The sequence below is a fragment of the Symphalangus syndactylus genome, chromosome 15 (genome assembly GCF_028878055.3).
Source record: "Symphalangus syndactylus isolate Jambi chromosome 15, NHGRI_mSymSyn1-v2.1_pri, whole genome shotgun sequence".
NCBI classification, from domain to species: Eukaryota; Metazoa; Chordata; class Mammalia; order Primates; family Hylobatidae; genus Symphalangus; species Symphalangus syndactylus.
In genome coordinates this window covers 113151614-113223702 of record NC_072437.2, presented here as the reverse complement: position 1 = coordinate 113223702, position 72089 = coordinate 113151614, and positions in this window count along the sequence as shown.

The following is a 72089-nucleotide window of genomic DNA, read 5'->3' as shown; positions in this document are numbered from 1 at the left end:
AAAGAATATCTCCAAATAAAAACTACACAGAAGCATTCTCTGAAACTCCTTTCTGTTCTCTGCATTCAACTAACAGAGCTGAGCCTTACTTTTGAAGGAGCAGTTCTGAAACACTCTTTGTGTAGAAACTGCCAGTGGAAATTCAGAGCGCTAAGAGGGTAATAGTCGAAAAAGGAATATCTTCAACTAAATACTACACAGAAGCATTCTGTGAAACTTCTTTCTGTTCTGTGCATTCAACTAAAAGAGTTGAACCTTAGTTTTGATTGAGCCGTTCTGAAACACTCTTTCTGTAGAAAATGAAAGTGGAGATTCGGAGCGCTAAGAGGGTAATAGTGGAAAAAGGAATATATTAAAATATAAACTACACAGAATCATTCTGTGAAACTTCTTTCTGATATGTGCATTCAGTTAACAGAGTTAAACCATAGTTTTGATAGAGCAGTTCTGAACACTCTTTCTGTAGAAAATGCAACTGGACATTTGGAGCGCTAAGAGTTTAGTAGTGGAAAAAGGAATATATTCAAATATAAGCTACACAGAAGCATTCTGTGAAACTTCATTCTGATCTGAGCATTCAGCTAACAGTGTTAAACCATACTTTTGATTGAGGAGATTTGAAACACTCTGTGTGTAGAAAATGCAACTGGACATTCGGAGCGCTAAGTGGGTAATAATGGAAAAAGGAATATGTTCAAATATAAACCACACAGAAGCATTGTATGAAACTTCTTTCTGTTCTGTGCATTCAGGTAACAGAGTTGAGCCTTACTTTTGATTGAGCCGTTCTGAAACACTCTTTCTGTAGAAACTGCAATTGGACATTCAGAGCGCTAAGAGGCCTATATTGGGAAAAATAATATCTTCAAATAAAAACTTCACAGCAGCATTGTGTGAAACTTATTTCTGATATGTGCATTCAGCTAACACAGCTAAACCATACTTTTGATTGCGCAGTTCTGAACACTCTTTCTGTAGAAAATGTAAGTGGACATTCGGAGCGCTAATACGGTAATAGTGGGAAAAGGAATATATGAAATTATAAACTACACAGAAGCATTCTGTGAAACTTCTCTCAGTTCTGTGCATTCAACTAACTGATTTGAACCTTGCTTTTGATGGAGCCGTTGTGAAACACTCTTTCTGTAGAAACTGCAATCGGACATTCTGACCGCTAAAAGGCCTATATTGGGAAAAAGAATATCTACAAATAAAAACTACACAGAAGCATTCTGTGAAACTTCTTTCGGATCTGTGCATTGAACTAACAGAGTAAAACCATACTTTTGATTGAGCCGTTCTGAACACTCTTTCTGTAGAAAATGTAAGTGGACATTAAGAGCGCTAAGAGGGTAATAGTTGAAAAAGGGATATATTCAAATAAAAAGTACACAGAAGCATTCTTTGAAACTTCTTTCTGTTCTGTGCATTCAACTAACAGAGTTGAACCTTACTTTTGATTGAGCCGTTCTGAAACACTCTTTCTGTAGAAACTGCAATTGAACTTTCTAAGCGCTAAGAGGCCAACATTGTTAAAAATCATATCTTCAAATAAAAACTACACAGAAGCATTCTGTGAAACTTATTTCTGATCAGTGCATTCAGTTAACAGAGCTAAACCATACCTTTGATTGAGCAGTTATGAAACACTCGTTCTGTAGAAAATGCAAGTGGACATTCGGAGCGCTAAGATTGTAATAGAGGAAAAGGGAATATCTCCAAATAAAAACTACACAGAAGCATTCTCTGAGACTCCTTTCTGTTCTCTGCTTTCAACTAACAGAGTTTAGCCTTACTTTTGAAGGAACAGTTCTGAAACACTCTTTGTGTAGAAACTGCCAGTGGATATTCGGAGCGCTAAGTGGGTAATAGTAAAAAAGGAATATCTTCAACTAAATACTACACAGAATCATTCTGTGAAACTTCTTTCTGATATGTGCATTCAGCTAACAGAGTTAAACCATAGTTTTGATAGAGCAGTTCTGAACACTCTTTCTGTAGAAAATGCAACTGGACATTTTCTGCGCTAAGAGTTTAGTAGTGGAAAAAGGAATATATTCAAATATAAGCTACACAGAAGCATTCTGTGAAACTTCATTCTGATCTGAGCATTCAGCTAACAGAGTTAAAGTATACTTTTGATTGTGGAGATTTGAAACACTCTGTCTGTAGAAAATGCAACTGGACATTCGGAGCGCTAAGTGGGTAATAATGGAAAAAGGAATATGTTCAAATATAAACTACACAGAAGCATTGTATGAAACTTCCTTCTGTTCTGTGCATTCAAGTAACAGAGTTGAGCCTTACTTTTGATTGAGCCATTCTGAAACACTCTTTCTGTAGAAACTGCAATTGGACATTCTGAGCGCTAAGAGGCCTATATTGGGAAAAATAATATCTTCAAATAAAAACTACACAGCAGAATTGTGTGAAACTTATTTCTGATATGTGCATTCAGCTAACAGAGCTAAACCATACTTTTGATTGCGCAGTTCTGAACACTCTTTCTGTAGAAAATGCAAGTGGACATTCGGAGCGCTAATACGGTAATAGTGGGAAAAGGAATATATGAAATTATAAACTACACAGAAGCATTCTGTGAAACTTCTTTCAGTTCTGTGCATTCAAATAACTGATTTGAACCTTACTTTTGATGGAGCCGTTGTGAAACACTCTTTCTGTAGAAACTGCAAACGGACATTCTGACCGCTAAAAGACCTATATTGGGAAAAAGAATATCTACAAATAAAAACTACACAGAAGCATTCTGTGAAACTTCTTTCGGATCTGTGCATTGAACTAACAGAGTAAAACCATACTTTTGATTGAGCCGTTCTGAACACTCTTTCTGTAGAAAATGTAAGTGGACATTCAGAGCGCTAAGAGGGTAATAGTTGAAAAAGGAATATATTCAAATAAAAAGTACACAGAAGCATTCTGTGAAACTTCTTTCTGTTCGGTGCATTCAACTAACAGAGTTGAACCTTTCATTTGATTGAGCCGTTCTGAAACACTCTTTCTGTAGAAACTGCAATTGGACTTTCTAAGCGCTAAGAGGCCTACATTGTTAAAAAGAATATCTTCAAATAAAAACTACACGGAAGCATTCTGTGAAACTTATTTCTGATCAGTGCATTCAGTTAACAGAGCTAAACCATACTTTTGATTGAGCAGTTATGAAACACTCGTTCTGTAGAAAATGCAAGTGGACATTCGGAGCGCTAAGATTGTAATAGAGGAAAAGGGAATATCTCCAAATAAAAACTACACAGAAGCATTCTCTGAGACTCCTTTCTGTTCTCTGCATTCAACTAACAGAGTTTAGCCTTACTTTTGAAGGAGCAGTTCTGAAGCACTCTTTGTGTAGAAACTACCAGTGGACATTCGGAGCGCTAAGTGGGTAATAGTCAAAAAAGGAATATCTTCAACTAAATACTACACAGAAGCATTCTGTGAAACTTCTTTCTGTTGTGTGCATTCAACTAAAAGAGGTGAACCTTATTTTGATTGAGCCGTTCTGAAACACTCTTTCCATAGAAACTGCAATTGGACATTCTGAGCGCTAAGAGGCCTATATTGGTAAAAAGAATATCTTCATATAAACACTACACAGAAGCATTCTGTGAAACTTCTTTCTGATCTGTGCATTCAGCTAACAGAGTTAAACCATACTTTTGATTGAGCAGTTCTGAAACACTCTTTCTGTAGAAAATGCAACTGGACATTTGGAGCGGTAAGTGGGTAATAGTGGAAAAAGTAATATCTTCAAATATCAACTACACAGAATCATTCTGTGAAACTTCTTTCTGATCTGTGCATTCAGCTAACAGAATTAAACCATACTTTTGATTGAGCAGTTCTGAACACTCTTTCTGTAGAAAATGCAACTGGACATTTGGAGCGCTAAGAGTGTAGTAGTGGAAAAAGGGATATATTCAAATATAAACTACACAGAAGCATTCTGTGAAACTTCTTTCTGTTCTTTGCATTCAACTAACTGAGTTGAACCTTACTTTTGATGCAGCCGTTCTGAAACACTCTTTCTGTAGAAACTGCAATTGGACATTCTGAGCGCTAAGAGGCCTATATTGGGAAAAAGAATATCTTCAAATAAAAACTACACAGAAGCATTCTGTGAAACTTATTTCTGATATGGGCATTCAACTAATAGAGTAAAACCATACTTTTGATTGAGCCGTTCTGAACACTCTTTCTGTAGAAAATGCAAGTGGACATTCGGAGCGCCAAGAGGGTAATACTAGAAAAAGTAATATCTTCAAATATAAACTACACAGAATCATTCTGTGAAACTTCTTTCTGATCTGTGCATTCAGCTAACAGAATTAAAACATACTTTTCATTGAGCAGTTCTGAACACTCTTTCTGTAGAAAATGCAACTGGACATTTGGAGCGCTAAGAGGGTAGTAGTGGAAAAAGGATTATATTCAAATATAAACTACACAGAAGCATTCTGTGAAACTTCTTTCTGATCTGAGCATTCAGCTAACAGAGTTAAACCATACTTTTGACTGAGCAGTTTTGAAACACTCTGTCTGTAGAAAATCCAACTGGACATTCGGAGCGCTAAGTGGGTAATAGTGGAAAAAGGAATATGTTCAAATATAAACTACACAGAAGCATTGTATGAAACATCTTTCTGTTCTGTACATTCAACTAACAGAGTTGAAACTTACTTTTGATTTAGCCGTTCTGAAACACTCTTTCTGTAGAAACTGCAATTGGACATTCTGAGCCCTAAGAGGCCTATATTGGGAAAAATAATATATTCAAATAAAAACTACACAGAAGCATTGTGTGAAACTTATTTCTCATATGTGCGTTCAGGTAACAGAGTTAAACCATACTTTTGATTGCGCAGTTCTGAACCCTCTTTCTGTAGAAAATGCAATGTACATTCGGAGCGCTAGGAGGGTAATAGTGGAAAAAGCAATATATTCAAATATAAACTACACAGAAGCATTCTGTGAAACTTCTTTCTGTTCTTTGCATTCAACTAACTGAGTTGAACCTTGCTTTTGATTGAGCCGTTCTGGAACACTCTTTCTGTAGAAAATGCAATTGGACATTCTGAGCGCTAAGAGGCCTATATTGGGAAAAAGAATATCTACAAATAAAAACTACAGAGAAGCATTCTGTGAAACTTGTTTCTGTTCTGTGCATTCAACTAAAAGTGTTGAACCTTAGTTTTTATTGAGCCGTTCTGAAACACTCTTTCTGTAGAAAATGCAAGTGGACATTTGGTGCGCTAAGATAGTAATAGTGGAAAAAAGAATATCTCCAAATAAAAACTACACAGAAGCATTCTCTGAAACTCCTTTCTGTTCTCTGCATTCAACTAACAGAGCTGAGCCTTACTTTTGAAGGAGCAGTTCTGAAACACTCTTTGTGTAGAAACTGCCAGTGGAAATTCAGAGCGCTAAGAGGGTAATAGTCGAAAAAGGAATATCTTCAACTAAATACTACACAGAAGCATTCTGTGAAACTTCTTTCTGTTCTGTGCATTCAACTAAAAGAGTTGAACCTTAGTTTTGATTGAGCCGTTCTGAAACACTCTTTCTGTAGAAAATGAAAGTGGAGATTCGGAGCGCTAAGAGGGTAATAGTGGAAAAAGGAATATATTAAAATATAAACTACACAGAATCATTCTGTGAAACTTCTTTCTGATATGTGCATTCAGTTAACAGAGTTAAACCATAGTTTTGATAGAGCAGTTCTGAACACTCTTTCTGTAGAAAATGCAACTGGACATTTGGAGCGCTAAGAGTTTAGTAGTGGAAAAAGGAATATATTCAAATATAAGCTACACAGAAGCATTCTGTGAAACTTCATTCTGATCTGAGCATTCAGCTAACAGTGTTAAACCATACTTTTGATTGAGGAGATTTGAAACACTCTGTGTGTAGAAAATGCAACTGGACATTCGGAGCGCTAAGTGGGTAATAATGGAAAAAGGAATATGTTCAAATATAAACCACACAGAAGCATTGTATGAAACTTCTTTCTGTTCTGTGCATTCAGGTAACAGAGTTGAGCCTTACTTTTGATTGAGCCGTTCTGAAACACTCTTTCTGTAGAAACTGCAATTGGACATTCAGAGCGCTAAGAGGCCTATATTGGGAAAAATAATATCTTCAAATAAAAACTTCACAGCAGCATTGTGTGAAACTTATTTCTGATATGTGCATTCAGCTAACACAGCTAAACCATACTTTTGATTGCGCAGTTCTGAACACTCTTTCTGTAGAAAATGTAAGTGGACATTCGGAGCGCTAATACGGTAATAGTGGGAAAAGGAATATATGAAATTATAAACTACACAGAAGCATTCTGTGAAACTTCTCTCAGTTCTGTGCATTCAACTAACTGATTTGAACCTTGCTTTTGATGGAGCCGTTGTGAAACACTCTTTCTGTAGAAACTGCAATCGGACATTCTGACCGCTAAAAGGCCTATATTGGGAAAAAGAATATCTACAAATAAAAACTACACAGAAGCATTCTGTGAAACTTCTTTCGGATCTGTGCATTGAACTAACAGAGTAAAACCATACTTTTGATTGAGCCGTTCTGAACACTCTTTCTGTAGAAAATGTAAGTGGACATTAAGAGCGCTAAGAGGGTAATAGTTGAAAAAGGGATATATTCAAATAAAAAGTACACAGAAGCATTCTTTGAAACTTCTTTCTGTTCTGTGCATTCAACTAACAGAGTTGAACCTTACTTTTGATTGAGCCGTTCTGAAACACTCTTTCTGTAGAAACTGCAATTGAACTTTCTAAGCGCTAAGAGGCCAACATTGTTAAAAATCATATCTTCAAATAAAAACTACACAGAAGCATTCTGTGAAACTTATTTCTGATCAGTGCATTCAGTTAACAGAGCTAAACCATACCTTTGATTGAGCAGTTATGAAACACTCGTTCTGTAGAAAATGCAAGTGGACATTCGGAGCGCTAAGATTGTAATAGAGGAAAAGGGAATATCTCCAAATAAAAACTACACAGAAGCATTCTCTGAGACTCCTTTCTGTTCTCTGCTTTCAACTAACAGAGTTTAGCCTTACTTTTGAAGGAACAGTTCTGAAACACTCTTTGTGTAGAAACTGCCAGTGGATATTCGGAGCGCTAAGTGGGTAATAGTAAAAAAGGAATATCTTCAACTAAATACTACACAGAATCATTCTGTGAAACTTCTTTCTGATATGTGCATTCAGCTAACAGAGTTAAACCATAGTTTTGATAGAGCAGTTCTGAACACTCTTTCTGTAGAAAATGCAACTGGACATTTTCTGCGCTAAGAGTTTAGTAGTGGAAAAAGGAATATATTCAAATATAAGCTACACAGAAGCATTCTGTGAAACTTCATTCTGATCTGAGCATTCAGCTAACAGAGTTAAAGTATACTTTTGATTGTGGAGATTTGAAACACTCTGTCTGTAGAAAATGCAACTGGACATTCGGAGCGCTAAGTGGGTAATAATGGAAAAAGGAATATGTTCAAATATAAACTACACAGAAGCATTGTATGAAACTTCCTTCTGTTCTGTGCATTCAAGTAACAGAGTTGAGCCTTACTTTTGATTGAGCCGTTCTGAAACACTCTTTCTGTAGAAACTGCAATTGGACATTCTGAGCGCTAAGAGGCCTATATTGGGAAAAATAATATCTTCAAATAAAAACTACACAGCAGAATTGTGTGAAACTTATTTCTGATATGTGCATTCAGCTAACAGAGCTAAACCATACTTTTGATTGCGCAGTTCTGAACACTCTTTCTGTAGAAAATGCAAGTGGACATTCGGAGCGCTAATACGGTAATAGTGGGAAAAGGAATATATGAAATTATAAACTACACAGAAGCATTCTGTGAAACTTCTTTCAGTTCTGTGCATTCAAATAACTGATTTGAACCTTACTTTTGATGGAGCCGTTGTGAAACACTCTTTCTGTAGAAACTGCAAACGGACATTCTGACCGCTAAAAGACCTATATTGGGAAAAAGAATATCTACAAATAAAAACTACACAGAAGCATTCTGTGAAACTTCTTTCGGATCTGTGCATTGAACTAACAGAGTAAAACCATACTTTTGATTGAGCCGTTCTGAACACTCTTTCTGTAGAAAATGTAAGTGGACATTCAGAGCGCTAAGAGGGTAATAGTTGAAAAAGGAATATATTCAAATAAAAAGTACACAGAAGCATTCTGTGAAACTTCTTTCTGTTCGGTGCATTCAACTAACAGAGTTGAACCTTTCATTTGATTGAGCCGTTCTGAAACACTCTTTCTGTAGAAACTGCAATTGGACTTTCTAAGCGCTAAGAGGCCTACATTGTTAAAAAGAATATCTTCAAATAAAAACTACACGGAAGCATTCTGTGAAACTTATTTCTGATCAGTGCATTCAGTTAACAGAGCTAAACCATACTTTTGATTGAGCAGTTATGAAACACTCGTTCTGTAGAAAATGCAAGTGGACATTCGGAGCGCTAAGATTGTAATAGAGGAAAAGGGAATATCTCCAAATAAAAACTACACAGAAGCATTCTCTGAGACTCCTTTCTGTTCTCTGCATTCAACTAACAGAGTTTAGCCTTACTTTTGAAGGAGCAGTTCTGAAGCACTCTTTGTGTAGAAACTACCAGTGGACATTCGGAGCGCTAAGTGGGTAATAGTCAAAAAAGGAATATCTTCAACTAAATACTACACAGAAGCATTCTGTGAAACTTCTTTCTGTTGTGTGCATTCAACTAAAAGAGGTGAACCTTATTTTGATTGAGCCGTTCTGAAACACTCTTTCCATAGAAACTGCAATTGGACATTCTGAGCGCTAAGAGGCCTATATTGGTAAAAAGAATATCTTCATATAAACACTACACAGAAGCATTCTGTGAAACTTCTTTCTGATCTGTGCATTCAGCTAACAGAGTTAAACCATACTTTTGATTGAGCAGTTCTGAAACACTCTTTCTGTAGAAAATGCAACTGGACATTTGGAGCGGTAAGTGGGTAATAGTGGAAAAAGTAATATCTTCAAATATCAACTACACAGAATCATTCTGTGAAACTTCTTTCTGATCTGTGCATTCAGCTAACAGAATTAAACCATACTTTTGATTGAGCAGTTCTGAACACTCTTTCTGTAGAAAATGCAACTGGACATTTGGAGCGCTAAGAGTGTAGTAGTGGAAAAAGGGATATATTCAAATATAAACTACACAGAAGCATTCTGCGAAACTTCTTTCTGTTCTTTGCATTCAACTAACTGAGTTGAACCTTACTTTTGATGCAGCCGTTCTGAAACACTCTTTCTGTAGAAACTGCAATTGGACATTCTGAGCGCTAAGAGGCCTATATTGGGAAAAAGAATATCTTCAAATAAAAACTACACAGAAGCATTCTGTGAAACTTATTTCTGATATGGGCATTCAACTAATAGAGTAAAACCATACTTTTGATTGAGCCGTTCTGAACACTCTTTCTGTAGAAAATGCAAGTGGACATTCGGAGCGCCAAGAGGGTAATACTAGAAAAAGTAATATCTTCAAATATAAACTACACAGAATCATTCTGTGAAACTTCTTTCTGATCTGTGCATTCAGCTAACAGAATTAAAACATACTTTTCATTGAGCAGTTCTGAACACTCTTTCTGTAGAAAATGCAACTGGACATTTGGAGCGCTAAGAGGGTAGTAGTGGAAAAAGGATTATATTCAAATATAAACTACACAGAATCATTCTGTGAAACTTCTTTCTGATCTGAGCATTCAGCTAACAGAGTTAAACCATACTTTTGACTGAGCAGTTTTGAAACACTCTGTCTGTAGAAAATCCAACTGGACATTCGGAGCGCTAAGTGGGTAATAGTGGAAAAAGGAATATGTTCAAATATAAACTACATAGAAGCATTGTATGAAACATCTTTCTGTTCTGTACATTCAACTAACAGAGTTGAAACTTACTTTTGATTTAGCCGTTCTGAAACACTCTTTCTGTAGAAACTGCAATTGGACATTCTGAGAACTAAGAGGCCTATATTGGGAAAAATAATATATTCAAATAAAAACTACACAGAAGCATTGTGTGAAACTTATTTCTCATATGTGCGTTCAGGTAACAGAGTTAAACCATACTTTTGATTGCGCAGTTCTGAACCCTCTTTCTGTAGAAAATGCAATGTACATTCGGAGCGCTAGGAGGGTAATAGTGGAAAAAGCAATATATTCAAATATAAACTACACAGAAGCATTCTGTGAAACTTCTTTCTGTTCTTTGCATTCAACTAACTGAGTTGAACCTTGCTTTTGATTGAGCCGTTCTGGAACACTCTTTCTGTAGAAAATGCAATTGGACATTCTGAGCGCTAAGAGGCCTATATTGGGAAAAAGAATATCTACAAATAAAAACTACAGAGAAGCATTCTGTGAAACTTGTTTCTGTTCTGTGCATTCAACTAAAAGTGTTGAACCTTAGTTTTTATTGAGCCGTTCTGAAACACTCTTTCTGTAGAAAATGCAAGTGGACATTTGGTGCGCTAAGATAGTAATAGTGGAAAAAAGAATATCTCCAAATAAAAACTACACAGAAGCATTCTCTGAAACTCCTTTCTGTTCTCTGCATTCAACTAACAGAGCTGAGCCTTACTTTTGAAGGAGCAGTTCTGAAACACTCTTTGTGTAGAAACTGCCAGTGGAAATTCAGAGCGCTAAGAGGGTAATAGTCGAAAAAGGAATATCTTCAACTAAATACTACACAGAAGCATTCTGTGAAACTTCTTTCTGTTCTGTGCATTCAACTAAAAGAGTTGAACCTTAGTTTTGATTGAGCCGTTCTGAAACACTCTTTCTGTAGAAAATGAAAGTGGAGATTCGGAGCGCTAAGAGGGTAATAGTGGAAAAAGGAATATATTAAAATATAAACTACACAGAATCATTCTGTGAAACTTCTTTCTGATATGTGCATTCAGTTAACAGAGTTAAACCATAGTTTTGATAGAGCAGTTCTGAACACTCTTTCTGTAGAAAATGCAACTGGACATTTGGAGCGCTAAGAGTTTAGTAGTGGAAAAAGGAATATATTCAAATATAAGCTACACAGAAGCATTCTGTGAAACTTCATTCTGATCTGAGCATTCAGCTAACAGTGTTAAACCATACTTTTGATTGAGGAGATTTGAAACACTCTGTGTGTAGAAAATGCAACTGGACATTCGGAGCGCTAAGTGGGTAATAATGGAAAAAGGAATATGTTCAAATATAAACCACACAGAAGCATTGTATGAAACTTCTTTCTGTTCTGTGCATTCAGGTAACAGAATTGAGCCTTACTTTTGATTGAGCCGTTCTGAAACACTCTTTCTGTAGAAACTGCAATTGGACATTCAGAGCGCTAAGAGGCCTATATTGGGAAAAATAATATCTTCAAATAAAAACTTCACAGCAGCATTGTGTGAAACTTATTTCTGATATGTGCATTCAGCTAACACAGCTAAACCATACTTTTGATTGCGCAGTTCTGAACACTCTTTCTGTAGAAAATGTAAGTGGACATTCGGAGCGCTAATACGGTAATAGTGGGAAAAGGAATATATGAAATTATAAACTACACAGAAGCATTCTGTGAAACTTCTCTCAGTTCTGTGCATTCAACTAACTGATTTGAACCTTGCTTTTGATGGAGCCGTTGTGAAACACTCTTTCTGTAGAAACTGCAATCGGACATTCTGACCGCTAAAAGGCCTATATTGGGAAAAAGAATATCTACAAATAAAAACTACACAGAAGCATTCTGTGAAACTTCTTTCGGATCTGTGCATTGAACTAACAGAGTAAAACCATACTTTTGATTGAGCCGTTCTGAACACTCTTTCTGTAGAAAATGTAAGTGGACATTAAGAGCGCTAAGAGGGTAATAGTTGAAAAAGGGATATATTCAAATAAAAAGTACACAGAAGCATTCTTTGAAACTTCTTTCTGTTCTGTGCATTCAACTAACAGAGTTGAACCTTACTTTTGATTGAGCCGTTCTGAAACACTCTTTCTGTAGAAACTGCAATTGAACTTTCTAAGCGCTAAGAGGACAACATTGTTAAAAATCATATCTTCAAATAAAAACTACACAGAAGCATTCTGTGAAACTTATTTCTGATCAGTGCATTCAGTTAACAGAGCTAAACCATACCTTTGATTGAGCAGTTATGAAACACTCGTTCTGTAGAAAATGCAAGTGGACATTCGGAGCGCTAAGATTGTAATAGAGGAAAAGGGATTATCTCCAAATAAAAACTACACAGAAGCATTCTCTGAGACTCCTTTCTGTTCTCTGCTTTCAACTAACAGAGTTTAGCCTTACTTTTGAAGGAACAGTTCTGAAACACTCTTTGTGTAGAAACTGCCAGTGGATATTCGAAGCGCTAAGTGGGTAATAGTAAAAAAGGAATATCTTCAACTAAATACTACACAGAATCATTCTGTGAAACTTCTTTCTGATATGTGCATTCAGCTAACAGAGTTAAACCATAGTTTTGATAGAGCAGTTCTGAACACTCTTTCTGTAGAAAATGCAACTGGACATTTTCTGCGCTAAGAGTTTAGTAGTGGAAAAAGGAATATATTCAAATATAAGCTACACAGAAGCATTCTGTGAAACTTCATTCTGATCTGAGCATTCAGCTAACAGAGTTAAAGTATACTTTTGATTGTGGAGATTTGAAACACTCTGTCTGTAGAAAATGCAACTGGACATTCGGAGCGCTAAGTGGGTAATAATGGAAAAAGGAATATGTTCAAATATAAACTACACAGAAGCATTGTATGAAACTTCCTTCTGTTCTGTGCATTCAAGTAACAGAGTTGAGCCTTACTTTTGATTGAGCCGTTCTGAAACACTCTTTCTGTAGAAACTGCAATTGGACATTCTGAGCGCTAAGAGGCCTATATTGGGAAAAATAATATCTTCAAATAAAAACTACACAGCAGAATTGTGTGAAACTTATTTCTGATATGTGCATTCAGCTAACAGAGCTAAACCATACTTTTGATTGCGCAGTTCTGAACACTCTTTCTGTAGAAAATGCAAGTGGACATTCGGAGCGCTAATACGGTAATAGTGGGAAAAGGAATATATGAAATTATAAACTACACAGAAGCATTCTGTGAAACTTCTTTCAGTTCTGTGCATTCAAATAACTGATTTGAACCTTACTTTTGATGGAGCCGTTGTGAAACACTCTTTCTGTAGAAACTGCAAACGGACATTCTGACCGCTAAAAGTCCTATATTGGGAAAAAGAATATCTACAAATAAAAACTACACAGAAGCATTCTGTGAAACTTCTTTCGGATCTGTGCATTGAACTAACAGAGTAAAACCATAGTTTTGATTGAGCCGTTCTGAACACTCTTTCTGTAGAAAATGTAAGTGGACATTCAGAGCGCTAAGAGGGTAATAGTTGAAAAAGGAATATATTCAAATAAAAAGTACACAGAAGCATTCTGTGAAACTTCTTTCTGTTCGGTGCATTCAACTAACAGAGTTGAACCTTACATTTGATTGAGCCGTTCTGAAACACTCTTTCTGTAGAAACTGCAATTGGACTTTCTAAGCGCTAAGAGGCCTACATTGTTAAAAAGAATATCTTCAAATAAAAACTACACGGAAGCATTCTGTGAAACTTATTTCTGATCAGTGCATTCAGTTAACAGAGCTAAACCATACTTTTGATTGAGCAGTTATGAAACACTCGTTCTGTAGAAAATGCAAGTGGACATTCGGAGCGCTAAGATTGTAATAGAGGAAAAGGGAATATCTCCAAATAAAAACTACACAGAAGCATTCTCTGAGACTCCTTTCTGTTCTCTGCATTCAACTAACAGAGTTTAGCCTTACTTTTGAAGGAGCAGTTCTGAAACACTCTTTGTGTAGAAACTACCAGTGGACATTCGGAGCGCTAAGTGGGTAATAGTCAAAAAAGGAATATCTTCAACTAAATACTACACAGAAGCATTCTGTGAAACTTCTTTCTGTTGTGTGCATTCAACTAAAAGAGGTGAACCTTATTTTGATTGAGCCGTTCTGAAACACTCTTTCCATAGAAACTGCAATTGGACATTCTGAGCGCTAAGAGGCCTATATTGGTAAAAAGAATATCTTCATATAAACACTACACAGAAGCATTCTGTGAAACTTCTTTCTGATCTGTGCATTCAGCTAACAGAGTTAAACCATACTTTTGATTGAGCAGTTCTGAAACACTCTTTCTGTAGAAAATGCAACTGGACATTTGGAGCGGTAAGTGGGTAATAGTGGAAAAAGTAATATCTTCAAATATCAACTACACAGAATCATTCTGTGAAACTTCTTTCTGATCTGTGCATTCAGCTAACAGAATTAAACCATACTTTTGATTGAGCAGTTCTGAACACTCTTTCTGTAGAAAATGCAACTGGACATTTGGAGCGCTAAGAGTGTAGTAGTGGAAAAAGGGATATATTCAAATATAAACTACACAGAAGCATTCTGCGAAACTTCTTTCTGTTCTTTGCATTCAACTAACTGAGTTGAACCTTACTTTTGATGCAGCCGTTCTGAAACACTCTTTCTGTAGAAACTGCAATTGGACATTCTGAGCGCTAAGAGGCCTATATTGGGAAAAAGAATATCTTCAAATAAAAACTACACAGAAGCATTCTGTGAAACTTATTTCTGATATGGGCATTCAACTAATAGAGTAAAACCATACTTTTGATTGAGCCGTTCTGAACACTCTTTCTGTAGAAAATGCAAGTGGACATTCGGAGCGCCAAGAGGGTAATACTAGAAAAAGTAATATCTTCAAATATAAACTACACAGAATCATTCTGTGAAACTTCTTTCTGATCTGTGCATTCAGCTAACAGAATTAAAACATACTTTTCATTGAGCAGTTCTGAACACTCTTTCTGTAGAAAATGCAACTGGACATTTGGAGCGCTAAGAGGGTAGTAGTGGAAAAAGGATTATATTCAAATATAAACTACACAGAAGCATTCTGTGAAACTTCTTTCTGATCTGAGCATTCAGCTAACAGAGTTAAACCATACTTTTGACTGAGCAGTTTTGAAACACTCTGTCTGTAGAAAATCCAACTGGACATTCGGAGCGCTAAGTGGGTAATAGTGGAAAAAGGAATATGTTCAAATATAAACTACATAGAAGCATTGTATGAAACATCTTTCTGTTCTGTACATTCAACTAACAGAGTTGAAACTTACTTTTGATTTAGCCGTTCTGAAACACTCTTTCTGTAGAAACTGCAATTGGACATTCTGAGCCCTAAGAGGCCTATATTGGGAAAAATAATATATTCAAATAAAAACTACACAGAAGCATTGTGTGAAACTTATTTCTCATATGTGCGTTCAGGTAACAGAGTTAAACCATACTTTTGATTGCGCAGTTCTGAACCCTCTTTCTGTAGAAAATGCAATGTACATTCGGAGCGCTAGGAGGGTAATAGTGGAAAAAGCAATATATTCAAATATAAACTACACAGAAGCATTCTGTGAAACTTCTTTCTGTTCTTTGCATTCAACTAACTGAGTTGAACCTTGCTTTTGATTGAGCCGTTCTGGAACACTCTTTCTGTAGAAAATGCAATTGGACATTCTGAGCGCTAAGAGGCCTATATTGGGAAAAAGAATATCTACAAATAAAAACTACAGAGAAGCATTCTGTGAAACTTGTTTCTGTTCTGTGCATTCAACTAAAAGTGTTGAACCTTAGTTTTTATTGAGCCGTTCTGAAACACTCTTTCTGTAGAAAATGCAAGTGGACATTTGGTGCGCTAAGATAGTAATAGTGGAAAAAAGAATATCTCCAAATAAAAACTACACAGAAGCATTCTCTGAAACTCCTTTCTGTTCTCTGCATTCAACTAACAGAGCTGAGCCTTACTTTTGAAGGAGCAGTTCTGAAACACTCTTTGTGTAGAAACTGCCAGTGGAAATTCAGAGCGCTAAGAGGGTAATAGTCGAAAAAGGAATATCTTCAACTAAATACTACACAGAAGCATTCTGTGAAACTTCTTTCTGTTCTGTGCATTCAACTAAAAGAGTTGAACCTTAGTTTTGATTGAGCCGTTCTGAAACACTCTTTCTGTAGAAAATGAAAGTGGAGATTCGGAGCGCTAAGAGGGTAATAGTGGAAAAAGGAATATATTAAAATATAAACTACACAGAATCATTCTGTGAAACTTCTTTCTGATATGTGCATTCAGTTAACAGAGTTAAACCATAGTTTTGATAGAGCAGTTCTGAACACTCTTTCTGTAGAAAATGCAACTGGACATTTGGAGCGCTAAGAGTTTAGTAGTGGAAAAAGAAATATATTCAAATATAAGCTACACAGAAGCATTCTGTGAAACTTCATTCTGATCTGAGCATTCAGCTAACAGTGTTAAACCATACTTTTGATTGAGGAGATTTGAAACACTCTGTGTGTAGAAAATGCAACTGGACATTCGGAGCGCTAAGTGGGTAATAATGGAAAAAGGAATATGTTCAAATATAAACCACACAGAAGCATTGTATGAAACTTCTTTCTGTTCTGTGCATTCAGGTAACAGAGTTGAGCCTTACTTTTGATTGAGCCGTTCTGAAACACTCTTTCTGTAGAAACTGCAATTGGACATTCAGAGCGCTAAGAGGCCTATATTGGGAAAAATAATATCTTCAAATAAAAACTTCACAGCAGCATTGTGTGAAACTTATTTCTGATATGTGCATTCAGCTAACACAGCTAAACCATACTTTTGATTGCGCAGTTCTGAACACTCTTTCTGTAGAAAATGTAAGTGGACATTCGGAGCGCTAATACGGTAATAGTGGGAAAAGGAATATATGAAATTATAATCTACACAGAAGCATTCTGTGAAACTTCTCTCAGTTCTGTGCATTCAACTAACTGATTTGAACCTTGCTTTTGATGGAGCCGTTGTGAAACACTCTTTCTGTAGAAACTGCAATCGGACATTCTGACCGCTAAAAGGCCTATATTGGGAAAAAGAATATCTACAAATAAAAACTACACAGAAGCATTCTGTGAAACTTCTTTCGGATCTGTGCATTGAACTAACAGAGTAAAACCATACTTTTGATTGAGCCGTTCTGAACACTCTTTCTGTAGAAAATGTAAGTGGACATTAAGAGCGCTAAGAGGGTAATAGTTGAAAAAGGGATATATTCAAATAAAAAGTACACAGAAGCATTCTTTGAAACTTCTTTCTGTTCTGTGCATTCAACTAACAGAGTTGAACCTTACTTTTGATTGAGCCGTTCTGAAACACTCTTTCTGTAGAAACTGCAATTGAACTTTCTAAGCGCTAAGAGGCCAACATTGTTAAAAATCATATCTTCAAATAAAAACTACACAGAAGCATTCTGTGAAACTTATTTCTGATCAGTGCATTCAGTTAACAGAGCTAAACCATACCTTTGATTGAGCAGTTATGAAACACTCGTTCTGTAGAAAATGCAAGTGGACATTCGGAGCGCTAAGATTGTAATAGAGGAAAAGGGAATATCTCCAAATAAAAACTACACAGAAGCATTCTCTGAGACTCCTTTCTGTTCTCTGCTTTCAACTAACAGAGTTTAGCCTTACTTTTGAAGGAACAGTTCTGAAACACTCTTTGTGTAGAAACTGCCAGTGGATATTCGGAGCGCTAAGTGGGTAATAGTAAAAAAGGAATATCTTCAACTAAATACTACACAGAATCATTCTGTGAAACTTCTTTCTGATATGTGCATTCAGCTAACAGAGTTAAACCATAGTTTTGATAGAGCAGTTCTGAACACTCTTTCTGTAGAAAATGCAACTGGACATTTTCTGCGCTAAGAGTTTAGTAGTGGAAAAAGGAATATATTCAAATATAAGCTACACAGAAGCATTCTGTGAAACTTCATTCTGATCTGAGCATTCAGCTAACAGAGTTAAAGTATACTTTTGATTGTGGAGATTTGAAACACTCTGTCTGTAGAAAATGCAACTGGACATTCGGAGCGCTAAGTGGGTAATAATGGAAAAAGGAATATGTTCAAATATAAACTACACAGAAGCATTGTATGAAACTTCCTTCTGTTCTGTGCATTCAAGTAACAGAGTTGAGCCTTACTTTTGATTGAGCCGTTCTGAAACACTCTTTCTGTAGAAACTGCAATTGGACATTCTGAGCGCTAAGAGGCCTATATTGGGAAAAATAATATCTTCAAATAAAAACTACACAGCAGAATTGTGTGAAACTTATTTCTGATATGTGCATTCAGCTAACAGAGCTAAACCATACTTTTGATTGCGCAGTTCTGAACACTCTTTCTGTAGAAAATGCAAGTGGACATTCGGAGCGCTAATACGGTAATAGTGGGAAAAGGAATATATGAAATTATAAACTACACAGAAGCATTCTGTGAAACTTCTTTCAGTTCTGTGCATTCAAATAACTGATTTGAACCTTACTTTTGATGGAGCCGTTGTGAAACACTCTTTCTGTAGAAACTGCAAACGGACATTCTGACCGCTAAAAGTCCTATATTGGGAAAAAGAATATCTACAAATAAAAACTACACAGAAGCATTCTGTGAAACTTCTTTCGGATCTGTGCATTGAACTAACAGAGTAAAACCATACTTTTGATTGAGCCGTTCTGAACACTCTTTCTGTAGAAAATGTAAGTGGACATTCAGAGCGCTAAGAGGGTAATAGTTGAAAAAGGAATATATTCAAATAAAAAGTACACAGAAGCATTCTGTGAAACTTCTTTCTGTTCGGTGCATTCAACTAACAGAGTTGAACCTTACATTTGATTGAGCCGTTCTGAAACACTCTTTCTGTAGAAACTGCAATTGGACTTTCTAAGCGCTAAGAGGCCTACATTGTTAAAAAGAATATCTTCAAATAAAAACTACACGGAAGCATTCTGTGAAACTTATTTCTGATCAGTGCATTCAGTTAACAGAGCTAAACCATACTTTTGATTGAGCAGTTATGAAACACTCGTTCTGTAGAAAATGCAAGTGGACATTCGGAGCGCTAAGTTTGTAATAGAGGAAAAGGGAATATCTCCAAATAAAAACTACACAGAAGCATTCTCTGAGACTCCTTTCTGTTCTCTGCATTCAACTAACAGAGTTTAGCCTTACTTTTGAAGGAGCAGTTCTGAAACACTCTTTGTGTAGAAACTACCAGTGGACATTCGGAGCGCTAAGTGGGTAATAGTCAAAAAAGGAATATCTTCAACTAAATACTACACAGAAGCATTCTGTGAAACTTCTTTCTGTTGTGTGCATTCAACTAAAAGAGGTGAACCTTATTTTGATTGAGCCGTTCTGAAACACTCTTTCCATAGAAACGGCAATTGGACATTCTGAGCGCTAAGAGGCCTATATTGGTAAAAAGAATATCTTCATATAAACACTACACAGAAGCATTCTGTGAAACTTCTTTCTGATCTGTGCATTCAGCTAACAGAGTTAAACCATAGTTTTGATTGAGCAGTTCTGAAACACTCCTTCTGTAGAAAATGCAACTGGACATTTGGAGCGGTAAGTGGGTAATAGTGGAAAAAGTAATATCTTCAAATATCAACTACACAGAATCATTCTGTGAAACTTCTTTCTGATCTGTGCATTCAGCTAACAGAATTAAACCATACTTTTGATTGAGCAGTTCTGAACACTCTTTCTGTAGAAAATGCAACTGGACATTTGGAGCGCTAAGAGTGTAGTAGTGGAAAAAGGGATATATTCAAATATAAACTACACAGAAGCATTCTGTGAAACTTCTTTCTGTTCTTTGCATTCAACTAACTGAGTTGAACCTTACTTTTGATGCAGCCGTTCTGAAACACTCTTTCTGTAGAAACTGCAATTGGACATTCTGAGCGCTAAGAGGCCTATATTGGGAAAAAGAATATCTTCAAATAAAAACTACACAGAAGCATTCTGTGAAACTTATTTCTGATATGGGCATTCAACTAATAGAGTAAAACCATACTTTTGATTGAGCCGTTCTGAACACTCTTTCTGTAGAAAATGCAAGTGGACATTCGGAGCGCTAAAAGGGTAATACTAGAAAAAGTAATATCTTCAAATATAAACTACACAGAATCATTCTGTGAAACTTCTTTCTGATCTGTGCATTCAGCTAACAGAATTAAACCATACTTTTCATTGAGCAGTTCTGAACACTCTTTCTGTAGAAAATGCAACTGGACATTTGGAGCGCTAAGAGGGTAGTAGTGGAAAAAGGATTATATTCAAATATAAACTACACAGAAGCATTCTGTGAAACTTCTTTCTGATCTGAGCATTCAGCTAACAGAGTTAAACCATACTTTTGACTGAGCAGTTTTGAAACACTCTGTCTGTAGAAAATCCAACTGGACATTCGGAGCGCTAAGTGGGTAATAGTGGAAAAAGGAATATGTTCAAATATAAACTACACAGAAGCATTGTATGAAACATCTTTCTGTTCTGTACATTCAACTAACAGAGTTGAAACTTACTTTTGATTTATCCGTTCTGAAACACTCTTTCTGTAGAAACTGCAATTGGACATTCTGAGCCCTAAGAGGCCTATATTGGGAAAAATAATATATTCAAATAAAAACTACACAGAAGCATTGTGTGAAACTTATTTCTCATATGTGCGTTCAGGTAACAGAGTTAAACCATACTTTTGATTGCGCAGTTCTGAACCCTCTTTCTGTAGAAAATGCAATGTACATTCGGAGCGCTAAGAGGGTAATAGTGGAAAAAGCAATATATTCAAATATAAACTACACAGAAGCATTCTGTGAAACTTCTTTCTGTTCTTTGCATTCAACTAACTGAGTTGAACCTTGCTTTTGATTGAGCCGTTCTGGAACACTCTTTCTGTAGAAAATGCAATTGGACATTCTGAGCGCTAAGAGGCCTATATTGGGAAAAAGAATATCTACAAATAAAAACTACAGAGAAGCATTCTGTGAAACTTGTTTCTGTTCTGTGCATTCAACTAAAAGTGTTGAACCTTAGTTTTGATTGAGCCGTTCTGAAACACTCTTTCGGTAGATAATGCAACTGGACATTTGGAGCGCTAAGTGGGTAATAGTGGAAAAAGGAATATCTTCAAATATAAACTACACAGAAGCATTGTATGAAACTTCTTTCTGTTCTGTGCATTCAACTAACACTATTGAACCTTATTTTTGATTGAACAGTTCTGTAACACTCTTTCTGTAGATACTGCAATTGGACATTCAGAGCGCTAAGTGGCCTATATTGGGAAAAAGAATTTCTTCAAATAAAAACTACACAGAAGCATTCTGTGAAACTTCTTTCTGATCTGCTCATACAGCTAACAGAGTTAAACCATTCTTTTGATTGAGCAGTTCTGACCACTCTTTCTGTAGAAAATGCAAGTGGACATTCGGAGCGCTAAGATTGTAATAGTGGAAAATGGAATATCTCCAAATAAAAACTACACAGAAGCATTCTCTGAAACTCCTTTCTGTTCTCTGCATTCAACTAACAGAGCTGAGCCTTACTTTTGAAGTAGCAGTTCTGAAACACTCTTTGTGTAGAAACTGCCAGTGGATATTCGGAGCACTAAGACGGTAATAGTCGAAAAAGGAATATCTTCAACTAAATACTACACTGAAGCATTCTGTGAAACTTCTTTCTGTTCTGTGCATTCAACTAAAAGAGTTGAACCTTAGTTTTGATTGAGCCGTTCTGAAACACTCTTTCTGTAGAAAATGCAAGTGGAGATTCGGAGCGCTAAGAGGGTAATAGTGGAAAAAGTAATATCTTCAAATATCAACTACACAGAATCATTCTGTGAAACTTCTTTCTGATCTGTGCATTCAGCTAACAGAGTTAAACCATACTTTTGATTGAGCAGTTCTGAACACTCTTTCTGTAGAAAATGCAACTGGACATTTGGAGCGCTAAGAGGGTAGTAGTGGAAAAAGGAATATATTCAAATATAAACTACACAGAAGCATTCTGTGAAACTTCTTTCTGATCTGAGCATTGAGCTAACAGAGTTAAACCATACTTTTGATTGAGCAGTTTTGAAACACTCTGTCTGTAGAAAATGCAACTGGACATTCGGAGCGCTAAGTGGGTAACAGTGGAAAAAGGAATATGTTCAAATATAAACTACACAGAAGCATTGTATGAAACTTCTTTCTGTTCTGTGCATTCAACTAACAGTGTTGAACCTTACTTTTGATTGAGCCGTTCTGAAACACTCTTTCTGTAGAAACTGCAATTGGACATTCTGAGCGCTAAGAGGCCTATATTGGGAAAAATAATATCTTCAAATAAAAACTACACAGAAGCATTGTGTGAAACTTATTTCTGATATGTGCATTCAGCTAATAGAATTAAACCATACTTTTGATTGCGCAGTTCTGAACACTCTTTCTGTAGAAAATGCAAGTGGACATTCGGAGCGCTAAGAGGGTAATAGTGAAAAAGGAATATATTCAAATCTAAACTACACAGAAGCATTCTGTGAAACTTCGTTCTGTTCTTTGCATTCAACTAAAAGAGTTGAACTATATTTTTGATTGAGCCTTTCTGAAACACTCTTCCTGTAAAAACATTCAGGCTGTAGATATCACCAGTGTACCTTGCCTTCCTGGTAATAATGACATAATCTTTGTTCCTCCCCTGGCCACTCTCAGCCTTGGAAGTTACTGGCTAGTGGATAGTAGATACTGGATGAGCCATCACACGGTGGCCCTGGCACAGAAAGCCTGGGTGACACGGCTCCACACAGCATAATTCAGACGGGCTGTGGGAAATATCATGTGGGGAAGCAATGTCGTTTCAACAAAGAACTCAGCAGGATAAATACGACCAATCTCATGTCTCACAAATGATCACTTTTGTCTGAATGTCTTCCATTTCTGTTCGTATTCATGCCTTATGGGTTAAGTCTCATCCCCAAGTATGTTTCTAGTGAATATGAAAGACCCTATTGTCACATATTTCTTTCTTTATATGCAACTACCACCATTTCATTAACTTTTGCTTAAAGGAACAATTTTTAAAAGTAATCTGACATGTTACTTTACCATTTTTTGATCAATTTATTTTGTGTCTTCTTTACATATATTTTGAAGGGCCATATCTGAAACAGAACTTTCCTTTTTCATTAAAAAACTAGCATATGTGGGCTATGTGCCTTTATATTCATTTTATTGACTATTTTACAATGAACAGTCTTATATTTTACTTTATACTTATTCCTCCAGATTAATGACAAGTATTTAACCTAACATATTGATCCATCTCACTTAATATTAGTTTAACTTCAATTAATTCCTTCCTTTTTACTCATAATCAACATTTTTCCTGATGAGAAATTAAGAAAGAAGATATGTTTGGCACCTCTGTCCATATCTTTGCCCATTTCTTACTCCTCTAAGAAGGCAAGAGATTCTAATCTGATTACACATTACCAATTAATTGGGCCACATTTACTTGTGGGCCATCTGGCTGAATATTTTTTAATCATGAGCAAACCATGGTGCTCTTCTTCTCTCTTGCCCCTGCCTTAACGCAGTAAGGCATTTTCCTTGGCTTATTTCCTTCTCATTGCAGCAGAGTTGAAATGTGAGACGGGGTGTAGCTTCTCCTAACCCCTGGCACATCATCTGATGGAACTGAAGAGTGAGAAATGACCTCCACGGACCTGGAGCCTCAGCTTCAGGTCTCCACCGAGATGCCACATTGGAGGCAAGCTCAACGCAATGCCTTTATTAGAAACGTTTTTAAAAGGGAACCCGTATTCACGTTTGTCAGGACACTGCTTATCTCTCTAGTTGAACCCGTATAACTTACTTTATAAGATGGTAAGATACAAAGACTCTTAATCTTCCATCTACCAGGACTCTTGACATAAATTGAAAGCTCACTTATAACAGCTCTAGCATCCCAAGTGCCTTTGACTACACTCCAATTTAACTTATTGTTCAGTTTTTATATAAATGTCTTCCTTATATTGTGCTTAATTTTCTTATTAATTTAACATTTTCAGAAGAATACTCATTCTGAGAAGTTCACAAATCAGTTAGGCTTAAGTTTTTAAATAAATGTTTTAAAAATATTAAAGGCACACGTATGAAACAATGATACTAGACTTAATTATGGAGAGCAGCCTCCCCTACAAATTTCAGCCACAACACAAGAGCAGTAAGCAGATCAGTCCCCTCACCTTCATTCCAACATTTCAAGTGACTGGGTAAAGAATAGGGACAAAATAAAATAAATCAAAATAAAGGTTTCTTGTGGAACACTGAAAAATTATTATGTGCTAAAGTGTAAGAATGCTTTATATCCATCCAATCGTTTGTCCTGGGAGGTACTTTCTATTATTGATTTCATTTGACAAATGAGGAAACAGAGGTCTGAATAGGTAGAGAAACAATTGTCAACTTTCTACTTCTTAGTATAACTTTACTACCTCTGAGGCCTGCCTGCATTCCTGCACTGGGGTTTCATGGACATTGCTCGAGACCACTGGCCCTATGTCTGTCATCTTTTATGTTTCATTTATAAACACCCTCAGCTCTTGATCTGTGAGGGTCTTAATAAATAGAGCTGTATTAAATTTTTGCGCTTTAAAAATAATATATGATACTAAGAAATAGTATTTCTGATAACAGCTTAAGCCATAATATGAAGTGTGCTGATACAAGAGGAGTTTGTAGGTCTTAAAAAAAAAAAACAAAAAAAAAACTAAGCTTTAATTTAGTACAAGTTTCTGACTTTCCTGCTAAAATTTATCTAGGAGTATATATAAAGAAAAGGCCTTATTGAATAAACTGGTAAATGCATCTCTCAAGTTTTATTTTATATTCAACATAATATGAAGTAAAAATAAAAATAAAATACAACTAAGAAATATAGCATTGGCTACTTTTCGAAACATTTCTCCACAAAATAGGGGGTAAAATATGAAAAAGTTTTGACACAATGTTTTGAGTCTCTATTTCTTTATAACCTAAAGGAAATAAGAATTTGATATGCCTCAAGGAAAAAAAATCCAACGAAGAGTTTTTTTGTGGGGGAAAGAAAGCCTACTATCCAGCCTCAGAGATTAGATTTAAAAACCAAAGAAAACTTTGTTAGATTATAGTGTGACAGAGCAAACCAATCTTTAAATCTACCAAAACACTTCTAGAATGCTAGAACACAGTATGTGTGAGAAAATAACAAGTGTTTTGAGAAACATCATTTTTTAATGTCCTAAACCACTGACTTACAACATATGAAAAGATGTGGCATGACACGAATTTGAGAATATATACTGTAGAACAGCTATTAACAAGCTTTTCTTGGTACTGAAGTGTGTTCCACAAAACAGTTTTTACTCTTACATGAAGAAGACAGTGAACCAAAGTAAATTAAACTACCAGAAACAGGTGTTAGCTTGACATTAAGAACCCACAAATCTACATTTGTTTCCATTCCTAAAAATCAGCTTTCAATTAATAATAATATAATCATTAAAAAATATATATTTTTAAAGCGTCTGTTTACTTTCCTTAACTTGTAAATCACTACTGGTGTTTCCAACTCTCTTAGTGAATTTAAATGACAATATCATTCCTTAATTTTTCTATGACCTGAAAACGTCCGATTAGAAAATGAGCAAATTGCTCACAATGCTGATAAAAATCAAAGTAAAAGCTTGTATTTAAGAACATCAGTCTCTACTAAAACGAGAAATACCTAAAAATACGAATATATCCGAAATGTCGCAAAGCACATAAACCAGGTTGAAATAAAAATTTGAATGGGCAATTATGTAACATAAAGCCAGATAACCCAACCAGTTCATACATTTTATACTCAATATAGGATATTATAAATTAGATAGTTACTGATGAGATAATAGCTTTTATAGTTAACTCTGTAGTAATTAAGCAGGATGGCAAGGCAGCAAAGAGGTCAAATTAATTTCTGAGTTCTTCCATTTATCTTTAGAAATGATAGGGAAAATTCTAACTCCAAAAGTGTTTTGTGGGAATCTAAAGAACAGTTTTGACAAAGAGGGGGTCTCAAGAAAGCATTTATGATTAAGCAACCTGACATAAACAGTAACTGCAAATTATTAGAACCAGTTGATGTTTATCTAAATGGATAAATCATTCATCTGAATAATTATCAACCCAGACAAACTATAGGCCCTGAAATTGCAATTATGAAAGAGAACCAATCAAATGTTAAGACCAAATTTAAAATTTTAGCAATGGTAGAAACTATGAATCATAAAATGCTACCTTTGACTCAAGAAATGCAACCCTTGGTTAGACAGCATATTAAAAACTAGATGGCTAATGAGGTATTTGTATGGTTTCTTTTTATACTTGTTTTTGTGACATTAAGAATCTCAAAGAATCACAAATTCAAATAAAGCAATAGGCCTCTTCTCTCTGAGTTTAGCTTAGACCTTCCCTTACCTAACACGTCTGAACGTGTTCTTTGTTCTTGAACAAGATTTCGCCATTAAAACTCACACAGAAAGAACGTGGCAAGACTTTACTAAACAAAGTTTAGGATGTTTCTAATTTTCATTAAAAAATAGTGTAGGAATTTTAATGAGATTACATAATTTCTAAGTCAGTTATTTAAGACCCACCAAATTACAATAATTTATTTCTTTCAGGAAAAAAAAAAAACTAGCCATCAGCCTGCTGTCCGGCTTCATCAGCTCTAGACGCAAACAGGAAACTAAGGCAATATTCCATTGAGAGCTGATGGTGGTTTATACCAAGTAGTGTCAGTGCAAATTACCTCAACAGGCATTCAGTTTAAAAGTAGACTTGCAGGATTTCCTGATGGATTGAATCTGGGAAAACTAGAAATAGCAGGTAAGGATAACTTCATAGAGTTTGGTTTAAATTATCGAAGAATAAAACTGTCATTTATTGAGCTGGCCAAGTTGCGGCAGAACCAGGTTTAGGGAGAAAATCAGAGGGTCAATTTTGCAAATAATAACCTTGAGTTACTTATTAGATTTCAAGAAGTGATATCAACTAGGTGGCTCAATGTACAATTCTAGAGTTCTACAGCACAATGAAGGCTGGGGATTAAACACTTGAAAATCGGCAGTATACGCATAGGAGTTAAAGCATGACACCATCTGAGATAAAAAAGAAAATGCATTTAAATAAAGTAAATAAATGCCAGAATCATCCCTTCTGTGCTGTAACTGAGAAATCAGGAAGATGGTGGTGAACGAAGGAACGCAGGAAGCAGCAGCTGTAACAAGGTGAATGGAACTGACAATACTGTGACCTGGAACCCAGGTGACAAACATGTTTCAAGGAGAAGTCAGTGATTACCTGTGTCAAATTCTGTGAAAAGGACTAAAAGTTGAAGAATATGGAGATCAATGTTGTCCTTGGCAACAACAAATTTTGGACAGTAGAAAAGGAGAAGGCAGATTGGGGTGGAATCTTTAAAAACCAAGATGAAAGGATTTGGGTATAATGGGTGCATGGAGTTTTGCTCTGAGGATCAGAGAACGGAGGCAGTATCTTGAGAGATTTGTAGAATGTGGAAAGGTATTTTAAAATAAGAATAATTTTAGCATGTTTGCATATGAAGAATATTATTAATTAGCAAGAGGAGAATTGATGATGCAGAAGAAAGGGAAAAGTTGGGGGAATGATGTTCCTGCATTAGGTGAGAGGTGACAGTGTCTGGCACACAGGTAGAAGGCTTAGCATTTCCTATGAACACACTGTGGCCTCTTAGGGCACCTTCTCCATGGCACCCACAGTGACAGTTTCTCGTATTAAACCAGACCATAAGGTATGGCTGGTTACAAACTCCTCAGTGGCTTTCCATCTCATTCAAAGTAAAAGCCTGAGGTGTTACGGAGGCCTACAAGGAACTATGTAATTTGGCTCCATTACCCCGCTGTCCCCTTCTGCTCTCACTGTCCTTTTGCTGACTACAGCCCAGTCAGACAGAACTCCTTACCCTCCCTCAAACACACCAGACACCTGCACGCCTCTCTACCTGCAAAGTCTGTGCTCTTAACAACTAGGCTATTCTGCAGGGCTTGCCTTCTCTTTTCATTTGTGCCTTTGCTCACATTTCACCTGCTTAATGAAGTCTTTCCTGACCTTGTAACCCTCCACCCTCCACGTGTACTTCTTCTCCTTAGCACTCACCAATACACGACATATTAAGAGTTTTAAATATTTTCTTTGATAATTGTCTTACCCCTTTAGATTTTAAGAGAACACAAATTTTTACCCGTCGTTCACTGCTATATATCCAGCAGCTAAATTACTATCCATCACATATTACATGTTCAGTAAGTTTGCCAGATAAATGAATAAAATGATATTTTAGGGCTTAACCTCAAATTTTTACTACTTTGCATAAAAATCCTAAAACAACAATGTTTAAACTATATGCAATCATGTACACTAGAGGGTATTGTAGTTTTCAGTGAGATTTCTCGTAAGACTAGAAGGCAAAAATAAATACTGGTAACTAGAGCACTGGTGAAAGTTTACAAAATAAATACATTTCCTACTTTGTAATTGGAAGAAACCAGGCCCTCTCGCAAAGGTTTTTGATATGACACCAAGTACAGATAAATGCTACAGGATAATAATAATATAAAAAAGATTCTTTTTCTACTTAATTGTGCGGAGCCTGATATATTTATGGATCTTTAGGTAAACAATAGTTTTTTTTTAAAAAAAACATTTCCAAGGCTCTGGTATCTATTGTAAAGAAAAGCAGTGAATCGCAGGAATTCTGTAAACTATTTGACTAAATTTGGCTGCCAATCTCTACCATGTTTTCCAAACATTTGTTCAGAAAGATTCCTCTTAGTCCCTGTTACTAGTATACACAATAGCTGTTATTTGCTGATTATTATGCAGATATTGTCCTCCTTTGATCTTGATATACAATAATTAATCATACAACAGATGTGAGCTGTGTTGTATTCTTTATTATCCCCATTTTTAACAGAAGGGAACTGGGGCTTAGAAAAATCAGATAACTGGCCTGTGATCACATTTCTGATTTGTGTCTAATCTGGGATTCAAACCAAAAAAGCCGACTCCAGAATTCACAACCTGAACCACTTTGCTCAGCTATTGCCTCGGGCTTCCTGTGTCAGCCACACAACCTCAGGAACCCTACAGTCATCGAGCTGGAGACTCGTATTTGTCCATGGAAAGTGTCTTTGTTTCGAAAGAGCTAATAAAGAATTCACATTAAGGCAAAAGACAATTGAAAAGAAATTGCTGGCTTCAAACACGCAGCCAAGAAGATAACACCCGGATTCCAAAAGATTCTGATGCAATCTAAGCTAACTTGATTGATTATATCTATCAGCTTCATTATCTTTTAATATTTATATATTATTTCTTAAATTCTTAAAACTCAACATGAAATTTTAAAGAGAACAGAAAAGAACTTATTATAAAGTACCACTAAGATAAATGTCTGAAAACCTAATTTCTAATTTCATTTCTTTGTCAGTCTAACTGATTGCATTCCTTAACATAGGTGAGCCTATGTTTTTTCACATATAAAATTGGCAGACTAAATCATATTTCTCTATTCCTTTCTTCTCTGTGGATTCTAATATCCTTAAAATAAAGTTTTCTCTTAAATTTATTCTTGCTAATTTGAAAAATGTTCAACAAACATCTCAATTTTTGCAAAGTCTTATTAGACTTATGTCTATTGTATTATTCTTAAGAAAATGGTTCATTATAAAAAATATTTGGTTCCGTAATTTAGTATTTTGTACAACTAAAGAAGTTAACTTATATAAAATATTAGCAAATAATTAAATAATTTTGAGTATTCATTTGCATTATCCATTCTAAGTTATAAATTGGTGTAAGACTACAGATTTAATGCAGAGACTGGATGCTGACTAATCATTTTGATGTAAGCTTACAAAGAATAATTTCAACACTCTCCAAACTGGAATGATTTATTAGCATGTCATGCTATTTATTGTGTGATATGATAAATATAATATGATTCATCATGACATTCTATAAATATTGCAAAGGATTATTAAAGCGATAAAATCCATTGGCAGAAATATAATGAGACCATGTCACATTTGTACGAAAGCTACATGATAAGAGGCTGTTGTAACCTTAGACGGATTTAAAGTGAGAATTCTTAGAACAACAAAGCAAAAGAAAACAATCCTAAATCGTACCTAGGGTTCAATTAAGAGCAGCTGTTGAGAGCAGGGAATAATACAGAAGTACAGAAAGCTTATCATCTGCACTGCCATGGGATGGACAATTTTTCAATACAGGGACTATTCTTTAAATAGTTAATCTAAAATATTTCAGACAAAATTTGGAATAACCACTGCACTGAATCAACATGTCTAAGTAAAACTACAAATGGCAGCATATATGTGAGTGTATATATATATACACATGCTTATATTTAGTTTAAAAATTGGTATGAATGTGAAAACTCATATCAGGCTGTATTTTTAGGCATTTAAAATTTTACTTTGTCAAATAATTTTTATTTCTTCCATAACATTACAAAAATATAACCCTTTGGAGGAAAGGTTATTATAAGGGAAATTTCATTTTCTAAGTAGAGGCTTTTTAGGTTTCTGATGCTTTTACAGAGAGAATTTGCCAAAGATTTTGTTTCTTATAGTTCAAAATATGGTTAACTAGTGGCCAACAATCTTTGGCATCGATTTGGAAGTAAGTATTCAACACAACACGATTTTTATGTCTTTACCAATGATTTTTGAATCATATACACAGTGTTTTAAAAGCCGCTTTGCAGTCATCTTCCTTGAGATTGTAAATTGTTCTCGCACATTATTTAAAATATCCTGAGAATAAGCACTAATTACTACTTTACAATTGAGCAAAGAAAAACATATTCTATAATTCTAGGATAAGCAACCACAATGATTGTTGAAAGCACTTTTTTGTGAGGAAATGAAGTTAACTCTGACAACAGAGAGATACGGAGCCTGTGTCTCTCACCACATTAATGAAATCTTTACGGGCTACAAATCTTTCGGTTTCTTACAATAATTTTTATGCTATTATATTTATTAACCACTTTTGCTTCATTTCTTTCTGAAAGTTGTTTCAACTTATCTATTTCCCTATATATGGACAATCTGGAATGCAAATATATATATAATAACAATCTGGAATGCAAATTGATTAATGACTATACATATAATCTTTGTTATACTCCTGTGATAAAGATATACAAGTCAAACACAAACAAACAAAGAAAAAAAACTTACCTTTATTTTATGGCAGCATGGCACATTTGAAATAAAATTGGAAAAGATAGGTATTATTAGGTACATACACCCTTTAAAATATTTAGATCTTTCTCTTTTTTATTTTTAAAATGTTATTTCCAGGAGCATAGATTCAAGCTGCCCTGAATAGACACTTCCTCAAATATCTTAGCTCTATTGTGCTTTTACATTGTATGTATTCTTTCAGGCCCCCAACTTTTATTTTCATTAAAAGAAAATCAGTTTAAAAGACCTGATTCAGATGTACTTATATTTACTAAAGGAATAAAAGTAATTATTAGAAAATCTTTCTTTCTTTTTAAGGATTGTTAGAGCTAATCATATATTAGCATTCAGATAAATTTCAAATCACCAATAATTTGTCTTTAAATTTGGTCATCAGAGGACCAAACCGTAATTCTCTAATGAGAGTGGAACTACCTAGGAGCTTGGCCCAGAGGACAAGGGTTGTGCTAGTTCCCTGGACTGGTTCACGGCTGAGTCCTCGAATTTGAAGGCAACCATCTATAATGGGAGAGGCCAGAGGATTTGCAGCTGAGCTTCCTCAGCAAAATACTTAACTCCTCATCAGCTGTGTAACCTTCATAATATGTCAGTTTCCTCTTGCTGCATAACAGATTACAACAAAATTAGAAGTGTAACACAACACAAGTGTATTATTTCACATTTTCCATGGGTCAGGAATCTGAGTGTGTGACTTAACTGCATCCTCTGCTCTGGGTCTCACAAGTCTGAAATCAAGGTGTCAACCGGTCTGCAATTCTCACATGAAACTCGGAGGTCTTTTTCCAGTCTCATTCTGATTGATGGCAGAACTCAGCTTCTTGCAGTTAGAGGACTGACGTCCCTGTTTCTCTGCTGGTTGTCAACGAGAGTTGCTTTCAGCTCTTGGAGGCCACCTTCAGATCCAAGCCATATGGCCCTCTCAACACATAGCAGCTTACTTCTCTAAAGCTAGAGGAAACTCTCCAGCCTGCTATAAGGGAGGCTTATGTAACAAGAAATAATCCCAAGAGGATCACTCTTGTGGTATAATTTGCTTAGTTATATTCACACACACCAATTCCACTTAAAGGTAGGGTATTAAACAAAGCACATGTACACAGGAGACAAAACAGATGTACAGAGATTTTACTCTGCCATAAGTCTGCTGAGTGACCTTTGTCAAGTTACATCTCAGTATATGAATAAGCTTAGCACCTATCTCAAAAGTTTGGTAGAAAGAAAAGTTAACACAGGCTGGGTACAGTGGCTTATGCCTGTATTGCCAGCACTTTGGGAGGTCGAAATGGGAGGATAGCTTGAGGCCAGGAGTTCAAGACAAGCCTGGATCGCAGAGTGAGGTCTCACCTCTACAAAAAAAATAATAAAATTGGTCATGTGTGGTGGCAACACCTGCAGTCTCAGCTACCTGGGGGTCTGAGGTGGGAGGATTGCTTGAGCCCAAAGGGAGTCAAGACTGCAGTCAGCCACCGTTGCACCACTGCACTCCAGCCTGGGCAGCAAAGTGAGACTCTGTCTCAAAAAAAAAAAAAAAAAAGGCCGGGCGCGGTGGCTCACGCTTGTAATCCCAGCACTTTGGGAGGCTGAGGCGAGCGGATCACGAGGTCAGGAGATCGAGGCCACGGTGAAACCCCGTCTCTACTAAAAATACAAAAAAATTAGCCGGGCGTGGTGGTGGCGCCTGTAGTCCCAGCTACTTGGAGGCTGAGGCAGGAGAATGGCGTGAACCCGGGAGGTGGAGTTTGCAGTGAGCCAAGATTGTGCCACTGCACTCCAACCTGGGTGACAGAGTGAGACTCCGCCTCAAAAAAAAAAAAAAGGGGGAGGAGGGCAGCATAAAAAAATTCTCAGAGCAACGTCTACGGTCTGGACTCAGTGAATGGCAGCTATTTTTAGACTTCGCCCAGTAACTCAAAAGGCCCCATGCCCTCTGCCACATTACATTACGCTCATGATTAACAATGCAAAACTTTTGCATAGCTGCCAAGTATGGTGACTCATTCCCTCTTTAAAGACTATAGTTAGTGTTACCTTGCATAAACATAGGTTAAGTATTTGAGTATCAGTTGTTTAAATGAGCTGATATGTGACAAAATGTAACCAGGCTTTTAGAATGAATGAATCTAATAAGCTTAATCAAGAACTTACAGTAATAGATTTCTTACTTATGAATAGAAAATCACTTAAATGAACTCTGATTGTTAAAAATGACATAGACAAATATTAGTATCAGTAGGCATAATTTTCTCCTATATTAACTCCAACATATATGATTTTAACAATTTTGAAATCTCCCCAAATGTTTTCTGTGATTTCTCACCATTATCTGGGGGAAAACAGAACAAAGCTATGATTTGCTAGGGTCAAGCAACGATTCCGTTCTGACAGCCCTATAGCTAACACTGTTCATGCTTTTTGATCTGCATTTCTTTGAATACTGTGCCTGTGTCTGGGAAAATTTCACCTTATAAATTCTTCTCTAAGATGAAAGCAAAAACCCAATTTCCTTTGCATCTAGAACACAGGCCTATAACCCAAGTAAGAAGAAGAATGCCAGGTAAGACTGAGTATTGACTTCACTTTTTATCAATGAAGGAGGGAGAAACTTGGATTTGAAATTTCGCGTTTTGTGACTGACAAAACCTGGTACAAAGTTTTGCTAATGTCGTAAAACTACAGTGACTCGTACACCTGTAATTGTTTGGGGATCACATTAGTGAAGTAGTCGGACAGCATATAACTCTGCTAGGATTTCTGATAAAAAAAAATATGTTTCAATTGAAATTTGTAAGTTAACTTTTAAAACAAATTATTTTAGACGTGCTGTTTTGATTATCTTATTAATATTTAAATTTTACTGTTGCACCCAAAAATCAGTTATGCCTTTCAAAGATTGTTTTAAGAGTTGGCTCCATCTTTGTGGTGGGCAGAACTAGGCCATATCCCCCAAGAATGTCCGCATTCTAATCTCTGTACACCTGTGAATATGTTAGGTTACATGGCACAGGGAAAGTTAAGATTGCTAGCCAATTGGCCTCAAAATAGGTAGATTATTTAGAGTCATCCCAGCAAGCCCAGTGACATCAGAATGGTCTTTAAAATGGGAAAGAGAAGCTGAAGAGCGAGAGTCAGAGGGAGATGTGACTATGGAAGAAAGAAACAGAGAGAGCAGTGTTGCTGGCTTTGAGGATGCTGTGGGACCAAAGGAATGCGGGTGGCCCCTGCCGGATAGAAAAAGAAAGGAAATGGACCCTGTAGAACCTCCAGAAAGGAATTCAGTCCTGCTGATACCTCGATTTCAGCCCACTGAGACCCTTGTTGAATTTCTAAGATACATAATTTAAGATAATGGATTTCTGGGGTTTTAGCCACCAAGCCATTAGAGGTAATTTGTTACAGCAGCTGCATAGAACTAACACAATTAAAAAGTGTGACTTTACTTTCTCCAGGAGGGAAATTTCTGGTGCTTCCAGCTGTATATCCAAAAAGTATTTGGTAAACAGGTTCATCTAGATAAAATATGTTTTTTTCACAAATTTCAACAGAACATGTCTCTACTATCAAACAACTCTGTTAATAACTCCTGGTCAAATATAGAAAATACAGGCAAGCAATATTTTATATCTGTGTCCACCTTTAGTTACAGAGTAAACAATGACTACAGGTTCCTTTAAAAGTAAAAAATACATCTTACCAAAAAAAGAAAAAAACAATCTGAATAATGAGACTATACTTAAACACAGAGAGCTCAAACAACTCAGCTGAAATGCGATGTGTTTCCTAATTATTAACTTGGTTGCTGACCATGAGATGCAGGATGCAGGTGTTCAAAGGAAGCATGCACTTTACCTGAATTTATTCAGTAAAACAATTCCAGCTTCTAAAATTGGTTTTAGGAATGATAACGACATTTTTTTTAAACTTTGACATTAAATTAACTTGTTGCTGAGAATTTGCACATGTGAATTCACCTTGACATTGATTTTTCGCAATCTTTATAAAGAAGAATAACATAAATAAACATGGCATTTTCCAGGTGGCTGCAAATCATACCAGGGAAAATAAAATCCTCAAATCGAGTGGAGTTTTGCAATAATCTTGTCCTTGGGGTGAAACTATAGCAAGAACATGCTTCTAGGATTTCTAATGTTGAAACACTGACCGCTGTCCAAGGTGAAAGAACATTAAATCAAATTCCAAGGTGGGAACAGGGATGATCATGAGATGGCGAAGTTTGAGATTTCTTATTCTCTGTTATTTCTCTGCCCATAACAAATCATTTTTCCAAGTTAAGAGTCACAGACAAGATCTATTAATTATCTTTCACACAGCAGTAAGAAGGAGATGTCTATTCCTGACTTGAAAAAATTCAAAAGAGTTGTAACATTGGTGTGACACCTTAAGCAAAAACCTTGGACTAGTTATTTACAGTTGTAAAGGGACCCAAATTAGCCACAGCAGTCAGATTATATTTACACTTCCCATTGTTAGGGATGAAAATCCTCGGTGACAGTCACCAGCAGAAATCGCTGCCAGCCTTCGAAACGACCACCTTCTGTGGAAGCCAATGTTTTCCCAGAAGACAACAGATCCGGGGCCAAAATGTCCTGTGCTGATTAAAATAACTAACCCTAGCATAATTTTATAAACCTCAGAGAGATGCAACAGCAGATGGGTTTTATTATTTACTAAAAGGTAAGATATTTCTCAAGATTATGGTTACAGATATAGTTAATCGTTCCTTCACCACATGGGATTATTAATACAATACCCATATTAGGTTTTATTCTATTTCTGATGTACACAAAAATCAGGTCTCTGTGTGAAAATGCTTTTTAATTTATGTATGAATGAACATTCAGCATAGATGTGATTGCTAATAATTTTCCCACAGGTAGTTTTTGGATTATAAGAGCATGGAAATGATTTATAGTTATAGTCAGTGATGATAATCAAATACTCAAATCACATTTTCTTTTTTAAAAAAAAAACATTTTCTAGCCGATTCTGCTGGAAATCACACCAAAATACCTTGATGTGATAATGTCTTAAAAATATATAAAAGAATTTCTCTGGTACCAAAACAGAGATATAGACCAATGGAACAGAACAGAGCCCTCAGAAATAACACCACACATCTACAACTATCTGATCTTTGACAAACCTGACAAAAACAAGAAATGGGGAAAGGATTCCCTATTTAATAAATGGTGCTGGGAAAACTGGCTAGCCATATGGAGAAAGCTGAAACTGGATCCCTTCCTTACACCTTATACAAAAACTAATTCAAGATGGATTAAAGACTTACATGTTAGACCTAAAACCATACAAACCCTAGAAGAAAACCTAGGTAATACCATTCAGGACATAGGCATGGGCAAGGATTTCATGTCTAAAACACCAAAAGCAATGGCAACAAAAGCCAAAATTGACAAATGGGATCTAATTAAACTCAAGAGCTTCTGCACAGCAAAAGAAACCACCATCAGAGTGAACAGGCAACCTACAGAAAGGGAGAAAATTTTCACAACCTACTCATCTGACAAAGGGCTAATATCCAGAATCTACAATGAACTCAAACAAATTTACAAGAAAAAAACAAACAACCCCATCAGAAAGTGGGTGAAGGACATGAAAAGACACTTCTCAAAAGAAGACATTTATGCAGCCAAAAAACACATGAAAAAATGCTCATCATCACTGGCCATCAGAGAAATGCAAATCAAAACCACAGTGAGATACCATCTCACACCAGTTAGAATGGCCATCATTAAAAAGTCAGGAAACAACAGGTGCTGGAGAGGATGTGGATAAATGGATAAATAGGAACACTTTTACACTGTTGGTGGGACTGTAAACTAGTTCAACCATTGTGGAAGTCAGTGTGGCGATTTCTCAGGGATCTAGAACTAGAAATACCATTTGACCCAGCCATCCCATTACTGGGCATATACCCAAAGGATTATAAATCGTTGCTACTATAAAGACACATGCACACATATGTTTACTGAGGCACTATTCACAATAGCAAAGACTTGGAACCAACCCAAATGTCCATCAGTGATAGACTGGATTAAGAAAATGTGGCACATATACACCATGGAATACTATGCAGCCATAAAAAAGGATGAGTTCATGTCCTTTGTAGGGACATGGATGAAGCTGGAAACCATCATTCTCAGTAAACTGTCACAAGGACAAAAACCAAACACCACATGTTCTCACTCATAGGTGGGAATTGAACAATGAGAACACATGGACACAGGAAGGGGAACATCACACTCCGGGGACTGTTGTGGGGTGGGGAGAGGGACAGCATTAGGAGATATACCTAATGTTAAATGACGAGTTAATGGGTGCAGCAAACCAACACGGCACATGGATACATATGTAACAAACCTGCACGTTGTGCACATGGACCCTAAAACCTAAAGTATAATAATAATTAAAAGAAAAAGGCAAAGAAACCATCTTGCAACCAAATAGCAAAAAAAAAAAAAAAGAGTTTCTGCTGTTTCGACATGTGATAGTTCATGTGTAACGTTCATCAACAAGTGGAAATTGTCACTCTACCTATTTAATCAATTAGGTCGCAATGAGTTTTATAATTACCCACTAGGTGCTTCAGGCAAAAGGCAGTATTACATTCATAATATGAACTTATTAGAACTTCTAAATACATTCAGTAGTAATAACTATAGTATCTGTTTTCCTTTTAAAAATATTCTCTACAGAAAACCAAACACCGCGTGTTCTCACTCCTAAGTGGGAGTTGAACAATTAGAACACGTGGACACAGGGAGGGGACATCACACACTGGGGCCTGTCAGGGGTGGGAGTTATGGGAGGGAGAGCATTAGGAGAAATGCCTAATGGAGGTGATGGGTTGATGGGTGCAGCTATCCACCATGGCACGTGTAGACCTACGTAACAAACCTTCACATTCTGCACATGTGTCCCAGAAGTGAATGTATAGTTTAAAAAAGGGGAAAAAAAAGCTCTTTATAATGATTACAATTCTGAAAGTTACAACACTATCCTCCTAAAATAACATTATTGGATTTCTTTTATCTACCTCACTCAGGTTCCATTTTTAATCATAACCCTTCACAAACACATGGTAAAAGCAGTGATTTACTGTACTGGATTTTTAACTACCTATCTACATTTATGCTTTGCTGTTAAATCTGTCATTCCTGACAAACACAGCTAAACAAAAACATTTGTTTATGGTATGAGATTAGGAACAAAAATCAAGAAAAATGATTTAGAACAGGGAATGATCTTATTTTTCAGACCAAAAAACTAATTGAATTGTTACTTCAACAAGGAAAGATAAAACAAAGGACATTTGGTGAATATTTGCAAAAAGGGAAAAAAAAGCTGGTCTCATTGGTCAGCAGCAGTGATCTACAGCTCTGTATAATACGGTTCCAGCTCTATAAATCTGTTCTACTCCACAATACTTTCCCGAGAAAGTGATATATCTCTAAAAAAGTTCCATCTACGTGTCACCCTGAAAGCTTACTATGCTGAGGATAATTCCAAATGCAGAAGTGTGCAGCACAACCCCTTTTTGTGACCCAAAACTGACTTATTTATCAACCATGAACATGTTTATAAAGGAAATATGGAAATATTCTAGCTTTTTAAGAGAATGCTTGTCTCCTTTAAAGTATTTCGAACCTTCCAAAGCTTCTAAATATTAACATCTCTAAGCATAAGAGCTTTGTTCCTCCTGAGGTACTGAGGATCATTCATACTGAATTACTGAAGTAACAAATGTGTCGTATAAACCCAAGGATGGAGAGTCTAAATGACTTTAAGAAACTCCTTCAATGTCATAGGCACTGCAGGCTGTGAGTGGCACACATTTGAATAAGCCTGCATACGCCTAGTATCAGATTGAAGCACGTATAAATAAAAGGCCCTAGAAGGTGAGAGATGATGGTAACTTAAAATATTACACACAAAGGAACGGAATCCAGATGCTCATGATAAAATATTTTAAGATCTCATTTTGTTTCTAACTGGTCTTTAGAAAATTTGGGGAACTCCAAAATTAAGTAGACAGAATATTTAGGTAAATAACATATTTTAAATACATACACATGCATACACAACATAATTATTTTTTTTTTAAAAAGACCATAATTTTTAGCTGTTTTGTTTTGTTTTAATGAAGGATTGAAACTGCATACTATTAACATATGCCCCAAAATTGCAATTTGCTACATCTGACATTACACTTTCCTCTATTATAGGGTAGACTTTAGCAAATCAATTTGCAGATTATAAAGTGCTACCAATCACCACTTCTGAATTCATAATCTACTGATGTAGGTTTAAGATGTGTACCTCCTTAAATTGCCATAAACATCTGCAACCCTCCCATCATAAATGTTCCTCAGAATGTTACAAGACTCAAATTTAAGTCTATGCTAAGTATTCTGAAGGCAATTGCTTCAGTGTAGTGATACATGTAAGATCCTTTTTCTTTTCTTTTTTTTTGGTAACCTCCTCTATAAACAGGCAACAAAACCTCAGTATTTTAAAAGTGAATGGGTTATTTTTTTTCGATTTTATTTTGGAGACCCTTTTAGAACATGTAGTTAAAATTAAATACAACCAACATGATCGTGCCTTTTAAAAAGTCACCATTTTTTAAAGAAAATATCATGTAATTTAAAGGTTTTAAAAGCAGGGTTAGTATTAGAACTATATTATATGGGCCAATGGCTTCTGTTTAAGAATATTTTGTTTCAGTCTGAATACAGTCATCCCTTGGTACCTGTGGGGCGCTTGTTCCAGAACGGACCCTCCTCAGAATCTGCAGATACTCAAGTCCTTTACATAAAATGGTGTAATATGTGTATATAATCTATGCACATCCTCCCGTATACTTTAAATTATCTACAGAGTTGTTATAATACTTAATACAATATGAATGCTATGTAGTTGTTATACTGTATTGTTTTTAATTTGTGTTATTTGTATCTTTTTTTGTTTTTCATTTTTTCAAATATTTTCAATTAGCACTTGGTTGAATCCATGGATGCAAAACCAGAGGATGTATTTTTAATCTCCAAAGTGTTGAATGAGTCGTGAGTCACAAAAACTAGTAAAATTAGTCAATCAAGTTTGTTTTTAAAAGCTGGTGGTCCAGCCGGGTGTGGTGGTGGTGCCTGTAGTCCCAGCTACTTGGGAGGCTGAAGCAGGAAAATCGCTTGAACCCAGGAGGTGGAGGTTGCAGCTAGCCGAGATGGCACCACTGCACTCCAGCCTGGCAACAGAGTGAGACTCCATCTCAAAAAATGAAATTAAAAAAATAAATAAATAAAATAAAAGCTGGTAGTCAACAGTTGATTAGATTTAAAAAATGTATATATACACCATGGAATACCATACAGTCATAAAAATAATAAAATCATGCCCTTTGCAGCAATGTGGATGGAGCTAGAGGCTATTATTCTAAGTGAACAAACCCAGAAGCAGGAAATCAAATCATTTCATATTCTCACAAGTAGGAGCTAAATAATGGGGACACATGGACATAAAGATGGAGATAACAGACACTGAAAACTCCAAAAGCGGGGAGGGCGATGGGAATGAGGGTTCATAAACTGCCTATTGTGTATAATGTTCACCATTTGGGTGACAGGTGTACTAGAAGCACATTCCCTACCATCACACATGGAATAGCCATGTAACAAATAATCTATGTATCTAAAATTAGACATAAGATAAATACAATAAAAAGATGGTGGTGACAATTAGTAAGGTCTGCCTGATATGGTTTGGCTTTGTGTCCCCACCCAAATCTCATCTTGAATTGTAGCTCCCAGAATCCCCACAGGTTGTGGGAGGGACCCCGTGCGAGATACTGAATCATGGAGGTGGTTATTTTCCATGCTGTTCTCGTGATGTTGAATAAGTCTCATGAGAGCTGATGGTTTTATAAAGCACATGCCCTCTTCCCTGCTGCCATGTAAGATGTGACTTTGCTCCTCATTCACCTTCAGCCATGATTGTGAGGCCTCTCCAGCAATGTAGAACTGTGAGTCCATTAAACCTCTTTCCTTCATAAATGACCCAGTCTCGGGTGTGTCTTTATTAGCAGCATGAGAACAGACTAGTACACTGCACTTTCAAACTGATAATCAATCAACTCAAGGATATGTCCAGAGATTCCTCACCTCCCCAAACTCCAGCTTAAGGGTTTCAGGGCTGACACGGGATGTGTCAGTTTATGCAAGCTAATGCATAAGCAAGCATACCAAGAGGACAGCTAGAAAATCTCTGCTCTTCTCTCCAACTTTCCCTGATAAACTATGCCAAAAATGCGTTTCAAACTTCCATGTTTAAAATTATTTTTGAAATAATTATTATGCACCTCCACTGATAGGCTCATAGGACTTAATGTGAATAATATAATACATAATCCAAATCCTGTTGGAATTCCCAGTGTCTGTTATCTCTGTTTATGTCCATGTGTCCTTACTCTTCAGCTCCTACTTATAAGTGACAACATGCAATAGGCATGTAAACAAGAAGGCATTAAACTTGGAGGGAATAAAACTAGAAGTATTTTTGGCCGGATAGAAAAATGAAAGTCATGATAACAGTGAACAACAGGGGTATAGTTAACAGGGGTATAGTTGACGTTTCTGAATTTCTGTCTAAACTCACTCTATGACTACTACTTTTAGAAGTTTATTCCTCAAGAGAAGTGACTTGACATGTCAGTAAGTAGATTTTCCAATTATTGGAGGTAGGGCTAGGCAGGAGAGGTTTTTCAATCTGAACTAAAGAACTAAATTCAGATAAAATATTTTATACAAATTACACAATACTGTATACAATTTATACAAACATAAACTAAGACATTTCACCTCACCAAATCAGGATTCATTCATGATAGGGGTTGCCTTATGATTGTAATTACTTATAACATTTAAATATTCGAGTAAAAATATAACTCTCAATTACAAAAAGGCAGGACTTAAAACATATTTCCATAAAGACATAAAACTTAAATTTCCCTATATGTTTGTTAATGTCTTTGGTCAATTTAGTTTCAAATAGATAAATTACATTGTTAGACAATGGTAATAGATATATAAAGTACGGATTATTGACTTAAATTTAGTATGTTTGCACGATATTTTTGGGAAATAGGCAAATGTTTATTAAACTAGAAAAAGCTCTGAAAAACTATTTTATGAGTACTACTGTATCTGCTAGCCCACTTAATCTACATCAACAAGAGTTCATACAAGAAGATATATCATCAGGAAGCCAGGATTTCAATTTGCCTCTTATCACAGTAATATGAAGTCAATCTCCAAAATAAAAAAGGTGGGTGGAAGAAGTTAATGAACGCATTTATCTTAATGTATGGAAAATCTAATGCCAAAACAGCACATGATATTGTATTCACTATTTTCCTAGTGCATCCTACATTATGGAAGAGTTATTTTATAGCATCTGATAACATTTCTTTTGACTTCTATTTGTATGAAATAATAGTTTAAATATAAAGAAATGTTTTCATGTAGAATGTATTCAAATGCTAAAATATACATACATGTTATTCTCATCACAGTTGTAACAAATCTTTGCTTATTAATGAACTACCTTTAAATAATAGAACATTGTTTAGGTTTTGAAATGAAAGGAAAAGAACATCTACAATGCAGTTTTAACCTTTTTACAACTAGAAAATAGTCTCAGACTTTAAGTGTTTTATTTAAATTTAACTCTAGAAATAACAGTGCACTTCTCAAAGCTCTGTAAGTCTCAGTAACTTTGTATTAGTTGTAAAATTTAAAGAACTAAGTCAGCAGACTTGGCCCTCAGATATTTTATTTTAAAAACAAAAACTAAATGAATCATGTACTTTAACGTAAAAAGTAAAACTGACCCTGAATAAGTTCAGTGGATTATATCAATGTCAGCATCTTTGTTACGATACTGTCCTATAGTTTGGCCTACATGACCACTGCGGGAAGCTAGGCAAGTGGCAATAAAATATCTCTGTATTATTTCTTATAACTGCCTATGAACATATAATTATCTCAGAATTAAAGCTTAATTCATAAAACTAGCTTCTTTCAAATATAAATAACCAAAGGTTATATTTCCTGAGGAAAAATCCAGACTTGAACACTTTCAATGTTTAGAATTTCCCCAGTCAATTTAACATGTGATATGACCATTAGCTATTTTGAAGGTGACAACTTTGTGTTCCCTTGTCCGAAACACAGAATGAGTTTTACAAAATATCACTTACAAAGAGATTGGTCAGTTTATCACATCAGATCTGAAGATATGAATGTTAGATTATGCAGGGAAAATTTCAATTTGGAACCACAAACAATAATTCCTGAGAAATCTGCTGTAAAAAGACATCAACATAGTGAAGGATTACAAAGATTTCTGGTTCTTATATTTTGCTTTATAAAGCAGAAAGAGTATTTGCCAAAGTCCTTACAGAAACACTGAGAAATTTTACTTTAATCAGAAAATAAGGAGATACCCTAAGTTTTAAAAATACTTCACGCAAAATGTGTATCATGCAGTTTAACAAAAAGAATCTCAAGGACAGCATCTGAAATAATTGGGGTAGGAAATTCCATAAGCAAACATTACTAATTTAGATTAACCAAGCATTTCTTTGCTAGAAATTAAACCCATTATTTTATTTCACCAATTAACTTTATTATGGAACACAAACCATCTATGCGTGCATGTGTCAGTCCCAGCATACACATTTGATGCTAGATGATAAATGTTGCAATTTGCAGGGTAAAGTTAGTATTTGCATTACTCCGTTGTCTCTTAATTTTAAACAGAATTGGCACCTCTTCCTGGAAGACATCCTGTCCTTTCCTGTGCCATTTCAAGGGTTGTTAACTTTTTCTGACTGCTGTAGTTCTTAACACATCCTATGACACTGTTGTTTACATATGGGTTTTTAAAAGAGATTGAGAACTTTTTAATTTATGAAGTGTGTGTAAAAGAATGTATGATCATTCATATTCCCATTTCATGAAAAAATAAATCATATTTTGGACGTAAACATTGTTAAAGGAAAGCTTTTCTATAAATATTTTCTTTTAATAGTACTTTTAATCATTGAAATTTAGATCATTCAATTATGGAGATTTCTTCATTGAAGAGAAAATATCTCTTCAAAACTCTAAATAAGCTGAGCTTTATCAACTAAATTTATAGGAATACAGGCTTCAGAGGTATTAATTTATCTTACAATATTTTCCCTTCTAAAATTTGTCATGTTTTGTCACAGGTTTAAAGTGCAAGGCAACTATTGACATGAAAGATAATGTGGTATATGTAGTATAAGTGAACCTGATCTTTTCTCAAATATTTATTATTTTTATTTTCTTTGCTGTCAAGAAGAGTGGTAACAAATACGTATTATTTGTAAAGCCCCACAAAATTTGCATGAAAATAATTGTTGCATGAACTAGACATGCTTTCTGTGATATTAATCTGCAATATTCTGCAAGCCCCCCAAAAAATTCACATTCATTACAAGAAGCTTATTTCAGCATTTTACCTGTCAGAAACAGTGATTAATGTAGTTCAAATTATTTCATCAGCTAAATTCCCTTGAGATGTGTAAGATAAGGTGGTTCTTCAGAGGAACTTTGGACGGGAACTTATGACTGTAGTGACATGAATACATATGAAAGTACTTCATTTTTAAAATATAGAAAACAGACATGAAGAAAATGTACTTTAGAGTTTCATATCACTGAAATCATTTTTTTCAAATGAGGCACTAAGTAAGTGCATACGTCAATTTTTTTCCCAGCCTAGGCAATATGGCAATATATATAAGAACAAGTAAATATAACAAACAGTACAAGATTCGTCTGGAGAAAAATAATTATACACGTGATAAAATACGAAAGAACAGAAGAAAACTCAATTGTTGATGTGGGATAAACTCATCACAGGATATCAATATATCACCAAGGTTTGCACATTTAAAACATGGGCAGGCCACAAGGAGGAGCTCTTGTGCAGGGATAGTGGCCTTTAATCTTCTATCTTCACTGTTTAATGAAAACGATAGGAATGTTAGTAATTTCAAAAAGCATCACAGCAGTATTCATTAGAGAAGAATTGTGTGAACTGCCTTTCACCTGCTGAGCCCTGTTGGAAGGAATCAGCTGTAGGAGGGAAGAAGGCATTTATAAAGGCAAAAGATCTGGAAACAGCTCTGGCCATCAGGTACTGAGAGAGAAGAGGGAGAGCACAGCAAGCACACAGCCGTTGCGAACTCGATGGAGAAATAAACACTGTAAGAGGCAGTGGCCACAAGAACCAGCCTGTGGGTGGTATTTACAACTTAACTGTACCTCCTAGCTGGGTGTATTAGTCAGGGTTCTCTAGGGCGACAGGACTAATAGGATAGATGTATGCATGAAAGGGAGTTTATTAGGAGAATTGACTCACATGATCTTAAGGTGAAGCCCCCAATACGCCATCTGCAAGCTGAGGACCCAGGAAGCCAGTCTGAGTCCCAAACTGCAAAAGCAGGGAAGCCAGCAGTGTCCCCTTCAGTGTGTGGCCGAAGACGCGAGAGCCCCTGGCAAATCACTGGTGTAATCCAAGAGTCTGAAAGCTGAAGAACTCAGAGTCCGATGTTCGAGGGCAGAAAGCACCCAGCACGGGAGAAAGATGGAGACCTGAGGACTTAGCCAGTCTGGTCCTTCTGCGTTCTCCTGCCTGCTTTTATCTTAGCCACAATGGCAGCTGCTTAGACAGCGCCCACTCAGATTGACGGTGGGTCTGTGTCTCTTAGTCCACTGACTCAAATGCTAATGTCCTTTGGCAATACCCTCAAAGACACACCCAGGAACAGTTATTTGTATCTTTCAACCCAATCAAGTTGACACTCGTTATTAACCATCACACTGGGGAATAGCAAGCATCAGCTACCAACTATTCTCTACTCATTTAATCAAAGCTTTGCTATGCTTGGGTTGTATTACAACACGAAGAAGAAGAGGCCTATCTTTTTATCATTTTTAATACACTGGGGCAGGAGGCAGAAATACAGAGGACTCTACCAATTGACCTGATTTCCAGAGAGGGACTATGCACTACCAGGAGTGAAAAATTTGCAACATGCCACCCAGGGTACGAGGACACACACATATCTTCCTCGTTTGATGAAAAAGTGGCACAAATTAGAGGACAGTGGACAATAACTTTTATGAATTAAATTCAGAGAAGAATATGTGTAAATAATAAAGTAAGAGGAGGTGCTTCTCTAAAGAGCGTGATATAAATAACTTTACTTAGAAAATATTTAAGGTCTAAATATTTTCTCATTGTTTGTCCTTGTTGGAATATTGAATACATAGACACTAAAGGAACGCTTGTGGCCAGGCTCTGTGGCTCTCGCCTGTAATCCCAGCACTTTGGGAGACTGAGGGAGATGGATCACTTGAGTCCAGGAGTTTGAGATCAGCCTGGGCAATATGGAAAACTCTGTCTCTACACACACAAAATATATATATATACACGTAAATTAGCCAGGGGTGGTGGCATGCGCCTGTGGTCTCAGCTACTCCAGAGGCTGAGGTGACAGGACTGCTTGAGCCCAAGAGGTCGTGGCTGAAGCAGTGAGCTGTGGTCACATCATTGCACTCCAGCCTGGGCAGCACAGCAAAACCCTGTCTCAAAAAAACAAAAGCAAAAACAAAAAATGCTTGTGATAAACGTGAGACACTGAGATTAAATGTAAAAGGGTGTTCCTTACACCCACCGCCTAGCTACCCAGCTCAAAATAAGAAGTTGCTGAGGCTGGGCACGGTGGCTCACGCTTGTAATCCCAGCACTTTGGGAGGCCGAGGCGGGCGGATCACGAGGTCAGGAGATCGAGACCACGGTGAAACCCCGTCTCTACTAAAAATACAAAAAATTAGCCGGGCGTGGTGGCGGCGCCTGTAGTCCCAGCTACTCGGAGAGGCTGAGGCAGGAGAATGGCGGGAACCCGGGAGGCGGAGCTTGAAGTGAGCCGAGATCGCGCCACTACACTCCAGCCTGGGTGACAGAGCGGGACTCCGTCTCAAAAAAAAATAAAAAAAAAAGAAGTTGCCGAAACCCTTAGGGTCCCTGAGGGTCCCTCAACCTGACAACTCTCTCCCCCAAAGAGATTACCATTATCCTGTATCTTGTGTGGTTTTTAATTCCTCTTTATTTTTATTAATAGTTGTACCATCATATGTGCCTCTAATGTGTTGTTTAGTGTTGCATGCTTTGAACTTTATTCAGGTATACTCAAGAAGTATGTATCTTTCTGTGGTGTGCTATTTTCATTCAACATTGTGTTCCTGAGATTAATCTTGTTAACATTTACAGTTCCGGTCCCTCATTCACACTGCTGTGTAGTATTCCATTTGTAAACATGCTATGATTTGTTAACTTGCTCTCCTGCTAATCTTCAGTGCCCCGTTACCGTAGACAGAGCTGCCATGGATGCTCTTGTGTGTCCTTATGCACATGTGTCTGAGCTTCCTTGCTAGCTTTTTAGGGGTTGTGAGCATCTTAAAACATATTGTATAATTTCATATTGTTTTTTCAACCAGTGTGACAATCCATAATCTCATCTGCAGTGCATAAGGGCTGCAATATTCCCATGTTCAAATTGTCATTCATATGATCAAAAACATTGACTAATTATTTACTGCTTACTATATTAAGTAAAAATATTTGCAGTTTACGTACAAACTCATTTTTCTGGCTTATCACTGTCTGTTTGCTACTCTAAAACATAAACCTGAGTGCCAATCATGATGTGTGCCTCCCTGTCATTGCAGGAAAAATTCACAATTTTCAAGTTATACAAATACAAGTTTAATTTTTAATTTTATCTAAAATGGTATGATTTCAATCAGAATTGCCCTATCACTAGCAGAAGATAGAGCTTTGCCAAACCCCACCGTGCAAAGGAAGTGTGCATATAGGTTAAGAGATGTGAATGCAACTATTTTCTTTTTTTTTTAGCATAAAATACCTGCCCACCTAAGGGAATGCAAACAATTTACTCCACTTATCATTCTCAAAATGTTGACAATGCATTCCATAAAATGTTTTACGATGACTAAATGAGATAATATATGAAAAGCCGCTAATACAACGCTCAGTATCAAGCAGACATTCAATAAAGCTATTGTTATTCAGCAACAACGCATTGATAAATCACCAACTTTGAGGGCTACTCTAATAACGAACAGGTATAATATAACCATATTCATTAAAAATATAATTTCTCCAAAGTTGTAACTTCAATAATATTTAATATTCCAGGTAAGATAACCTTACTATATTTTAAAAGCCCAGGTGTTCTTTATCGTAATAAAAATGTAGTAATCTGCAGATGAGATTATTAGATCAGAGACTAACACACTTCTTCGTAGAAATTAACTGGGGTCAAAGAATGTACATGCTTTCCAGACATACACCATGCACACAGGCATATTGTCTCTGGTCTCAAGACTGAATTCAAGGCTAGCCTTTTGAACATCTACATCTTATTAAATTATGTTTACACTAAGTTAAAAGCATTTTAATATAATTATCGCTGAGGCTTGTCGTCACTTACAAATCCCAGAAGGATTGTGTTGCATGACAAAGCAGACCAGAGATCCAGATCCTAAGTGGTAAACAAGACTCCTTCTCACCTCCACACAGTGCTGTCAATCTGCACTGAGGGCAATCTCTGTATCACTAACATCTATTAATGTCACACACATGTTGAGGGCAGGCTAGGTCTTTTCATAGAACCAGACGGACAGAGAGAAATGGAGAATGAATATTAGCTTTAATGAATGGATGCAGAGGATCAAATATTATCCTTAAAAGAATATTTTTGGTTCTTTTCATCTCTTTCTCCCTATTTAGCTATATTTTTCATGAGGAATATTAATGCATTATTAGTCCACAAGTTCAACCTCTGTGCACTGAGAAATAGGATTAGCATGGCTTATAAAATTTATCTGGGGGGAGGTTTCAGCTATCGAGGAATTATAGGGTGTATTAATTCTTACTTATTTAGGTTACAGACGGTTAAGCCAGGAATTATGTACTTATAATTAGGTACAGAATCGATAGCGATCCCATGGTTGCTACTTATCTATCACTTCTGTTCCCAATGCATTTAAGTTGCTTGCAAATGCATACAATATAGCAATATAAAATACTTAAACTCTTTAGAAAGAACCTTTAGAAAATACAAAAAATAGGGAAGCAAGATGGTGTCAGAAACGTGGTCAGTGAACAAATGGACACTTTGACGAATCATGCACTGAGTCAGGGCAGAGCACAAATTTGACTTTGAGTTTTCTAATTAACATGCAGAAAGGAGAAAATATAACCAGTAACAAGATCGTGCATGATATATTCTAGTTATTTGGGAGAACACCAATATGAAATAAGAGAAAATATTTCCTACGGCCCCTCAAGAAGAGAAGGTTTTATGATGGCTAAAGCAGTTCAGTAAGAAGCGACTGTGTTGGGCCCAGTATGATGTGGTCCAGTTAGGCTTCTTTTTCTTTTTTCTTTTTTTTTTTTTTGAGACAGAGTCTCACTCTGTCGCCCAGGCTGGAGTGCAGTGGTGCAATCTCGGCTCACTGCAAGCTCCGCCTCCCGGGTTCACACCATTCTCCCACCTCAGCCTCCCAAGTAGCTGGGACTACAGGCGCCGCCACCACGCCTGGCTAATTTTTTTGTGTTTTTAGTAGAGACGGGGTTTCACCGTGTTAGCCAGGATGGTCTCGATCTCCTCATCTCATGATCCGCCCGCCTCAGCCTCCCAAAGTGCTGGGATTACAGGGGTGAGCCACCGCACCCGGCCAGTTAGGCATTTTTGATGGTCTCACTTCATCTTGAAACAGATTTTAGATAACAATGCAGAATAGATGGCTTCGTTTCCTCCAGGCCATCTTTCATAAATATTATTTATCTTATCCACGTGTCTGAAAAGTATCCAGCTGCAGTGAATTCGTGATTATAGTCCCTGACAAGTACCGGGAAAGCTGTAATTCTATGTTTTCATTTGCAAACAAAGCATTACACTCCAAAAGTCAACAAAATTGCATGTAGCACAAACATCCTCATGTGAAAAGCAGGAGCTGGATAAAGATGGGCCTGAACAGACCGCTCAATTTCTGACTTGAAAGGTACACAAGCAGCGCTGGCAGTCAAAGTGAAGAGTTCCTCAGAAAACAATTTTGGGACTACTTTAATGCAAAGAAAAGCAGGAAATAAAGTTCAACAGCTGCATTCCATAAAGCATACTGGCAGTCATTTGTCAAAAAAAATAAATAAAAATAAAATTAAAAATAAAACTCTTCTAGTGAAAAATGGCTCAAGCCTTAGGAAGGAAGAAGGAAGAGAGAGGAAGGGAGAGGAGGAAAGAAACCAGCTCCAGCTACAGTGCTTGGTTTTGAGCAACAAAGATTCCTGAAATACTTTCCAAAATAAACCTGTGGCAAAATGCTGAACTTGGAAACAGAAATAGACAACTTGATGCACAAAATAATCAGTTCTAAAATAGTCAAAATGTACAAAAGGATACAAAGCATTTGTGGTGTTGACTGAGAAATTAACCATGTACATTTGCTAAACGTAGAAATCTGGGGACAGAGACTGAAAAATACAATGATCCCCAAGGCTATTTATTTTGGCATTACTTATTTATAAAGTAAATACATAAAATTGAAAGTCTTTCCTATAACCTGCTTCTCCAAATCTCTCGGAGTCTTTGTTTCAGGTCTAGTCTGGCCTCCCTCATTTTTGTTCTCAGTCTGCCTGGATCCTGAGGTCACTGGATTCTGTGCTCCCAGCGCGTGTCCATTCCACAGTGGAATGTGAGAAAGTAGTAAAACACAAAAATACAAATAAATAAGATTCTATGTTTGAGTCTGAGTGAGAGCAGCTAGAGGTGACTTAGATTAACTGAAAAAGGTGTAAAAGAATTTTGCTAAAATCATGCCTCAAAGAGTCTACAGTATTAATCGTGTAATACAGCACTACGCCACACGAGGGCACTATATGGTCAGCTTACTCAGATGAAAGCAAAATGTAAACGGAGTTTATAAGAACAAGATTTGATGAAAATAAAATTACATTCTCTCCCAGGTAATAAAAAAAATCAAAATTCTGGAACATTTAAAGACCCTATGTGTGGTTTGTAATAAAATGGTAATAGCTTGACTTGCTCTCATCCATTTCACCTGCAACTTGGCCGCTATCAGTTTTTCAAACAGCTTAGGAATTTTTCAACGTAAAGTCATTTACACATTCTATTTATCTCTGCCTAGGACACTCTCCGACCTCATTGTAATCTTTTAGGTCTCAGCTGAAATGCAATTTCCTCAGAGACAGCTAACCTAGACACCTTACCTAACGCAAGTCTCTCTTACGCAACATGCAACTGTATGTCAGCCCTCGGTGTATTTTAGTCATGGCACTTACCGAAAGTATTTTATTTATGCACATCGCACATTCCTATGTGAGTTTTGTCTGTTCCCTTCAATATGCTTTAAGCTCCATGAGGCTAAATACCTGTCAGTTTTGGTCACTGTCTAATCCCCAGAGCCTAGGACACTGGGGCATAATAGAAACAAAGCTATGTGTTGAATGAATGAATGAATCTCTGTGACTGTGGCTTATTTCTCCCTACAAAGTTTGACTGAGCCCCACACTCTCACAGAAATCTTTAAAATAATAACAAAAAAGTAGTGAATGTCACCATGTGTTTTCTGACCAATAAACCTGAGAGCTTGTCTGGAGGTTATATGAATTATGGAGCGTCATGATATACTCTTTATTCAACATTGCTTCTCTTCTATTTAAAAACCTGCCCTTCTTTGGAAAGGGTGAAGTGGGACAGGCTGAAGAACACAGATGTTTGAGGGAAGAATGCTTACATTCACCTACTTTGTGATAACTTTACCCTTGTTAAAACGGAAATACAGAAAAGAGGTTACGGAGGAGTTTAATGCTGCCCTTTCTTAGAACGAGAACAACACAATTCTCTTTTCTTTGTCTCCAACTTTACAGGTACTTACTGTGGCGTATAAAATGGTCACTTACAAATTAGACCAACAAAAGGGTATTAAAAGTATTTGTTTATGGGACATCGGGGTGTAAAACACACCACTCAACATCGTGATGTAACTTTACACGACAATAGGGAAGGAGATAGAAAAGACAAAATGCACGGGGTGGGGGGACAACAGCAGGGCAAAGTGATCCGAAGACAATCTCCACAGAGTTCCAAGATCATGTGGATTCCAAAAGGCCAGAGGCCATTTGCTCCTTGATATTAACTCCAGGCTTAGCGTGATACTACAATGTAATTGTGGATGAAGTAGATAAGTGCGTCTTGAAGGCTTAAACCAAAACTATGGTTGGTCATAAAGAGGTGGCCGTGTTTTTTTGTTTTGTTTTGTTTGGTTTTTGGTTGTTTTTTTTTTTTTTTGGCCGAGGAAGAATTGGTTAGGGTATAAGGTCTGCATTTCAGGCTTCCATCATCAAAGACTGACAAATTCAGGCGAGCTGGAGTGAAGGTTAGGTCTTCCCCAGCCGTGGTCTTCACAGAGTGGGGGATCAGACCAGCAGGATTAAGGGGAATTCGGTGACCTTGTTACTCATAGGTCAGTAGCTTGGGGTTGCGCTTTCTCCTTTTTTCAACCTGTAGTCGACACAGCAAAAAGGCCCAGAACTGGCGAAGGAACAAAGCAGCAAAAAGTGAGGCCCAATAAAAGCTTCAGGCTCAAGAAGACCCCTGAGAAACGAAAGGGAGAGACTATTCCAGGGGACAGTAGGTGAAAAGGAGATAACTAAAAGCGCAGTGGCAAAATGTTCTTACACGTAAGGGATGTTCGTTAATGGACAAATATTCATGGCACTATGATCTGTTAGGACAAATGTAGAATCATCTGTATGCTTTAAATACCGTGTGTGTAAGATTTTAACTGTTTATTAGAAGTCCGAGAACCCCGTTTAAGGTATCTGGATATTCCCTCCCCTTCCTTTCCAAGATTCAGACACTACTAAGTGTGTAGCAGGATGAGCCGCAGACAAAACCCCTCAGACGCTGAGTTGTAGAAGGAAGGGCTTTATTCAGTTGGGAGCATCAGCAAGCTACTGCCTCAAAACCCGAGCTCCCCAAGTGCACAATTTCTGTCCCTTTTAAGGGCTCACAACACTAAGGATTTCACAAGAAAGGGTCGTGATTGATTTGAGCAAGCAAGGGGTACGTGGCAGGGGCTGCATGCACCGGTGGTCAGAGTGAAACGGAACAGGGCAGGGAGTTTCACAATGTTCTTCCATACAATGCCTGAAATCTATGGGTAACATCGGGTTCTAAGTCATGAGTTGATTTTTAGCTACTGGGTTTAGGCCAGGCAGGCCCAGGCCTGGTTTTGGGTCTGGCGCTGGGCTGCCTGTCTTTGATTTCACTTCCTTGTTTTTTTCTTAAAACAGGTACTGAGTATAAAACAGTATAAAACAATATGAGAGGGTCTCTCTCTTCCCTCAAGGGTAAAAATAAGATTGCGACAAATCTAAACTTTATGGAAGTCAAATAAAAAACACTTAAACATATGTAAATAATTGCATACATAAAATATTGCATTAAAATGCCTCCTAAGTGTCACGTAGTCTTTAAACAAATACATTTTCAATGATGGCACAGCTTTTTGGTTCCATTTCTATTTTAATCTCTGATATTCGCACATACCTGTGCACACGTGGAAACATCTATTACTGTTTCAAAAAGACAACTATTAGCAAAGTTCTTACATACACCTGCATATCATGCATTAGAATCAAGTACTTTATTCATTTCATGTCTTCAAAATTACGTTAATGTACTAATCAGGTATTCCATCCTTTCTACAGTATGGTCTTCCTAGAATAAGCTACCCAACTTTCTCAAAGGTGCAAAATGACCATATTTAAAGTTTGGATGAAATTTAATTCATCTTTAATTTGTTTCTGTCACTTTACTATGTTCTGGGGTGTTTTTTAATCTCTCTCTCTCTCGCTCTCTCTCTCCCTCTCTCACTGTCACACACACACAAACACACATGCCTGGTGCTGTCAGCTCTGAGATTTCTGATGATCAAGAGAAACAGGACATCTTTTAAACTTGAAGTACATTCATATGTCAATGAATGACAATGTGTTTGCACCATTACAGACAAAATCACAGCAGTCTTTATTTCCAAAAGCCAAAAATGTAGGGCTCAATCAACATAAAATGTCATAAGCAATAATTAAATAAATGCCAATAGAATGACCTTATAATTTTCAAACCCATGTCAGATAAAGCTATAAGAGATATCCAAATGCCAATACATATGATATTAATACCTGTGTTTTGTGGTATTAAGAACACGAAAAAATAGAAAATTCTATGAAGTTCAAAGTTCTTTAAAGTTAGATGGAAAAGGCATTCATTGGTATTCCCACGAAGTTTTACGGTTTAGTTGGAAAATACACATATGTTTCTTAAGAGCTAAAATAATGCATTCGACATACAGACAAATGACCAGTGTAGGTGGGAGGGCAGAGTTCTGTGATTAGACAGGAGAATTAGAAAATCTGTTCCAAGTAACTCCAGGGAATGGGTGGTATAACTTCCTCCTGGAGGTCCGAGGGTCACCAACATAAAAGCTCTACATAAGTTTTTATTAGTAGCTCAGAAAAAAAAATAGAATCTAAAAAGATCAAAATCCTGGCAAAGGTTTCCGGTCATAATAAATCATAGTCGCGCAGGATGACATGATCTCCCACAGCATAAGATTTAGAATTAAGTGTTTGGTACTGTGAGTATCTTCAGTTACCAGATAGTCGTTGCTTTCATGATGTGTACACGTCTCCTTAGCCTCGGCAGGGTTTCCAATTAAGCATAGAAATACTTTAAAAATTTGAAATCCTAGTAAAGATAGTTTGGCATTGGAAAGGATCCAATCTGTGTTGGAAATCTACATACGTGTAATGTTTAAGAGAACTTCGCTTATGAGAGAAAGCTTCGTTTTGTTTTTTGAGAGAGAGTCTCACTCTGTCGCCCAGGCTGGAGGGCAGTGGTGGGATCTCAGCTCACTGCAACCTCCCCTCCCAGTTCAAGCAATTCTCCTGCCTCAGCCTCCTGAGTAACTGGCACTACAGATGCACCCCACCACGCCCGGCTAATTTTTGTATTTTTAGTAGAGACAAGGTTTCTCCAGGTTGGCCAGGCTGGTCTTGAACTCCTGACCTCAGGTGATCTGCCCTCCTTTGCCTTCCAAAGTGCTGGGATTACAGGCATGAGCCCCCATGCCCAGCAGAGAGTGAGTTTTAAAGGTACAATATCTAATATGCAGTTGAGTACTTGAAACAGATATTTGATTTTAAATTTCTTACTAATATAAACAATATTGGAACATTTGGCAAAGCGTTTGGATTCACCATATTGATTGTTCTTACAAAAATAAAATTATCGGGGAAATTTTGTTTGTAGATGCAGACACTAAAGAACTTAAGTGAAATAAAATATATTACATTTGGAATTCCTAGTGAATTGGAATGATGGTTTCATAATTTCAAACTTAAAATATGTAATTATTTGCTTGATTTTGACATGGTATTTTAAATTGATATTTTAGTATTTATATATTATTTTGGAACAACTAGATGCATTTTAGGGTCACTATTTTTATTAATTAGATTTATAAAAGTTATTTAGATATGCAGAAAAAATTTACTGTCCTAAATTTGAAGCACTCAAAAAATAAGTTATAAAGGTTTATAAATAAATTTAAAAATATTTGAAAATGTCTTACATTTGTAAACAAGATTAAAAAAATTCATAAGCCCTTAAAATAATTGCTGCAATTTCCCATTTTAAAAATAAAATAATCTCAGTAATGAAAGAGACCTAGAGAAGAACTAGGCTTATAAATCTATAAATTGAATAGCAAATGTTAAAAATGAGCTTTAGAAGTTTTCTCTGCACAAAAAAGAAGACAAAAGAAGTCATTAAACCCTACATTCATTTTTAATTACAAGTCGGATATTATTTAAGAGAGCAATAATATGTCCCCTTTCATGTAATGTCCAGAATTCAAAGGAACCACAGGATGTCATGTCGTTTATTCTCCGAAGTGGAATGCCATCACTTCCGCAGATAATACTGATTAATTTGAGCCAGCCTTCCACCTACATCCCCTATGCAAATAAACTTTACAAAGCCTTTCATTACATTATATACAAATATTTCTTCTCTTCATCAGTCATATTCTAATTATAGAGGCTCAACCAGGTAAGTTTAGCCTGACAAATATCTATGCTTATTATTATAGATTCACAAAGAGCTCCTTCTTCCTTATTAGTCAGATAATGTTCTTTCCTTTTACCCTATAGACAAAGGATGCGATTCATTAGGAAGTATTCCCCAACAGAGAAAATGTTTATATAAGCTTATTGATGTGTTCTTTTCAAATGCAAGGTAATTTAAATTTTCTTTAAATGGTATTTTTCTTAAGAGAGTAAAAAAAAAGGGAAACAGATGTTTTCATCACAAACACCATTTACCAACCAACCCAAAATGCATGGCCATTTATATTAAACAAGAAAACAAGTAGAACATGTGATTGCCTACATTTGTGCCGTATAAATTCATTGTCATTACTCTCAACTGAACTCCTGATGCTGCCTAAAAAAAAAGAGACCACGTTTATTTTCTCAATTCAACCCATCACCCTTCAGAATGACTATTTTAATCTTTCACCACAAACACAACCTGTATTTCCCTCTGCTGTCCTTAATCTTTGTCTCTTTCTTCCCTGAAACAAACAAAAGCCAAGACAGGAAACTGTGCTGCATCCTCCTCTAGTCAACCTAACGCCAGTCTTTCCTATGGCCCCTCCGCCACCTGTGGAGGAACATTCCAAAGTCAATGTCATTTCTTCCACCTGAAACAAATTTTACATGTGTTACCACTGTCCTGATTTTGTGTTTCCTCCTAAGCTCTTCAGGAAGATTGTCAACATTACCCATCCTAAGTCTCCCTCTCTTATTCCTCTACACGGTCCAATTCCATTGCTGCTGGCATGACTTGACCAATTTAGCTGCATTCACTACTGAAACAAAAGGGCGAATCACTACTTTGTTCCTATTGCAGACATTATTTATTGACTGTGCAAGATTACTAGACACAATCTAGCACACTCTTTTAACACACACATACACACACACACATAAACACACATACACACACATACACACACACATACATACACACACATACACACACATACACACACACACATACACACACACATACACACACATACATAAACACACATACACACACATACATACACATACACACACACATACATACACACACATACACACACACACACACATACACACACACACACATGCAGTTTTCCATGTGCTACCAGTTGTGTTCCCAGGGAAGGAGAATGTCAGATGGATACTAACAAGAAGGATGTCTTTTATGGAATTCTCTTGGGATCAATACCTAGGAAAGTAGAGAGAAGCATGGTAGGACAAGGAGAGAAAGTGGGCTGGACGCAGCTTCAGCCTATGGGGACACTGGTAAAATAACACTTCAGAGTTGTATAAAGGCCAAGTTCTAGTTGGAACGGGTAGACTGTGCCTTCATATCCGTCTATTGATCAGTCATTGGTTGCAGGCAGTTGAGACCACCCTTAAAGAGGGCTGTGATCACAGCACCCATCATACAATGTAACCTCATTCTGAGGATGTTCCTCACACCTCTATCATTCTTGCATCTTGATTGTTCCTTACCAGGTCCTACTTTTCTACTTAATTTTAAAGTGTTGAAGTTTCTCATAATTTCTTTTCCCCACTCTTCATGCAATATACACTCAATGCAATCTCACCTACTCCCATTCTTTCCTTTAATAATGATAGACTGAAGGGACCCAAATTTATATCTGTACCAGATATTTCTTCTAGCTCTACACATATATTTGCAAAACCTACTTGTAGAATTCTACTCACCATCTTCCCCCACTTCCTGTTCTTTCCCAAACAATCTTTCTTTTTTCTTGCTCCACAAACAGAAACTAGAATGATTTCTTTAAAAATACAAATGAGGTCAAGTTACCCTTCTGCTGAAACTTTTCGGTATCTTCCCAGTACCCTTCAGGAAAGGTAAGAACATTCTTAAAATGACTCTTTCAAAGCTCTGCACATTCTGATCTACGTTTCTTCCTTAAGTTCCTCTCTAGGTTAATTTTACTTATTCATACGTCCTCCTTGATCCCTGTCATTCGGTGAATCTTTCTTTATTTTTAAAGTATCTGTTTAAATGGCATTTCTTTAAAAACTCTTACTCATTGTCCAAAAGTAGTTAAGGATTTTGTTCTATAATATCACTCTATCTTTGTGTTTATTCAAATGACAAAATTATTTACTTTATTCTTTTGTTTCATATATTTTTCTTCTGTTTGACCGTGAGTTTCAAGGGGGCAGGGGAACAGATTATCCTATTTTGTTTGTTTTTAGTCTATCCCCAGTGCCTAGAATAAGGCTTGATGCACAGAAAACATTTTATGTATGTATACGCTGAGAAAAGCAGTATGATTGAAGAATGCGTAAATAGTGACTGGAAAATGAACATGTGAATCCCAGCACTTTGGGAGTCCGAGGAGGGCAGATCACGAGGTCAGGAGTTTGAGACCAGCCCAGCCCACAGGTGAAACCCCGTCTCTAGTAAAAATACAAAAATTAGCCAGGCATGGTGGTGGACACCTGTAATCCCAGCTACTTGGGAGGCTGAGGCAGCAGAATCGCTTGAAGCCAGGAGGCAGAGGTTGCAGTGAGCCAAGATCGTGCCAGTGCACTCCAGCCTGGGCAACAGAGTGATACTCTGTCTAAAAAAAAAAAGAAAATGTACATGCATAATTTAGCATGTGTTTCTACCACTGAACACAGTGTGGGAAACATAGGAATATAAATCAGGATGATGCAGATGAGTAAATAATTCTGAATTATTTAATAGTCAGGATCTATAGCTAGGATTATTTTCAAAGGCCTATTGATATGCAATGGAGATGGATGAGCATGTACTACTTGAGGGCAGAAGAAAATCTCAATGAAAAATAAGGAGTAGAAATCTGAAGACAACAAAGAGGATGGCAAGATAATTGCTTTTCCAAAGTAATACAAATGAACACACTTAAAAACAGGCATGGGTAAGTTCACTATGGCAAAATGTCCAAATATATACTGGGAAGCAAATGGAAAGTTTTATCTTGACTTTCGAGGTGAACAGAGATCTACAGGGATAAATATTTTATAGCTGAGAAAACATGTGAAAAAGGGGAGAAATGGCTGGGCACGGTTGCTCATGCCTGTAATCCCAGCACTTTGGGAGGCCGAGGCTGGCGGATCACCTGAGGGCGGGAGTCTGAGACCAGCCTCACCAACATGGAGAAACCCCGTCTCTACTAAAAACATGAAATTAGCTGGGCATGGTGGCGCATGCCTGTAATCCCAGCTACTAGGGAAGCTGAGGCAGGAGAGTCGCTTGACCCTGGGAGGCAGAGGTTGTGGTGAGCTGAGATTGCGCCATTGAACTCCAGCCTGGGCAACAAGAATGAAACTCTATTTCAAAAAAAAAAAGAAAAACAGGAGAAACTTGCCCCAAATCATTTGGTTAAAAAGTTGCATATTTAAAATGTGAACCAGCCAGGCGCGTTGGCTCACACCTGTAATCCCAGCACTTTGAGAGGCCGAGGCTGGCGGATCACCTGAGGGCGGGAGTCTGAGACCAGCCTCACCAACATGGAGAAACCCCGTCTCTACTAAAATCATGAAATTAGCTGGGCATGGTGGCGCATGCCTGTAATCCCAGCTACTAGGGAAGCTGAGGCAGGAGAGTCGCTTGACCCTGGGAGGCAGAGGTTGTGGTGAGCTGAGATTGCGCCATTGAACTCCAGCCTGGGCAACAAGAATAAAACTCTATTTCAAAAAAAAAAGAAAAACAGGAGAAACTTGCCCCAAATCATTTGGTTAAAAAGTTGCATATTTAAAATGTGAACCAGCCAGGCGCGTTGGCTCACACCTGTAATACCAGCACTTTGGGAGGCCGAGGCAGGCAGATCACCTGAGGTCAGGAGTTTGAGACCAGCCTGGCCAACATGGTGAAACCCCATTTCTACTAAAAATACAAAAATTAACTGGGCGTGGTGGCGGGTGCCTGTAATCCCAGCTACTTGGGAGCCTGAGGCAGGAGAATCACTTGAACCCGGGAGGCGGTGGTTGCAGTGAGCCGGGATCGCACCACTGCACTCCACCCTGGGCAAGAGTGAGATCCTGCCTCAAAAAAAAAAGAAGTGAAACAGTTTCTTTCTAACCTCCAAATGCACAATATTCCACGACACCAACCCTACACCAAAGAAATGTGTAGAAGTTTATAAAAATGGTTATTAGGCCGGGCGCGGTGGCTCAAGCCTGTAATCCCAGCACTTTGGGAGGCCGAGGCGGGCGGATCACGAGGTCAGGAGATCGAGACCATCCTGGCTAACACAGTGAAACCCCGTCTCTACTAAAAATACAAAAAATTAGCCGGGCGAGGTGGCAGGCGCCTGTAGTCCCAGCTACGCGGGAGGCTGAGGCAGGAGAATGGCATGAACCCCGGGGGGCGGAGCCTGCAGTGAGCCGAGATCGCGCCACTGCACTCCAGCCTGGGTGAAAGAGCGAGACTCCGTCTCAAAAAAAAAAAAAAAAAAAAAAAAAAAAAAAAAAAAAAAATGGTTATTAACTGATTTTTTTCAGCACCAGAATCAACTATCCTGACTCTAGCTTTAGAAACATAAGTTAAAAAAAGAGGAAAATAACTTCGAAGGAAGTAATTCTTTGAAAGCCGTTAGGACAACACAATGATTTGAGGGTCTTGTGCTTTTCCATGAAAAGGTGGGGCTAAGTCTGTTTTAGAGGGTGAAGGAGACACAGGAGTTAAAAATGTGCCAACACCGTGGCCCTTGGAAATAACTTGTAAGATCAAATGAAAATCGCAATCGAGACTGTCACTTTTCGATCAGATTGTTTTCAATCGATAATGAGTGCAGGCCCGCAAATGTGTATGGGTGTTATGTGGCATATCAAGGTACATTTCTGCAGAACATACTCAGTGCAATATGGCTTGTGGGTACAACATTCCTTTATATAATTGCACTCAACTAATGTATGCCTTGGAAAGCAAGCACATCAAACATTATGTCTTAACAGACTTCTGAAAGAAAAACTGGAGTTCCTGGTGGCTCTTAAACAGTCTGCTGGTTATTTTATGGCATAGAGGAGAAAATTTACCCTGCAGAAATCTAGCCGAGCACATCCTCAGACTGATCACATTCACCTTCTCATCATGGTTCCAGTCTCAATTAAAAAAAAAAAAAACAACAAAGAATCATATTTGAGTAATCTGTTCTGAATCATACAGGGAAAGTCCATGCTGAGATAATACTTATGCATCTGTCTTAGAACATGTCTAGAATATTTACTAGGAAGACTCACTATCAAAAGGGATTTTGGCATATGTGCATTAATTCAGCAAGCCTCATTTCTTCAAAACCAAACATGCGCCAGACATTGTCCTAGGAAGAGAGGATTTAGAAAAAAAAAAAAATAAAGATATATTTACCGCAGTCCAGCCATAGAAAAAGATAAGTAAGTAATTAAATGCAGGAATATACTATAGCTTCAAAGATAAAACTTATGAAGGTCTGGAAATTAGCACACATGGGATAAAACAGTCACTTCTACATAAGAGGAGGCGATTATAAAGAAGATTCACTTAAGATTCAGTATTGGCTAAGGTTAAAGAGAGAAGCATTGTTCTTGGACCAAGTTTTCTGGGAGGTGGGAGAGTAAAAGAAGTCCGGGACCAAAGGAAGCTACAACAGAGAGCACTGAACGAGCAGCCTTGCAGGTCTGACCCAGACTGCCATCTGAGAAAATTACAGGCAGTTTGATTGGCTGGGGCACAGGCCGTGAGGTGGGGCATGATGAGTGACAGCTGGAACCAGGCAAGGCTCATAAATGTCACACTAAGGAATTTTCACTGTTTTCTACCAGCCACTGGAAGAAACTGAAGAGCTTAAAGCAAGATAATGGCACATCACAAAACACATGGATTCGAGGTGGTAAGACAAAAAGAAGTTACTGTAGCAGAAGCATCAGGAAGTAGACTTGTATTAATTTAACTGCAAAATAATTACTTCTCCTACCCCCACAACAACATTCCAACACAGAGAACTAATGTGGGTTATTAATTATTTCCCACTGTTCCCTACTGAAACAACATACTTTCAACTTTATTCTTTCAGTTCTGAGCGTGCTTATCTGCAAAGATATATAACCTAGTCTCCACGTCTTATCATAGAAAATTAGTACAGGTGACTTGTCTATTTTCAAACAGGGAGAAAAATAGAAATAGATGCATTTAGTCCTTCTGAATTAACCAGCTAAGCTACTTGAGGAGGAAGAGATTATATCAAAATTGTAAACTTTTAAAACTAATTTAACATTATAACCACAAATGGATATATAAATTTTTTTCCTTCAGGGAATACTTGGGAGAAAAATTAGAATCCATGCTCCTGCCTTATTCAAAGCAAAATGATATTGGGTACAGCTGTTCATTTCAAAGGCCACTGCACATCTCCCATAAAAGCAGTGTGCTACAGTGATGAAAACTGCCCACCAATGGTCATGCCTATGCGCGTTTTCTAAGGTGTTTGCCACCCTCCTGTCAAGAGGTGAAGTCTGTTTCTTTAACTCCTGAATCTGGGTTGCCCACGTGGCTTGCTTTGATCAATGAAATGTCACAGAAGTTATGTTCTAGGACTTTTGAGCTCAGGTCTTCAGTTTCTACTTTCCCTTTCGGAACTCAGCTCCGAATAAAGAATTCCGGAATCTCCTATTAAGGAGGGTAACCACACAGAGAGACGGGAGAGTGACAGGCCACAGGCAGAAACACAATCTACATGGAAGAGACCCATGGCATTCTAGCCAACAGCAAGTACCAGGCCCCACGTGCAAATGAGGCCAATGGGTTCCACTATGTCCAGCTGAGCTGTCCCAGCCAAAACCATGTCAATCATGGACGAGTTCTCTCTTCTTCATCCTGCCCATATTGCTGTCTCATGGCATCATACCCAATAAAATGGCTGTGATTTGAAGTCATTAAGCTTTGCGGTGCTTTATTACATAGCAACATATAAATAATAATGAGTAGTAAAATGCTTATTGCTAACTTTTCAGTGTAAAATTCCAGTGGCAGACCATGATGCCATGTAGAAAATATCTGGCTCAATTCGTACAAAAATGGCACAGCGTGTGGGACTCAGAGGAAACACCACGGTAGCAGGCCCTATATGCACAGCAGGACACACAGGATGCCAGTGTCCAAGGAGCTGAAGGTGACCCTGTGGCCTTTCAATATTCACACGAAGAAGCAAAAGCAATAGCACAGCATATCCTGGTCGGTGATGTGTGTGTATGTGTATGTGTCACAGCTGCATTAGACCAGACCACGTGGTAACATTGTCTAAAGAAAGAAATAGAAAATACATAGAAAGCTCTAAACTTGTTTTTCTTTAGAAGTTATGTCCCAACCATGATAAAAGTGTTATTTTTCCTCCTTGAGGAAACAAAGAAAAATCAACGATAACATTTCTACCCATTTTTTTTTTTTTTTTGCTGTTATATCCATTTTATGATGCTTTGCAAGTACTATTTATTCTTACTTTTACAGCCAGTCAGAATGTGTTTGGGTTTCTCTTATTTCTGTCTTTTTAAAGCTTCAACATTAAAGTTCTTTAGTACATCACACATTGCAATATTAAAAGAAAACACTATCTTGCCTAAATAAGCAGTATCGTATAATATCCAGTCGAAACTAACTTCAATGTACGTGATATGAATATTGCTTTCTGAAAACTTTACGGTCTGTTTGGACCACTCAATATGTAATTTTTAAACTAGGATGCCATAGTGTTTAAACAGTTTTCACATCAGAAATGTAAGAAGTGCTTCTCCTCAGCAAATGTAAAAGAACACACATCACAACAAACTGTCTCTCAGACCACAGTGCAATCAAATTAGAACTCAGGATTAAGAAACTCACTCAAAACTGCACAACTACATGGAAACTGAACAACCTGCTCCTGAATGACTACTGGGTACATAACGAAATGAAGGCAGAAATAAAGATGTTCTTTGAAACCAATGAGAAAAAAGACACAACATACCAGAATCTCTGGGACACATTCAAAGCAGTATGTAGAGGGAAATTTATAGCACTAAATGCCCACAAGAGAAAGCAGGAAAGATCTAAAATCAACACCCTAACATGACTATTAAAAGAACAAGAGAAGCAAGAGCAAACACATCCCAAAGCTAGCAGAAGTCAGGAAATAACTAAGATCAGAGCAGAACTGAAGGAAATAGAGACACAAAACACCCTTCAAAAAAACCAATGAATCCAGGAGCTGGTTTTTTTTAAAAGATCAACAAAATTGATAGACCGCTAGCAAGACAAATAAAGAAGAAAAGAGAGAAGAATCAAATAGACGCAATAAAAAATGATAAAGGGGATATCACCACCGATCCCACAGAAATACAAACTACCATCAGAGAATACTATAAATGCCTCTATGCAAATAAATTAGAAAATCTAGAAGAAATGGATAAATTCCTGGACACATACACCCTCCCAAGACTAAACCAGAAAGATGCTGAATCCCTGAATAGACCAACAACAGACTCTGAAATTGAGGCAATAATTAATAGCCTACCAACCAAAAAAAGTCCAGGATTCACAGCTGAATTCTACTAGAGGTACAAAGAGGAATTGGTACCATTCCTTCTGAAACTATTCCAAACAATAGGAAAAGAGGGAATCCTCCCTAACTCATTTTATGAGGCCAGCTTCATCCTGATACCAAAGCCTGTCAGAGACACAACAAAAAAAGAGAATTTGAGACCAATATCCCTGATGAACATCGCTGCGAAAATCCTCAGTAAAATACTGGCAAACCGAATCCAGCAGCACATCAAAAAGCTTATCCACCAAGATCAATTTGGCTTCATCCCTGGGATGCAATGCTGGTTTAACATACGCAAATCAATAGATATAATCCATCACATAAACAGAACCAAAGACAAAAACCACATGATTATCTCAATAGATTTAGAAAAGGCCCTTGACAAAATTCAACAGCGCTTCGTGCTAAACACTCTCAATAAATTTGGTATTGATGGGACGTATCTCAAAATAATAAGAGCTATTTATGACAAACGCACAGCCAATATCTTACTGAATGTGCAACAACTGGAATCATGCCCTTTGAAAACCGGCACAAGACAGGGATGGCCTCTCTCACCACTCCTATTCAACATAGTGCTGGAAGTTCTGGCCAGGGCAATCAGGCAAGTGAAAGAAATAAAGAAATAAAGAGAAATAAATATTCAATTAGGAAAAGAGAAAGTCAAATTGTCCCTGTTTGCAGACGACATGATTTATATTTAGAAAACCCCATCATCTCAGCCCAAAATCTCCTTAAGCTGATAAGTAACTTCAGCAAAGTCTCAGGATACAAAATCAATGTGCAAAAATCACAAGCATTCCTATACACCAGTAACAGACAGAGAGCTAAATCATGAGTGAACTCCCATTCACAATTGCTACAAAGAGAATAAAATACATAAGAATCCAATTCACAAGGGATGTGAAAGACCTCTTCAAGGAGAACTACAAACCACTGCTCAATGAAATAAAAGAGGATACAAACAAATGGAAGAACATTCCATGCTCATGGATAGGAAGAATCACTATTGTGAAAATGGCCATACTCCCCAAGGTAATTTATAGATTCAATGCCATCCCCATCAAGCTACCAATGACTTTCTTCACAGAATTGGAAAAAAACTACTTTAAAGTTCACATGGAACCAAAAAAGAGCCTGTATTGCCAAGCCAATCCTAAGCAAAAACAACAAAGCTGGAGGCATCATGCTACCTGACTTCCAACTATACTACAAGGCTACAGTAACCAAAACAGCATGGTACTGGTACCAAAACAGATACATAGATGAATGGAACAGAACAGAGGCCTCAGAAATACCACCACACATCTAAAACCATCTTATCTTTCACAAACCTGACTAAAACAAGAAATGGGGAAATGATTTCCTATTTAATAAATGGTGCTGGGAAAACTGGCTAGCCATATGTAGAAAGCTGAAACTGGATCCCTTCCTGACACCTTATACAAAAATTAATTCAAGATGGATTAAAGACTTAAATGTTATATGTAAAACCGTAAAAACCCAGAAGAAAACCTAGGCAATACCATTCAGGACATAGGCATGGGCAAGGACTTCATGACTAAAACACCAAAAGCAGTGGCAACAAAAGCCAAGATAGACAAATGGGATCTAATTAAACTAAAGAGCTTCTGCACAGCAAAAGAAACTACCATCAGAGTGAACAGGCAACCTACAGAATGGGAGGAAATTTTTGCAATCTACCCATCTGACAAAGGGCTAATATCCAGAATCAACGAAGACTTTAACAAATTTACAAGAAAAAATCGAACAGCCCCATCAAAACGTGGGCAAAGGATATGAACAGACACTTTTCAAAGGAAGACCTTTATTCAGCCAACACACACATGAAAAAAGGCTCATCATCACTGGTCATCAGAGAAATGCAAATCAAAACCACAATGAGAAACCATCTCACACCAGTTAGAATGGCCATCATTTAAAAAGTCAGGAAACAACAGGTGCTGGAGATGATGTGGAGTAATAGGAAGGATTTTACACTGTTGGTGGGACTGTAAAGTAGTTCAACCATTGTGGAAGACAGTGTGGTGATTCCTCAAGGATCTCAAACTAGAAATACCATTTGACCCAGCAATTCCATTGCTGGGTATATACCCAAAGGATTATAAATCATGCTACTATAAAGACATGAACACATATGTTTATTGTGGCACTATTCACAATAGCAAAGACTTGCAACCAACCCAAGTGTCCATCAATGATAGATTAGATTAAGAAAATGTGGCACATATACACCATGGAATACTATGCAACTGTAAAAAAGGATGAGTTCATGTCCTTTGTAGGGACATGGATGAAGCTGGAAACCATCATTCTGAGCAAACTACCGCAAGGACAGAAGACCAAACACTGCATGTTCTCACTCACAGGTGGGAATTGAACAATGAGAACATTTGAACACTGGGTTGGGAATATCACACACCAGAGCCTGTCATGGGGTGGGGGGTTGGGGGAGGGATAGCATTAGGAGAAATACCTAACGTAAATGAGGAGTTAATGGGTGCAGCACACCAACATGGCACATGTATACAAACCTGCACATTGTGCACATGTACCCTAGAACTTAAAGTATAATAATAATAATAAAGAAATATAAGAAGTGCTAAATTACAGATTTTCAAATATTTAGGAGACATTAATATAATGCCATGTTTTTTCTGAACACTTATTAAGCACAGTTAACAAAAACAAATAGAAATGATAAAGTTTTGTTAATATTTCATGTTAACTCCCATTTTTATTTTAATTAATTTCTGGCTTGAAACCATTGGAAATTTGTTTTTAACGAACAGAATTAAATACATTAGGTCCTTGATAGAATTCTTTTCCTCCAAACAATATCACCATCCCCCACTTTTAGCTAACTGTCATAATATGTTCTTTTTTTCCAGATGCTTCTTGTTCCAGAACTGTATACACAAGTTGGACGACTAAACTGATATTTGCATAACAAGAAAAGTGGTCTTTAGACAATTTGGCAAATATGCTCATAGCAGCACTGCCAGGAACTAACCCCCAAAATAGGATCACAGCAGAGTTGGAACGCCAGTGATAGGGCTTTATTTCCAAGCACACAACCAGAGTTAGAGAACACATTCAAATAACCCAGGCCTTTTTTTATGTAAAAATTTTTAATAATCATGGCATTTCCAATGCAAATTTAAAATCTAGTCAGTAGCTTATTTTATTAAGAGACTTCATGGTTTTGACAGGTAATGATCTTTGCTAGAAAGGTCCCCCTCCTCCTCCTCCTCCTCTTCTTTCTCAGGTCTATTCTTGATTCTGAAATTCACACCACTGGAATTTTATACCACACCACAGTTAAACATTTTTTTCTGAATTTTACTATATTGCATTTTCCTGAGGATTTCTTTAATGCATGCCCTAGTTCTTTGGAGACTTTCAATGCCTGTTTAACAGCTTTCCTTATTCATTAGCAACTTCCTTTAGAATCTAACAAGTCTCTTATGATCCTGGAGTTCTGTCAATTGTAGTAATTTTTTATTGTTTTTATCACACGGTTGGGAATATTTCTGCTACTTTTTACCCTCACTTAGAAGCTTAATATAACTACAAAAATGTTATATAACTCTTATTAATGTCTTCATCTTTTGTCATTATGAGTGGCCTAGCCCCTCCATAGACAATTTGAGCCTATGATTTTTCATGGAAGAGGGCATAGTTTAGCTTCATGTATTATTATCCTCTCTCATATTTGCTCTATCAGTATATATTGGAATATGGTTGAATTCTATAGCATGTATTTTATTGCTTTCACACGTTTTATTGCGCTTATGTTTGGATTTCTTCTCATCTGAGAAAGGATTGATTTTCTCATCTCAGTATATTTTTAATAAAATCATAGCTAAGAAAGAACATTTCATCCATCTAAAAGCTAACTTCCTTTCTTTTATTTTGTCCTGAAAAATACTACACCCACACATTTTTGCCAATAGCCTAAGACATTTAGCCATACTAATCTATCCTATTGGCTCCTTGGCTTTGATTGATGGACTAACAAAAATAGCTTGCTTGATGTTTCCAGAGAAAGTATCTTACCCTCATCTGTCTAAAGTATTCCTAACATAGGATTGTCAGATTTAGCAAATAAAAATATAGGATTTCTACTTATATTTCAATTTCATGTAAAAAACAAATAACTTTTTAATATAAGAACATCTTAAATACTTAGAGGCTTATCTGAAGTTCACATTTAAATAGGTGCCCTGTAAGTTACCAGGCAATCCTGTCCTAAAGGAATAATATTCAAATCTCTCTTTAGCTTTTCCTCCAAATGTTGCTTAAAAATTTTCTGGGAAAATCATTAGTTTTATCTCCAGAAGCAAGACACTGTTGTCAGAAAAGGATGGGTTTCATTTTCTATTATTTTCATGTACTTGATTATTTATGATATTAGAACTGGGATCTCAGGAGTGGCCTTGTGTAGCAATCAATGGTGGCTGACCATTGGTTGCTCTTTAGGAAAAAGGGTCATAAGCCCCCTTTTGCTCACTTCCCTGCCCCTTGAAATTAACTTATTGATTTAAATTAAAAGCATTGCATGCCTACTCTACGATGAATATTGTGATGTCAAGAATCCCAAACAAGCAGCAAGATTCTGTCCACCAGAAATGTTAAGCATATGTAAACCGGAGGCGGGCGACTGGGAGGTACCAGAATATGCTCTTTGTATTGATTTTAGTACCTGAACTTATGTGCTTTAATTGAGTTATACTTACCTATAAATTGATGCTCCCATCATTGAAAACAGCTTATGCTGTTACAGAATACATTGCGTAAGTGTATGGATTCCTTTACAGTCAACCAAAGGGTAAAGGTGACATGAAGAAGAAAAAATACGCTAACTAAATGAAAATTGGGAGTCATAAAAACATTTTTATAGAACTATAGAAATGATCTAAATCTCTTTTGGTGGGCTTTCTTTGCATCAGTACTACAAATGTTGGATTGTCCCAGCTCTGTCCTCAGACATCTCTGTAATCAGTATCTTGTCAGAGATCCCTGAAGAGGGGTTCTGGAGAGCCCTGGAAGGTTCTTGAGACCTCTCGAGGCAATCCAAAATGTCTTCCCGAAATGCCTTGGCCCATCATTTCACTCAGATATCTATATAAAGTCTCCCCTTAGACAGATCTTCTCTGACAACCCATTAGAAAATAGCAGCCTCTGTTACTTCATCACCTTCCCTACTTCACATTTTGTATAGTTCTGTTGCAACCTGAAATAAAATAATTTAAACCGAAATATAAATAGCACATTTGTTTATATTGGGTTTCCCACACAAGCTCAAAGAATGTAAGGACATGTACTTTTGTTTATTACTTTATCCCCAACACATTCAATAGTACATACCATATTGCATGTCTACAGAAAGCGTTTGTAATTTTTTTGTACAATGAATGTATTTTATCTGATAGTTTTTCTTGGCAGTGAAAATATGCTTTTCCCTTACAGCTGCTCTTATTGAAAGACATTACTCTTAAGTGAATTTCCTCACTCCAGTAATTCAAGAAGAAAAAGTGTATATAGAGAAAAAGCATTAATAGTGTTTTATAACTTATTCCTAAAAATGGGTTGATTAAATGTTTATCATTAGTGCAGCAATGAAGTTTCTTTTAAACTCTGAAAATGAGGGCACATTCAGTGACTTATATTTTCAATGCCTTGTGTAGACCAAAAATAGATAAAAACAAGAATCACTAGGAAAGTAATATTGTATAAGCCAATCTCTAACAGAGTCACAATAAAACAAATTAATGTTTGAAATTATCACCATTAGGTCAAATCTGTGTCTTGAGCTTCAAAATACTTCATTCATTCAATGGTTAATCGGTCACTGACTACTGTAGGCTGGGTACTGGGGAGCCAAAAGAGAAATTAATCACGGTCATCAATTTAAAAACCAAAAACTCTGTCAGCCAAGTGTATGCAACAGTTTTGCAGAATAAACACAGTGAGTTTGGTTTAAGACAGAGAAATTTAAGTTTCCAGAATATTGGGGAGAAAGTGTCTAATAGGATGGTGGAGTTCATGTAGAGATTCTGGACTGGAAAAATGATTTGGCCACCATTAGCATAGGACTAGATGCCACTAAAGTGGCAGAGATCACTTAGAATAAATGGCAAACAAAAAAGAGGCCTTACTTCCTTGAGATTCTTCTGACTAGGAGCCAGACACTACAGAGCATGGAAAATATTTTGTAAGGTAGAGTTACCGAAGACGGCCTTTTTCTCCGAGATATGCTGACATGCTTAATGTGGGCTTTCTTTACAACAATGTGATCATTCCAACAACTACTAGTTCCACGATGTTTTTAGAGTTTACAAATGTATTACTACAGTGAGTTTTATTGTATCTGAGCCTCGTGAGAGATTTACGATTATCCCTATTTTATGCAAAACTTCAGAAAGTTTAAATGAAAAGTCACAAATAGATGATTGATACCTAATCCACAGCTCTTGGATGACCTATAGCGTCAATGTTTTCAATGAAGAGAAGGTGATTTTCACCCCATCCTTCACTTCTAGTTTTTCCTAATTGTTCTATATGACTTTATTGAAAGCTTCACTTCAAAATCAATCTCTCCCCTTCTCAAACTATCTTTCTTAATAAGGATAATTGTTAGGAAGTTCCCACAGCTACCTAACACCCTCTAATTCCCAAGACCTTGTGAATGCTTCTGACTATGAATTTTGAAGGCATTCCAGAAATACAGTTTCAGTTTGATTATAAAGCAAATAACATCTTGGATATTATTATA